We start from the raw sequence: 60948 nt of genomic DNA, 5'->3' as shown, positions 1-60948 counted from the left end.
CCGGAACAGCCTGGGTCTGTGAGCTCTGAGCATATCAGACTGGCTTCCACCTCTGGGCTTCTCTGGGTAGCAATTTCCAGCCTTCAGTGAAGTCTTGCCAAAGTTCACCGCCGTGAGGAAAATTAACAGAAGGACCTAGGCCACACTCCAGGTCACAGAGATCACAGGGGGAACAGACTTGCTCTCTTCCCCAGGCCTGTGTGGAGGGGATGCACCGAGGGCAGAGGAGGAAGCTGCTCCCAGGACAAGGCAGGAAGCAAAGCTCGGGCTTGATCCACGCGCTGTGGCCACATAGGCCAGGCACTCAAACACTCCCAGGCAGCTTCTGAAAGACTGGAGCGCTCAGCTCCTCGAGGCTGGACACTGTGACCTTTGAGTCTCTGCAGCCTCGGATCAGTAGTTTACCTTCTGATCTCTTTACGGCCTCTGCTGGGGGTTGTGGGGAAACCAGCAGGCTCTTATCTGAATTCAGCCCGACCGAGGGGGCTCTCCTCTCTCCACCCTTGCACCCAGCCTCCCTCCACAGCCTGCCGGGACCACCTGTTCCTACAGCTAAGAAGCCTCTGTCTCTTCCCAACCCTGCATGCCGCTGCCTCTGCCTGCCTGTCCCTCCCCAGGGTCAGCGCAATGTCCTCCAGGAAGGCGTTCTGGATTTCACCCAGGCCCCCCAGGGCTCAATCCTCATCTTCTGTTCTGGACCTCTATGTCCGACTCTTAGATGGGAGGATTCCTGGGAGCAGTCACCTTCATCAATCTCTTTTTCTTTGAGACAGTCTCGTTCTGTTGCCCAGGCTGGAGTGCAGTGGCGCCATCTCGATTCACTGCAACCTCTGCCTCCCGGGTTCAAACAATTCTCCTGCTTCAGCCTCCCAAGTAGCTGAGATTACAGGCACGCACCACTGCACCCAGCTAATTTTTGTATTTTTAGTAGAGATGGGGTTTCTCCACATTGGCCAGGCTTGTCCTGACCTCAGGTGATCTGCCTGCCGCAGCCTCCCAAAGTGCTGAGATTAAAGGTGTTAGCCACTGCACCTGGCTGCCTCCATCAATCTTTACCCTCAAACCTACAAGCCCCTATCCCTGGCTTCATTTACCAAGGTGTTGGCTGGATGATGTATCATTCATTGACCCGGGGTTGGTCAGGGCTGGGGGGTGGGTGGAGGCAGATGCATACAAACTGGGAACTATTTATTGGTCGCCGTGAGAAGCCAATATACAAAGAAGGCACGAGGCGGGGAGGGCATCCCCTGCTACAGTACCATGGAAGGGGCTGGGGCTGGGGAGCGGGCTGCCAACAGGCAGGGGTCAGGAGAGGTTTACTAGCCTCAGCTTCTGGAATGGGCATTAGGACACGGCCCATGGGGGAGGGAGCAGAGCCAGACTGGCTCTGAAAGCCAAGGACAGCTAAGAAGTCCACCTCTAGGCCCCCAACGCATGGTCAGCAGGGGCAGCGTGGGGTCTGGCTGGCTGGGCACAGCAGGGCCCCCTGCCTGTTCTACATTCAAGTGTCACTCCCTCCGTGGTCTTGTAGGGTCTCTCCAGGCCCTTCTGAGGCTGGCTGGTAGTGGTGAGTCAGAAGTGGCATCTCCTCTGTCACCTTTCAACATGTTAGCCCAGAATCGGTCCCCTCCTCTCCATGGAGGCTCCCACCATGCTCCCCGGGGCACGAGGTCCAGGCTGCCTCGCAGTTTGCCTGTCTTTGTTCCTTCTGGCTGCATTCCCGGCGAGTTCAGTCTGTGGCCAAGGAGAGAGGCTTCACGGAGATGCAGGAAAGAAAGCTGTTCTGGAAACTTCTTTGTAGTTCCTTGCTCTTAGGTCTGAGCATGCCAGGTCCTGCAAATGCCCCCATGGGCAACCATAGGCAGGACCCCCAGCTCTCTGGCCTGGGTGTTCGGGGAGCCACCGACTGAGAGTCCAGGGGGCTCCTCCCTGTCAGTAGTTTTGACAGCAAAGTCAATCTGGTGACTGTGTCTCAAGGTGGATCCAGTGTGAAAGGGGAGGCGTCACCATACTGGGGGGCCTTTTCCTCCCGGCTCTGGCTGAGGCCCTTTGGCTTGGTTTTGGCTCGGTTTTGGAGCAGGCAGAGGCTGGGACACGGTGAGCCCACGCACCATCAGTGATACACCAGCACGGTCCATGAGCAGTGGGCCCCACGTGTGTCTAGGGCACAGGACCGCAGCGTGCTTGGCGTTGTAAGGTCCATGGTGCTGGCCCCCCTTCAGGGAGATGCCCGTGGCCAGACAGCATGTGCCTGAGCCTGCTGGTGCCAGCCAAAGGCAGCGGTGGCCACTGTGGACTGTCAGAGACATAACTTATGATAAATAGGAAGAAAGCAGACACTGGGGCCGGGCACAGTGGCTCACGCCTGTAATCCCAGCACTTTGGGAGGCCGAGATGGGCGGATCACGAGGTCAGGAGTTCGAGATCAGCCTGGTCAAAATGGTGAAACCTTGTCTCTACTCAAGATACAAAAAAATTAGCCGGGTGTGGTGGCGAGCACCTGTAATCCCAGCTACTTGGGAGGCTGAGGCAGGAGAATCGCTTGAACCCGGGAGGCAGAGATTGAAGTGAGCTGAGATAGTGCCATTGCACTCCTGCCTGGGTGATAGGGTGAGACTGTCTCAAAAAAAAAAAAAAAAAAAAGATACTGGGGTGGGAGGGGCTGGGATCAGGGAGGACATCAGTAGTAAAGGTCCCGAGTCTGCCAGCTGGTCACCCAGTGCTTCTTGGTGGGCAGGGTGCTCCCTGGAGGCGGGTAGCGCTCCTCCTCACGGATCCGCACCGCGTAGTACTTGGGCATGATCTGGTAATAGCGGGTCCGCTTAAAGAAGTCACACTGGAGTTGGAGGGAGAAGAGAAAGAACATCAGCATCCAGAGTTTGAGGCCACCGGGCAGGAGTGCCTGGCCTCTCCCTCTTCCCCACAGAGGTCCTCAAAGCCAGAACTCTTCACTGAAACACATCCCATCTCCCTGCACTGAGAGATGGAGGATGAGTTTCCCCACCCCAGGCCCAAGAGGAAGCAGGAGCTGAGGAAGGCAGAGAGGAGAGGAAGAGGCAGATGCAGACCGAGGGCAGCTGCAGAGACAGTGGGCAGAAAGGCCAGGAAGACAGGGCAGTCCACCCTGACCACAACGTTGGGAGTGGGTCCACTGCTATCCTGGAAGGGCTGCTCAGGAGGAAATGTGCTACTTCCCAGGAGGAGGGTCTCTACTGCTCCCCTCCTTCCCGACGGGTGGAAATGGAGTGAAGAATTATTCTGGACATGCCTGTGGTTTACAGAGATGGGGCCTGGCCTTGCCCTTGACCTTGTTCCAATCCCCAGAAAGCAAAGTCATCACGGAGAGGGTTTTATGGCTCCCTCGTGGGGTCCCAAGTCACCGAGGGGCTCAGGGGGAGGCTGATGAAAGCCAGACCAGAGGGCTGGATGGGAGTCGGAGTGGCCTGATCTTTGAGGTGGTGGTGTGGACAGAATGAGGTCAGAGCAGCCCCATAAAGGAAGAGGAGCAGACAGGACAGAGTCAGAGGCCTGGCCAGCTGTGGGGCTCGGGGAAGGGGGCCCGGAGGCCGTTACCCGGGTGGGCCGGGGGCAGGGGCTGCCCCCTCAGTAGTCGTCGGTCAGCCTCTCTGTCTCTGACGGTTGGCTCTTCATCTCCGCTTTCTGCCTCTTAGCTTCATACAGGGCGCGAGTGCGGGCTCGCTTGAAGAAGCCGCACTGAGGAGGGGAGGAGGTGGGGACGGGCCATCAGGGGGGCGCTGGGCTGTCCTCACCAGCATGCGTGAACCAGGGCTGAGGGCTGGGGAGCCTGGGGGCTGGGGCTCAGTCCCAGCTTGGTGATGTGGTCAGAGGCCAGAGCTCCTGGGTCCCCCTTTCCAGCTTGCAGCTCCCCCCACTAACCCAGGCCCGGGGATGAGCCTGAAAGCTGGGGGAGAAGGTGGAGAGGAAAGGGAGGAAGGGCTGCGGTGCGATGGAAGGGAGGACTGGGATGGGGAGGCATGGGCTGGAGGAAGGGCTGGTGAGCATGCTGGTAGAGGTCTGGGAGTGGGAGTTGGGGGGCTGGCTCCTAACCTTCCACAGCAGGAGGATAATCAGCCCCAGCAGCAGCAGCCCCGCACCCACGGCCACCAACACCAGCCACAGCTCGATCTCAGCCGGCAGCTCCTCCACCAGCTCCGAGTCAATGTCCACGGAGAACTGGAGTGGGGAGAGGAGGACTCAGCCCTGTGTCTGCCCGCTTAGGCCCTTCCTCACCCTTCCTATCGCCAGCTGGTCCAGGGCACCTGCCGTTTGTCCTACTGCCAGTAGGGGGCAGCCTGGGACTAGAAAAAGCCCCTGCCGGCCCCACTGAGAGCAGGTCCAGGGGTCCTTCCTGCTTCTCCCAGGCAAAGACCTGGCTCCAGAGGAGTAGCCTCAGATCTGGGAGGTGGCCTGGAGTCTGGGTCTGTGACCAACACATCTGGGCCTGGGTACCAGCTCCATCCCTGACGAGCTGTGTGACCATGGACAAGTAATTGCACCCCTCTGAATCTCATGCTTTCTGCTTTCCGATGAGGGGATCATAATGCCTACCGCACAGAATAGCAGAACAGCCAAAAGCAGGGGTTCTGGAGCTGGACTACCTGGGTTCCAACCCAGCTTTGCTATTCACTAGCTGTGTGGCCTTGGCAAGTTACTTAACCTCTCTTGTTCATCTGTGAAATGGGAATAATACCTATCTCATAGGTTGCTGGGGAGAATTAAGTGTGTTTAATATAAGAAAACTGCTTAGAGCAACACCTGCCACACAGCAAGCACTCCATAAATATTCACAAAAAAACCACAAAGAATTCATAGCATACAGTCCCTTTTTTTTTTTTTTTTTTTTTTTTTTTTGAGATGGAGTCTCGCTCTGTCACCCAGGTTGGAGTGAAATGGCATGATCTCGGTTCACTACAACCTCCGCCTCCTGGGCTCAAGTGATTCTCCTGCCTCAGCCTCCCGAGTAGCTAGGATTACAGGCATGTACCACCATGCCCAGCTAATTTTCTATTTTTTAGTAGACGGTGTTCTCCATGCTGGCCAGGCTGGTCTCGAACTCCCGACCTCAGCCTCCCAAAATGCTGGGATCACAGGCGTGAGCCACTGCGCCTGGCCAATAGTCCCATTCTTTTTCTTCCCCTTCAATGGAGATAAATATGGATGTGTGTGTATATGAGTTTTGTTTTTGGGGTTCTTTTTTTGAAACAGAGTTTTGCTCTGTCACCTAGGCTGGAGTGCAGTGGCGAGATCTCAGCTTACTGCAACCACTGCCTCCTAGGTTCAAGCAATTCTCCTGCCGCAGCCTTCTAAGTAGCTAGAATTATAGGGATGCGCCACCATGCCCGGCTAATTTTTGTATTTTTAGTAGAGATGAAGTTTAACCATATTGGCCAGGCTGGTCTTTAACTGCTAACCTCAGGTGGTCCACCTGTCTTGGCCTTCCAAAGTGCTGGGATTACAGGTGTGAGCCACTGTGCCCAGCCGTGTTTTTTCTGACTATGCATGATTTTCACTTCTTTTAAAATTATTTTGATGATTTTTTTAAAAATATAGATGATATAAAGAAAACTAAACGTTCCCAGTTATATATATATGTGTGTGCGTGTGTGTGTGTGTGTATGTATGCATATATACACACACGTATATTTTCGAGATGGAGTTCCATTCTGTTGCCCAGGCTGGAGTGCAGTGGCACAATTTCGGCTCACTGCAACCTCCACCACCTGGGCTCAAGCAATTCTCCTGCCTCAGCCTCCTGAGTAGCTAAGATTACAGGTGCTCAGCACCACACTGGGCTAATTTTTGTATTTTTACTAGAGACAGGGGTTTCAGCATGTTGACCAGGCTGGTCTTGAACTCCCAACCTCAAGTCATCTACCCACCCCGGCCTTCCAAAGTTCTAGGATTACAGTCATGAGCCACCATGCCCAGCTGGTTCCCAGTAATTTTAATCTCTAGAAATTACTATCTCTGTAATCTCTGGTAAATCTCTTTCCATATTTGTAAATATGGAATATTAATATGGCCTATGTAAATGGACTCATGCCACATACACTCTTCAGCAACCTGTTTCTTTTCAAGACAGGGTCTCACTGTTGCTCAGCCTTGAGTGCAGTGACACAAACATGTCACTGGAGATTCCACCTCCTGGGGCTCAAGCGATTCTCCTGCCTCAGCTTCCAGTGTAGCTGGGACCATGTGCCACCACATCCAGCTAATTTCTTGATTTTTTTTTTTTTTGTAAAGATGGGTCTCACTTTTTGCCCAGGATAGCCTCAAACTCCTAAGCTCAATCGATCCTCCTACCTCGGCCTCCCAAAGTATTAGGATTATAGGCATGAGTCACCATGCCCAGCCAGCAACCTTTCCATGTCAATTGATAAAGATCAACTTAATTTCTCCTGAGGACTGCACAGTCATTGAAGGAAATGTACCATAATTTATTGACCCAATCTCCTACCGAAAGGCTTTTAGATTGTTTCCAATTTTCTGCCATTATAAATAATTCTTGAAATCCCCGTACATTTATCTTTGTATACTTGTCCTATTAGCTCCTTACAATATATTCTCATGTGCTGGATCTAAGGAAACGGGCACTGTAAATTTTAGTACATATTGAAAACTTCATCTCCTAAAAGAATCTACCAATTTATCATCCAAATCAATAGCATTTCCCTCGGCCTCATCAGCATTAGACAGCAGTATAATTTTTTTTTTTTTTTCGAGACAGAGTTTTACTGTATCGCCCAGGCTGGAGTGCAGTGGCACGATCTAGGTTCACCACAATATCCATCTCCTAGGTTCAAGCAATTCTCCTGCCTCAGTCTCCTCAGTAGCTAGGATTACAGGCATTTACCACCACGTCCAGCTAATTTTTGTGTTTTTAATAGAATGTTTTGCTATGTTGCCCAGGCTAGTCTCAAACTGACCTCAAATGATCCGCCCTCCTTGGCCTCCCAAAGTGCTGGGATTACAGATGTGAGCCACTGTACCTGGCCAGCATTATTTTTTTTTAAATAGTGCTGGCAAGAAAAATCTTGTTGCTGTGATTTCTATTTTTTTATGAGCAAGATGAACATTTGTCTTTCACCCCATGTACACTGCCTATTAATATCCTTTATATATTAAAAAATACATATCAATATTTTGTCATATATGCTGTCAACATTTTTAAAAAGCAGTATATCATTTGCCCTTTTAGTTTTTGTTTTTGTTTTGAGACAAGGTCTCACTCTGTCACCCAGGCTGGAGTGCAGTGGCACAATCACGGCTCACTGCAGCCTCAACCTCCTGAGCTCAAGCAATTCTCCTGCCTCAGCCTCCCAAGTAGCTGGGACTACAGGTGTGCACCACCACACCCAGCTAATTTTTGTATTTATTTGTAGAGATAGGTAGGGCTGGGCTCAAGCAATCTGCCTGCCTCAGTTTCCAAAGTTCTGGGATTACAAGCAGGAGCCACCCGGCTCAGCTCCTTTTAGTTTCTTTACTCTTTTGCTGTGTACGGGTTTAAATTTTCACAGAGTCTAATTTATCAAATTTTTTTCTTTATGACTTCTGGCTTTATAACTCACTCTTCCCATAATTAAAGATTACTGTTAAAATTTTATATTATATTCTGGCATATTCATTTTAATTGCTACATTTAAATATTTAATCTAGCTCTATTTTTGTCTACGGTGTGAGGTAGAGGTTTGTCTTTAGTTCTAAATGTGTTCTCCTAACACTACTTAATAATCTACCTTTCTCCACGGATTAAAAAGGTCATCTGGGCCGGGCACAGTGGCTCACGCCTGTAATCCCAGCACTTTGGGAGGCCGAGGCGGGTGGATCACGAGGTCAAGAGATCGAGACCATCCCGGTCAACATGGTGAAACCCCATCTCTACTAAAAATACAAAAAATTAGCTGGGCATGGTGGTGCGTGCCTGTAATCCCAGCTACTTAGGAGGCTGAGGCAGGAGAACTGCCTGAACCCAGGAGGCGGAGGTTGCAGTGAGCCGAGATCGCGCCATTGCACTCCAGCCTGGGTAACAAGAGCAAAACTCCGTCTCAAAAAAAAAAAAGGTCATCTGTTTCATAAAGTTCCATTTTGTTCCACTGATCTTTCTGGCCCTTCTTCCACCTCTTCCATACTATATTAATTTATCTTAGGAAATGTACAATAATGTATATAACCAACCCTGCATTCGGCTCCCTATACGTATCTCCCACATATCTTCACTTACATCCTTTTCACAACAAATTATTAGCAATTTTATCATACGTATTCTTCTGGATGCAACTCAGAATCAAGTTTGGGAACTTCTTTTTCAAGCTTCCTGAATCCTACTGAGACTGGCATAATTTGGGTGGGAAGATCTGACGACTTGATAATATTGACTTTTTTCTAACCATCACTCAAGGTTTTGTTGCACATTTCTTGTTATATTTATTCCTAGATGCTCTATCACTTTTCTGATGAATTCGCATGGGATCTTTGCAAATATATGATTGGTTATTGCCAGCATGTAGGAAACCGAGGGAGGTTGGGTATTTTGATCCTGTTTTGACCTCTTGGACTTCCTGAATTCTCTCATTGGGTCTAGTAGCTTTTTGGGCCAGGTGTGGTAGCTAATACCTGTAATCTCAGTGCTTTGGGAGGCTGAGGTGGGAGGACTACTTGAGACCAGGAGTTTAAGACCAGCCTGAGCAACACAGTGAGACTTCATCTCTCCTAAAAATAAAAAATTAGCCGGGCATCGTGGCACATGGCTGTAGTCTCAGCTACTCAGGAGGCTGAGGGGGAAGGCTTTCTTGAGCCCAGGAGCGCAGGGCTGCAGTGAGCTATGATCACACCACTGCATTCCAGCTGGGGCAACAGAGTGACCTCCTGTCTCTGAAGCAAAATAAAATAAAATCATAGCTTTTCCATGGCTTCTCTTTTCTGCCATGTAGACGAGGACATCGTCTGCCAATACTGAACAGGTTCTCATAGCTGAACCTCCGTTCTGCCTTGTTATCCTGCCTTTCTCTCTATATATATATTGCCTGTGGCCGGAAGCTCACATGTCCATGGTGGATGTGACAATGGTGAGATAATCAGGAGGCCCATGTTCCAGCCCCTGACAAGTTGTGCCACTTTGGGGAGGCCACTCACATCTCTCTAGGCCTCAGTTTCTTAGCCATAAAATAGAGAGGTGATCCCAGCCCTACTCTTCATGAAGACACTGTGCAGATCACAGAAGCGAATACAGTGGTTCTCAGCCCTGGTTGCATATTAGCATCACTTGGGGGACTTTAAATACAGCAATACCGGAATCCACTCCCAGGGACTCAGGTTTAATTGCTCTCTGGGTGTGTTCCAGACACCAGAACTCCTCTAGATGACTCTTACCGTGCTGCCAAGATTGAGAACCACAGGGCTGAAGTGTGTTAATGTGCTCTTAAAAGATGCCTGGCTCTCCCAAGCTCTGGCTGGAGACTGCTGTCCTAGTGAACATGTCACTCACCCACGTGGTCTTGTTCTCCATGTTGATGGTGGGGATGCTGGTTCGGAGGAACAGGGTAGCCCCGCCATTTACCCGGACTCGGTCAAAGTTTCTGTAATCCTTGATGGGGAGGGGGTGGGTCAAGACGAACATCTGACACTCCTCTGAGCCTCCCTCCGACCCTAAGCACCCCTACCCTATCACCCTCCCACCATGCAGCATCCTTAAACAGCACCCCAAAGGATCTGTCAGCCAGGCCTCCCCTCCACACACAAATGCACATCATTTATTTATTTGTTCATTCATTTGTGCATCAGGTCCTGTGCTGGATGCTGGGGACAGCCGAGACAATGAAGGTCATGGTCTAGGTCAGGCCCGTGGGCTGAATCTGGCCCAGCACCTGCTTTTGTGAATGAAGTGTTTTTGGCACACAGCCACACCCATTCATTTGTATGGCTGTTTTTGTGCTGCAATGGCAGAACTGAGTAGTGGCAACAGAAATTCCACGGCCTGCAAAGTTGAAGATTGCTAATCTAGTCATGCAGAGAAAAAGTTTGGTCTAGATGGCATGAGAAAGTTGGCACGTGAGTCATTGCAACACAGACTCGAGTGTGATAAAGGCACATGTGGCTTCTGAGAAAGTTAGGTGGGTGTCCTTTGGAAGAGAGATCATTTTCAGCTGGAAGAGCCAGAAAAGACCTCACTGATGGGAAGCATCTGACAGAGACCTTGAAAACTAAGTAGCAGTTTACATGCAGAGATTACAGAGGGGAAACGGGCATTCCGGGGTGAAGGAATAGCCTGGGGAAAGGCACGGAGGTGGGAAGTAATGGATAAATAATGGACACAAGAGAGGTCGTTTTGGCTGGAGACAAACACGCACACATCCATGCAGCCCTGCTCTCACACACAGCCCTGCTATGACCCTGGTCCTCCCCACCGGAATGGGTGATGGGGAGACCTTCAGACCCAGGCACTGACCTCGATGAAGGTGCTGTTCCACACTCGTGCCTTCACGGTCACGTTGGTGACAATGGGGGCATCAGGGATGGGGCACTCCAGCCACACACAGCGGGCACGGCCAGTGGCACAGGTCTGAGGAGGGCAGGGAACACAAGACGTGACACGGTCTGGGCTTCCAGATTCCTCATGCTCTGCTCCTTACCTGCCGCTCTCCCAGGCTTTGTCTCACCCCTGGGTGACCCGAAGGGGCCTGACATCCTTTCACTCACGCACACGCCCCCCACCTCACAGTTATGCTTTTCAGACACATTCTTTGGGCACAGGTCATATAATGCCAGGCAGATGGATAACATGGAATCTGGCCCCTGCTCATGTAAACAGGGCCCAACCTCCTACACCCACCTCCCGGCCAGCTTCCTGCCCCTGGGACCCCACTCCCCACTCTACCCAGCTGGGCTTCAACCTCCTTGTCAGGCCAGCTCTCCTCTCCCTACCCGCAGAGGGCATGCACCCCACCCACAACGCCCTGCCCCACACTGCCTCCTGCCGCCAAGGCTCTGAGCGGCTCTATCGTCCCCAACGGGCTGGGGCTCCTTAGCCAGCGTCTCCTCCTTTGGTCCCTTGTCTTCGATGCTTCCCCATCTGAGTGAAGCACCCTCCGAGGGCAGGAGGTGAGGCTCCCTGCTGTGTGTGGAGGCTCCCAAGGGCAGGGGCCTCATCACCTCATCACACTGAGGTCTCCCTTGCTTTGTGTGCCCCTGGTGCCCAGGCACCCTGTGATGGGGCGGGTGCGATCCCTTCCAGCCCCACCCTGGCCACTCACCAGCACAGTCTCAGACTTGGCTTTTTTGGCAGCAGCCAGAGTGACAGGTGGGGGGCCCTGTCCTCCCCCTGGATCCAGCTGTCGCCGCCTGCGCTGTGGGGATGACGGCCTGTCCCCAGGGTCCTGGAGAGGAAAGAGGAGATTTGCTGGCAGGGCAGAGGAAGAATTGGGAGAAGGGTTGCCAGAGGGGAAAGGCGGGGAGAGACAGGTTGCCAAAGGGGTATGAGGGGAGGGAGGGGAAAGACACTGGCCCCTTCTGCCCTGCAGCATGCAAATGAGATGCAAATGAAATATCCCTGATGGTGTCCTTACAGAAAGGGTGAGGTTGAGAGGGTTGACAAGGTCTCCAGGTGGTTGGCAGGGCCAGGACCCATTGCCATGGACGGTGATCTCCGTGGGATACAGCAGCCACTTGCCATTGCTGACTTCGTAGGGCCACTCCAGACCTAGGACCAGGGTCCCCAGGCCCACCAGCCCCTCCCCTATTGGGCCCACCTGTGGGCACAAGATGTGTCATTGTCATTCTCCCCTCGAAAACCACCTCCATCTTACCAACCCCCAACCCTCCCACCTTCAGACCTCAGAAAAAATAAAAACCATCCTTCCTATGAGTCCCCAGCCCAGGACCCCAGAGAGCCCCTTACCTGGAATTCATACTTGAGGGGGCTTCCCACATCCTCCACGGTTTTCATGCCAGACTCGCCCATCACTGTCCCCCCAAAGAAGCTTTGTAGCCGGTGATTTACCCTAAGGGTAAGAAGGATGCTGGAGTCATGGGGGACAGGAGACCAGGGCCCTGGCAGAAGGGGCGGGCATGAAAGCTGGTTAACTACGGCCCCTCTGACATGAGGCACCTCAATAGAAACCCCAGCTCTGCCATTTACCAGCTGTATGGACTCAAGCAAGCTATTTATCCTCCCTGAGCCTCGGTCTCCTCGTCTGTAAAATGGACTTAATTATAGCTGTTGTACCATAGGGCTGCTGTGAGAAGTCATTGAGACAATATATATAAAACCCTTAACACAACGAGCTCTTATAAAATGGGAGGGAGAACACCTTAGCCCCCAGGTTGCTGATTCCTCCACTTCTGCCTGCTTAGAGGGGGAATAATCATAGTAACAATAATAATAGTGACTGGTGTTGTTAAGGAATGGATGACCCAGGGGAGGTAGAGGCCTGAGGACACTGGGCCAAGAGAGGTGTCAGAGGAGCTTGGAAGGTACCTTGGGGATAGGGAACCCCTAGCTCAGGCACAGCAGGCTGGGGTGGGGGGGGGTGTGGAGAGTGGTACCCACATGCTGAGTGAGGTCTGGAGTGTATAGTCCACCAGCAGAGTCAGGGTCATGGGCTGCAGGTTGTCCTGGTGACTTGACCTTGGAAGGAAATGCAAGGGGTAGGAAGGTGATCCAGGATACCTCAGCCCGACCCAGACTGGCTTCCCGAGGTCACTCACGTGGAGAGCTGCAGCTGCACCTGAAGGTCCCTTGTGTGCAGGGTCACCCCAGTGACCTCAAAGGCGATGAGCAGCTCCATCTGCCAAGAGTCGGGGAGGTGGAGAGTGGCATTTGGGGTCCGGTGGGAGTGATATCGTGGGGAATGAGGGATCCTGCACACTATTCTAGTTGGCTTTCTGGCCTTCTCCTCCTCCTCCTCCTGTTCTGGGTGAGGGGTCTCCACCTCCCTATCTCACTTCTGTCTCCCTTTCCCCTTTTCCTCCGTGGAGGTCACAGCTCTGCTACTTTTGAGCTACACTGCCTTGAGCAGGTCCCTGAAACCTTCTAAGTGTGTGTTTCCTCTTCTGTAAAGGAGCATCTACCTCCGCAGAAGGCTGTGAGAATGATATCAAAGGAGCACCGTGCTGGGCTCAGGGGCTGGCGCACAGCTGATGCTTGGGAAAACTGGTTTCCGCCCGCTCACCTGCTCTAGCTTTGTGCGCAGCTCCCTAGCAGCCCCATTTGTCTTAGTTTCTGGGCCTCTTCTCACCCTCTAGTGGGTCTCCCCTCCCTCACTGTGGCTCTCCACTTCAAGGAAGCCCGGGAAGCAGGCAGGCAGAAGCTAGAAGGACAAGGAGCTCATCAGAGGGGACCCAGGAGGGCTAGGGGGATGTGGCCAGTGCTCACCCTCTGGTTCCGTTTGAAGGGGTTCCCCAGCTCACAAAAGATGGTCTCATTATCTTGGCAGGCCCCAGGCTGAGGAAAGGAGGAGAATAATTAGGTCAGGGTCGGGTCAAAGTAGGGCTTGTCCTCCCTCCTCTGTGGTGCAGGGTCAGAAGCCCTAGAGCTTGAGAACCGGGTTCTCCAAGCAGCAAAGACACTAAGGCCCCCGAGGATGCCCAGACCAGAGGAGGGGGACACGTGGCAGATGACAACACCTGCACAGGACATGCATATGGGGATGCAAAGCCGCGGTGGAGCCCTGCTTGGGCTCTGAGCCGGCCGGCGGGCACTCACGGGGCGCACTGAGGACAGCAGCAGGGCGGGAGGCACCACCAGGGTGAGCAGCGCCTCGTGGGCATCCTCCCCGATGCGATCCGAGGTCCAGGGGTTCGTCACGTTGATGCTCAGGAGCAGTTTCCGGACGTCTCTGCTATACTGGAGCCTGAGAGCAGGAGCCCAGGACTCAGCCAAAAGCCCCACCCCTAGAGCCCTCCAGGATCAACTAGGCCCCGCCCCTGGGGTCTCCTAGGTGAGAAAAACCCCTTCTCAGGACAGCCAGACCCCGCCCTCTAGTCTCACCTGGAGAAGAAAGCCCCTTTTCTGACCATTCCAGCTGTCCCGCTAAAGCCCCACCCCTCAGGCTTGCCTTGGCATGAGGCTCCGCCCCCACCCTGCCAGTCAAGGAAGCCCCGCCCCACCCTTGGCTACCTGCTCAGCTTCTGCAGCTGCTCCGACACGAAGGCTGCCCGCATCTGCAAGTTACTCTCACACTTGTTGTCAGGCCCGCACTCCTTCTGGAACTGGATCTGGGGGTGGCCGGAGGTGTGAGGGTCACACCACACCTAGTGCCCTCTTGCCCCACTGCCCTCCTGGTCCCTGGCCTTCTAGTCCAGGCCCCGGCCCCACCTACCTCAGTGTGGTTCTCCAGAGACTGTGCCTCGTTGAGGATGGGGTAGGCGTCCAGGGACCGCAGCCCCAGTCGAGGGCGATCGGGCATCCGCAAAGGTAAAGAGTAGTTCATGGAGATGATGATGGGCCGGAGTTTGTCACGGAGGTTGTCCTGGGGAGAGAGGGTGAGCTGAGCCCCACCCTGCACTGCTCCCTGCCCCAGCTGAATCCTCACACCACCCTGAACCTCAGAGAAGAGCTGGGGCCCCCTCCACCCTGAAGACCTGACAGGCTGAACTCCCTCTAGTCCAATCGCCGTATTGCATCTTCCTACCCTCCTGACCCTTCAGGAGGAAAGACAGGGCTTCTCCTCCTCAAAGGTCCCTTCACCTCCTCATCCACAGGGTCCCCAGGCTGAGCTCCTTCTACCCTGATGTCCCAGAGAGGGACTGAGCTTACCCCCACTCAGGGACCCCTTTTCCCAGAGATGGGCTGAGCCATGAGCTCCCATACCCCTCACTTTGGCACTATCCCCACCCCAAGGGTCTCCATCTTTCCTCATGTGTGGGTGCTGTGCACTGTACCCCTAAAGACCGATAGCCTTCCAAACTGACGTCCCCAACGTGTCTCTGGGGAGACCCCTGTCCCTCACCCTTGATCTAGGGGGACACTGGTCACCTCCTCCAGGAGCCCAGGAGCCCTCATCCTGCCCTTGCTCCTCCCTCACCATCAGGAGCAGCTCCAGCTTCTGGCAGCGCATCTCTGGCATGGAGAAGAAGCCATGGAAGACAGCGGACTCACTGCCGGCAAAACGCAGCCGGGGCGGGCGGCGGTCCCTGTCGGCCTCCAGAGTATAGGCCAGGGCTACAGGCAGACAGAGTGGTCAGCGAGGGGCCAGAGAAGCGTACCCCTTTCACCCTGCAGCCCAGCACTCACTGATGTTTCGCCTGTAGTTGGGGTTCCCAGCACTCTGGTTGTAGGCAAAGCATAGCTCCACTTGCACACTGTTGGAGGGATGTACAGGAGGGCCGGGTCACAGGGGGACACACACATCCAGGCCCTAGCTCTCGCCTCTGTGCTGGGCAAAAGGAAACCGAGGCCCTTCTGGAGAGAGGCAGGGACAAAACTAGGGAGTTTTGTCTGTGGTGGGTCTGTGGTGCCCCTGGCCGCTTCCCTTCCACTCCCCTTAGAGCCAAAGAAAATAGGGTTAGAGGTCACCAATGGGGAAACTGAGGCCCAGGGCCCAGAAGGACTTGTCTGAAGTCCTCAGTCAGTTGGTGGCCCAGCCCAGTCCTGAACCCAGGCAGCAATCCCCAGTCCAGATCTCCCTGCATCACTCACCCCATTTCCCTGCTGTCTGCCTTTGCCTTCTGATCCAAAATCCTCATTCACATAAAGACCTTGAAGTTATCACCATCAGTACTGTCACTTTCTTAGCAACTAACATATTTTGAGCACTTAGGGTATACACAGTGCTCTGCTAAGGACTTTTTGTATATTATCTCATTTAATTATCACAACCCTGTGAATTGGTTATTATCAATTCTGTTTTACAAGCAAGAAATCTGAGCCTCAGAGGGATTAATAATTTGCCCGAGGAGACTCTCCTCCATATCCATCCACTTAAATGCGTCCCTTTTCCCCTTCCTCTGGGACTTCACTCCCCAGAGCCTACCCTTGCACTGGCATACCTGGGATTTGAACCAGGCAGTCCAGAGCTCCCACTTTGAACCACTATACTCTACTGATCCCCAATTCATCCATTACCTCTTGCAAGGAATTTTGCTTTTTAATGAGGTTGGGTAGAGAGGGCGAATGCTGGCCCCAAGAATCAAATTTCTAAAGGTGGGATGACAGGAGGCCAGGGGAGGGGTTTGGGAGCTGGGGCGCCTCCTGGCCTGCTGGAATGAGGAGTAGGTGGGCAGAGCAATCTCACCAGGAGGTGGGTGTGCAAACTGCAGGGTCCAGCACAGCTGGCCTGGCCACTAAGGTCTTGTAGACGATGTTGATGACGGGCCGGGCCCTGCAGAGACAACAGAGCCAGACAGATATCAGTGCCTCCTGCCTGCTCAGGCCAGAGTTGGGGCCCAGGCTTCCAAGGAGCTGAAGCAAACATGGACAGAGATGAGACTCTGTGCAGACAGAGATGAAGAAGAGAACGACCCCTGTTCACTGGCCTCCTGGCTCACCGCAGCAGCACAATGCGGTCTGACAGGCTTCCCACTAGAAGGTCTGGGTAGAAGTTCTCATCCACATCCATCTGCCCACTGAGGGAGTAGCCGAAGGTGGCCAAGCCAGGCAGTCCCAGCTTCTCTCCGTGGATTACCTGGGGGCAGGGGACAGTGGTGGGGACAGGCTCTGGGGAGCAGAGCCCAAGGGGCTACAGGGAAGGGGTAGGTGAAGGAAAGCAAGGAAGGCCCATCCGGCTGGTGGGGGTGGCAGACCCATCTCTGTCTCTGTACCTGCTGGGGCTGTCTGAGGAGCCCCCGGGAGCTACTGTGGTAGATGTACACTTTGCCCAAGCCTTCAAACGGGGCTCCCACGGCAATATCTGCAGAAGACAGGCAGGACAAGGTCACCCAGGTACTCTGGGCCCCACATCTCCCTAACCCTGTGCTCCAGGCCATAGAGCCCAGCACAGAATTGATCTTACCCTGATGGGCAGCGCTCAGAGCATCAGGGACAGAGCAGAGCTCTGCAGCTCAGGATGAAGACTGGGACCACCTGGAGCCCAGCTTCCTCCTATCAGGGGTGGGAAAGTAGCTTCAGGAGATGGAGGTGACTTGGTGTCTCTACCAGGTACTTGTCAAGCATTTAGAGTTTGTGTGTGTGTGTGTGTGTGTGTGTGTGTAGACAGTGTCTCGCTCTGTCACCCAGGCTGGAGTGCAGTGGCATGGTCACAGCTCACTGCAGCCTCAACCTCCTGGACTCAAGCGATCCTCCCACCTCAGCCTCCCAAGTAGCTGGGACAGCATACACCACCATGCCCAGCTATTCATTTCATTTAATTTTCATGAGAGAGCTGTCGGGTGGGTACTATTGTCCCTCACTTTATAGATGAGGATACACTCCAAAAACCGAGTTTCACAACTAATGAGTGTAGAGAAGAGGAAACGAGCCCAAGTCTGTCTCACTCCAGAGGCTGGGACTTGAACTACAGTGGACTTCACTGAAAGCATCAAGGCTTTTAAAATCCTAATCATTATCTCCACAAATAATCTCCACAAATAAACCCCAAGTATTTGGTTATCTTCTAAAGCTGAACTCTTTCCAGTTTGCAGCTTTTGGTCGGATAAGGCCTAAGGAATTAACAAGCCAAGCTTGTTAGTAAGGCCTGTAAAGGAAGCGGAAGCAGGTCCCAGGCAGAAACCGAATGACTTCCACAGTGCACGGTTGGCCTCTGTTGACTGAACTTTCCGGCACCTATTTTGGGTCTTCAGAGGCTCCTTTGCCTTCCTCTTGGTTCTCAGCTATGTCCTGGGAAACTCAGGTTGTCAAAGAAGTGACCTTCAGATAAGCCAGGTGCCCCTATGGCACTGACTCCAGCCCTGGGTCTGCCCCTGTCCCTGATACCCCAGGTCTGATTGGTCCCCAAGTCCTGCAGAATACTTATGAGGACCCCTATGTCCAGGGCTCCCACCTGATACTACATTCTTGATCTTAACTCCCCTAGCCTCTCCACCCTTGCACTCGCTCATCCCATACTTGTTCCAGAATCATCCTTCAAGGTACAAAGTTATTTTATCACTTCCCTGCTCTAAAACTTCCTCTGGATGCCCCACCACCCGACCACCACCATTACCCAAATATAAATCCCTAAGATACTCCGCCTGGCTTTCAAAGCATCCACCCCCACTCCACTCCCTCTCTGGTGGGAACACTCCACACCTGCTAGATTTGGGCACACCAGGCCAGTTTCCATGCCCGTGTTGTGCCTCATCAGTACTCCACTGTGCACTCTCAGCCCAGGCTTGGCTGCACAGCAGCATGCGAGCTCCTCCAGGAGGCCCACCGAGCTTGCCTCTGTTGCTCCCTCTGCACATCTGCACATCCTGTCTCTAGTACTGCTGCGAGCTCCCCAGGTGTGGCACCATCTTGCCTCATTTGTGGGCCCTGTCAAGCCTGGTATGCAGCTGGCGCTCAGTCAGTAAGGGGACTGGGGAAGGGGTGCTGGCTCATACCCTGAAATCCATCCTGGTTGATGTCACCAATGCTGGCCACGGAGAAGCCAAAGGCAGAGCCACTGGGGCCATGAAGAAGGAGGGAGGGGTGAGCAGGGAAGGAGGTTCCCGCCTGGTTCATGAAGACATAGATGGCACCCCCTACCTCCTCTTTCCTCTCAAAGTAGTGGGGGGCACCCACCAGAAGGTCCTGCCACCTGCACAGGAGAGAAGGAGAGGGAAATGGGAGTGTGAGGTCGGCCTCCAATATGCAGCATAGTTCTTGTTTGACAGGCGTGACTGTGCCAGGGCACAGCGCTCTGCAAATGGCTCTTCTGGCCATAGATCATGGGTGGGAAGGACATGGAAATGCCAACATGACTCACCAAATAGGAGACATATGTCATGGAGAAGCCACACAGGCACAGATCACACCCAAACAACCCACACCCCTGGAGCCATACAAATGACAAGCAGAAACGAGCAAATGCATGGGTCACACAAATGCCATATGCAAACGCCCAGACTCCCATACAGCCCGATGGCAAACCCCTGCAAACAACATGCAAACAGACACACAATGGCAAATCCTCCACTCCCCTGACCTGGCTTAGGTAAGCCTTCCCCGCCCGTCGCTCTCCCTGGCCCCGGAGGATGTCCCTGGATTCTTACCCATCATTGTTCAGGTCTGCTAGGGCAATGGCGCTGCCAAAATAGGCGCCCACCTGTGAGCCCTCCAGCAGCTGCCTCCTCCGCAGGTCTCCGCCAGCTTCCCGGCTCAGCAAGAAGACTGCGCCCATATGTCGGTGCCGTGGGGCACCTGTCACAATGGTGATGTCTGTGGGGTGCAGGATGGCGCTGCCTACCTGCACCGTGTACCCTGGGATAGAGGGAGGATACTGAACCAAGGTCCCAGTCGATTTTGTCCCTTTCTACTCTGGACCATCTCCCTATCCCCTCCGCTGACCCCCACCATGATGTTCTATCCCACTCCTCTAAGTAGGGCAAGTAGGTAGACTCCAGATGGCCAGTAGCCACGCCCCATCCCAGCCCCGTTCCTGCCTGGACACTGGACTGTAAGCACCCTGAAGGCAAGAACTTCGCATCTTGAGAGCTTAGAACAGGGCTTGGCATACAGGTGCTGGTTAATTCGTGTGTGCTACTTTAACTAAATGCCATTAGTCACAACTACACTCTGGCCTCACCTTTCCAGCAGGGACTAAGCCCCTGTCCCCTCTATCACCCGATGGGCTACCACTACTGTACTCACCAATATAGAGGTTTCCTTGGTCCTCTGGGTCCTTGTAACTATACTCAGATAAGTCCCAGTCCTTACGCTGAATCATGTAGCTGTTTCCTTCACAGGGATTCAGGGAGGGAGAGTAGGGAGCATAAGTCACCACTGCTTTCCTCTGCCATGTCCAGCCCACCCCCACCCCCAAATAAGGATAATCATAGCCCCTTATATTTGTGAGCACTGTGCCATTTGTAAATCACATCTTCTTTAACAATTCTTTTTTCTTTTTCTTGAAATGGAGTTTCACTCTTGTCACCCAGGCTGGAGTGCAATGGTGCCATCTTGGCTCACTGCAACCTCCACCCACTGGATTCAAGCGATTCTCCTTCAGCCTATAGCATAATCCCAAGTAGCTGGGATTACAGGCATCTGCCACCACACCTGGCTAATTTTTGTATTTTTAGTAGAGACGGGGTTTCACCACGTGGGTCAGGCTGGTCTCGAACTCCTGGCCTCAAGTGATCCATCTTCCTCGGCCTCCCAAAGTGCTGGGATTACAGGCATGAGCCACCGCGCCCAACCTATTTTAACAATTCTTTGAGGTGGAATTATGACACCTATTTTGCAGATGAGAAAAGTGAGGCTCGGGAGGGAAGCTGACTTGCTCATAGTCCCATGGGGAGCGGACGCAGAGCCATGGCTAGAACCTAATCACCCAGGCTCCTGGATATTAAACGCTAGATGGCTTTCCCCACTCTCTAGACACTGAGGTCAGACTCCACATCATTATCTCCTTCTTCTGGTCCAGACCCCAAACTCAGGCTGCCTAGCTGGCCCCTGCACCCAGGGCTGCTGCTGGAGGGTATCTGTGACCCTGCCAAGGTGCCACATGACCGGGGGTGGGAGGCAGGACCAGAAGAGGGGGTGGAGGCCTCAGCCTTTGGTAACTATGCCTGGGGCTATGGGTTGGTCAAGAGGAGGAGATTCAAGGCTCCTCTGCCTGCTGATTCTGTAACAATAAAGGTTCAGTAAGGGAAGAAGGGCCACTATTGCTACAACCTGTGTGATGAAGGGAGGCAAAGAGATGGAGGAAGTGTAGGCTGACAGACACCCCCTGTGAGACCACGTGTAGTGCAGTCTTTTACAAGCATGGTCTTTCACAAGAAAATACTCTGCAGCCCCTACAATGATGGTCCTATATATATATCAACATGAAAAAGTGCCCATGACTTCTGATAAGTGAAAGAGAGAAAGTAGTGATATTTATTTAGTTTTTTGAGACAAGGTCTTGCTCTGCTGCCCAGGCTGGAGGACAGTGGCACAATCACAGCTTGCTGCAGCCTCAACCTCCTGGGCCCAAGCAATCCTCCCACCTTAGCCTCCTGAGTAGCTGGGACCACAGGTGTGTGCCACCATGCCTGGCTAATTTTTAAATTGTTTGTAGAGACGGAGTCTCCCTACATTGCCTGGGCTAGTCTTGAACTCCTGGGCTCAAGTGATCCTCCCACTTCAGTTTCCCAAAGTGTTGGGATTACAGGTGTGAGCCACTGCACCTGGTGATACCTACATATTCTAAAATAAATCTAGAAGGACCTGTATAACATTGAGGAACAGAAAGACAGGTGGGGGAAGAACACTTTTCCACTTTATTTTACCAAGTCCTGCTGTACTATGTAGTAGCTGTACCACGAACATGTTTTATTTTTTAAATTAGTTTGTAAATGGTTAAACTGAAGTCAGGTGGAACCTGTATTCTAGTCCAGGTTTCATAAGTTTGTTGGCCTTGGGCAACAAACTTCTCTTAGTTTTTGTTTTTGTAAAATGGATATAATATTACTTGCCTCGAAAGAGTATTTTAAGAATGATTGAGGCTAGGCGTGGTGGCTCACGCCCATAATCCCAGCACTTTGGGAGGCTGAGGAGGGTGGATTGCTTAAGCCCAGGAGTTTGAAACTAGCCTGAGCAACTTGGTGAAACCCCATCTCTACAAAAAATACAGAAATTAGCTGGGCGTAGTGGCATATGCCTGTAGTCCTAGCTACTCAAGAAGCTGAGGTGGGAGGATCACCTGAGCCTGGGGAGGTCGAGGCTGCAGTGAGTCATGAGTATGTCACTGCACTCCAGCCTGGGCGACATGGTGAGACCCTATGTTGAAAAAAGAAAAAAAGGCCAGGTACGGTGGCTCATGCCTGTAATCCCAGCACTTTGGGAGGCCGAGGCAGGTGGATCATGAGGTCAGGAGTTCAAGACCAGCCTGGCCAATATAGTGAAACCCCATCTCTACTAAAAATACAAAATTTAGCCAGGTGTGGTGGTGAGCACCTGTAGTCCCAGCTACTCGGGAGGCTGAGGTTGCAGTGAGCTGAGATAGTGCCACTGCACTCCAGCCTGGGTGACAGAGCGAGACTCTGTTTCAAAAAAAGAAAGAAAGAAAGAAAGAAAAAAAGATTGACTGACATAATACATGTAAGGCCCCTGGCACATAGTAAGTGCTTTAAAGGAGTCATGGTGGTTGCTGATACTGGCATGAGGTGCTGTCTCTAGTGTGGGTGGCCTAGGCCAGCTGTCCCAGTGGCTAACTGGGGGTGGGTGGTCTCTACTCTTCCTTCCTTCCCACATAGCCCCATGGTCCCTACCTTTCCAGTTGTAGGCACCAGGGGCACCGAAGTACACGGTGTTCTGGGTGAAGCCGCCGCTGGTGCCCAGCTGGCACATGCCCGTCTCCAGGTAGTCAGTGTTGCTGTTGCACATCTCGTTGTGGTAGGTCTGCCAGTCATCGCTGGGGTCCAGCTGTAGGTCATTGCCTCGCACGAAGCACTTGCCCACCATGCGCCGCTGGTCTTCTGACCCCGACCACAGCACCTGCGTGTAGCGGTGGGCACAGACCTGGGGACCCCCCCCAACACATGCAGCCTTAGTCAGGCCTGGGGACCCAGGTCAGCTGTCTCTTTTACCCTATAAGCCTCTGGATTTGCCGAACGGGAGTCAAAGGAGATCTCCTGGCTCCTCCTTCTTCTCCCAGTGATACTTAAGCCTGCATCTCCTTTCCAGAATTCAGATATCTGCTCTGAGGGTCAGGAACACTTTTTGGAAAGCTGTAAAGTGTGGATTTGAGAGTGGCTTTGAGATCTCAGCAAAGGAAAGCAGGACAGGATGAGAGACTGTGGGGTTCAGGCTCTTGGTCTAGAAGGAGTTAGTAACAGAGAGATTAAGGAACTTGCTTCTCTGCCATCTCCAGATGACCCGTCCTCTTAATGAAAGGACCATTATTAAAATGATAATTACAATGACAGTAATAATAATAGCAGCAGCTAACACTTCCTGAGTGCTTCCTATATGTCAGCACAATTCTAAGCTCCTCACATGTTAAGTGTTAAGGCTGCTAGTGACCCTATGGCATAGAAATGATTATTTTTCCCACTTTAGATAAACTGAGGCACAGAGAGTTCAGTTACCTACCTAAGATCTCATATCTAGAGAGAGGCAGAGAATATTCAAACCAAGCCTGTCTGCTTCCAAAATCTGAGCTCTTTAGCACGTGCTGGGCTGCCTCACAGTGGGGAGAATCTATGACAGCTTCTCCGGGTGCACTTTAGGTGCTTGGTACATATTTATTGGGGAAATTGATGGACCAGAATAGGGTGACTTTTTTCTTTAGATGAAGTCTCACTCTGTCACCCAGGTAGGGTGCAGTGGCACCATCTTGGCTCACTACAACTTCTGCCTCCTGAGTTCAAGCGATTCTCCTGCCTAAGCCTCCTGAGCAGCTGGGACTACAGGCACGTGCCACCATGCTCAGCTAATTTTTGTATTTTTCGTAGAGATGGGGTTTCACCATGCTGGCCAGGCTGATCTCGAACTCCTGACCTCGTGATCTGCTGGCCTCGGCTTCCCAAAGTGCTGGGATTACAGGCGTGAGCCACCATGCCTGGCTAGGGTGATTTAAATAGCCTGGAGGCAGGTGAAATCCAGAAGTAGACCCTGGTTCTTGTTTACTTGCTCTCTGTGGCCCCTTCTAGCTGTGAGCTCCACCAGCATGGTGCCGAGCCTGTCTTAATCACTGCTAAGCTTCTAGGAATAGCACAGTGTTTGGTACACAGTACGGGCTCACTAAATATTTGTTGAATGGACGGTGAGTAAATAACTGCTAAAGGATCCAGGGTGTAGAATCACTTTAAATGGGCTCCTAGACCACAGCCATCCGTAACAGGGGTCTCAAAAAGGCATTTCAGTGACTGAAGCCAACCTGGAGCTTAAAACAGTGTTCAAAGGTGACAGAAACCACAGCAGTGATGGCTTCTGGGTGGCAAATGATTAGAAGGAGTTACAATGGCACTTTCTGGAGTGATTTTAAGATATATCTTTGGTTACACAGGTATATACATTTGTAAAAATTCACTGAAGTTTAAAACCTGTACATTTCACTCTATATAAATATTACATCAATTTTTTTTATTTTTTTGAGACAGGGTCTCACTCTGTCACCCAGGTTGGAGTACAGTGGCATGACCTTGGTTCACTGCAACCTCTCTCTCCGGGGTTCAAGCAATCCTCCCACCTCAGCCTCCCAGGTAGTTGGGATTACAGGCACACACCACCATGCTGGGCTAATTTTTATATTTTTTGTAGAGACGGAATTTTGCCATGCTGCCCAGGTTGGTCTCAAACTCCTGGGCTCAAGTGATCCTCCTGCCTCAGTCTCTCAAAGTGTTGGGATTACAGGAGTGAGCCACTGAGCCTGGCCACGTCAATTTTTAAAATGAGAAAAAAGCTAGACATAGTGCTCTTGCCTATAATCCCAGCTACTTGGGAGGCTAAGGCAGAAGGATCACTTGAGCCCAGGAGTTCAAGGCTACAATGAGCTATGATCATGCTACTGCACTCCAACCTAGGTGACAGCGCTAGAGACCTCATCTCTAAAAGAAAGAAAGGAAGGAAAGAAGGAAGGAAGGGAGGGAGGGAGGGAGGAAGAAAAAAACGGGGCCAGGTATAGTGGCTCACACCTGAAACCCTAGTACTTTGGGAGGCCAAGGCAGGAGGATCACCTGAGCCCAGGAGTTTGAGACCAGCCTGAGCAACATTTGGACCCTATCTGTATAAAAACTTTTTAAATTAGCTTGGGAGACTAAGGCTGGAGGCTGCTTGAGTCTGGGAAGTCAAGGCTGCTGAGATGGCACCACTGCACTCCAGCCTGGTTGACAGAGGGAGTCTTCTTTTCTTTTTTTTTTTTCTTTTGAGATGGACTCTTGCTCTGTTGCCCAGGCTGGAGCATAGTGGGATGATCTCAGCTCACTGAAACCTCGACCTACCGGGTTCAAGCGATTCTCCTGCCTCAGCCTCCTGAGTGACTGGGACAACAGGCGTGCCACTGCTCCTAGCTAATTTTTTATGTTTTTAGTTGAAGACGCAGTTTCACCGTATTGGCCAGACTGGTCTCAAACTCCTGACCTCATGATCCACCCGCCTCGGCCTCCCAAAATGCTGGGATTACAGGTGTAAGCCTCGGTGCCTGACTGGGAGTCTTCCATCTTGAAAGAAAAAAGAAAGAAAAGAAAAAGAAAAGGAGGCTGGGCGCGGTGGCTCACGCCTGTAATCCCAGCACTTTGGGAGGCCGAGGCAGGTGGATCACGAGGTCAGGAGTTGACCAGCCTGGCCAACATGGTGAAACCCTGTCTCTACTAAAAATACAAAAATTAGCTAGGCGTGGTGGTGTGTGCCTGTAATCCTAGCTACTCAGGAGGGAGGCTGAGGCAGGAGAATTGCTTGAATTGTGACCTGAGAGGCGGAGGTTGCAGTGAGCTGAGATCGCGCCACTGCACTCCAGCCTGGGCTACAGAGCAAGGCTCCGTCTTAAAGAAACAAACAAACAAACAAACAAAAGAAAAGAGGAAAGAAAAGAGAGAGAGAGAGGAAAAAATGGGGGGAAAATGTCTACCTGGGACTCAGAAATTGAGAACTCAGGGGCTGGCACCATAGAATGTGGACAGGAAGTGACACATTTGCTTAGCCCCCAGACCAGAGCTGGGTGAGCTGGGGTCAGCAGGGCTGGGCCTCTTCCGGCAGTCAGCCTCCCAGGAAGGAGTGCCAGCCAGCGCTGAGCCGCCTGGGGCCCTCTCTGCCCTTTCTCCTCCTCGCAGTTCCCTCGGCTCCCTCAACTTGTTCCCACGAAGGCTGAGCACCCAGCATGGGTATGGGAAGGAAGCAGATGAGTCAGGGGACTCAGGTCGTGCTTGGCTTTGGCAGAGTACGGGATACTCACCCCCTCCCCAGGATTGCAGGGAGCGAGGGACATACAGCCGCAGGAAGGGACCCACGTGCTGGCCCCAGCACACATGCACTGAGGACCCCTCTGCTGCCCTCTGCTTTCCTCCAGCTCTGGGAGATGAAGGGGAGAGCCAGGGAGGGGTGGAGGCGCCAACGCTGAGCACCCACTTACCAGGACTCTGCCTGCAGGACCCTGGCTGGCCACAGTCACTCCAAGCCACATGTCCTCAATAATGTGATGGCCAGGGTCACCTGTGGGCACAGGAGGAATCATGAACCAGAGCGCCTCCCCTCTTGGGCCTTCCACCCACAGGACCGCCCTCCCCACTCCCCTTCTCCAGCTCGTCATTATTCTGAGCTCCACCAGTCCCATTCAGCCCCACTCCCCTCTAGGGCACCCTCTTCCCAGGTGGACAAGAAGCGACTAGCAACTATGTGAGCAAAGCTTCTATCTCCTCCAGGCCATTCTCTCTGCACTACCCCTCTGCCAGACCTCTGACCCAGCACCCCTCCCCAGCCCCTTCACCTCACTTTTCACTGTGATGTCCATCCGCTCACAGTCGTCCTTGTGGGCAGTAAGTGGGCACAGGTACACAGCACCAGTCCGGTTGGTGTAGCCATCGGGCACAGCGAGCTCCCGGGGGGCACCAGCCAGGAGCCTGGGGATAGGGAAGGAGGTGGGTCCAGGTTCAGACTCCCCAAGCCCCACTTCAAACTACTTGCTATTTATTCAACATACAGGTTGGAGGTCAGGAGACCCCCCAGCTCCTGCCTTCCAGAAGTGCTCAGCATAGGGCACCCAGCAGGCAAGGATACCAGAAGGAAGCACCCTCAGAGTGAGAAGCAGGAGCACAGCAGCCCAGGCTCAGGGCTGAAGGGGCCGTCACGGAGGCCAGCAGAAGAGGTGACCTAATCTGAGTCAGGACGATGACCAGGGTTCCCCAGGTGAAGAAAGGGAGGAAGGGCACTTGGGCAAAAGCACGCATGTGCAGGGCCAGAAAGCAAGAGCCAGTGGGTGATTCAGAGACCTGCGAGACCCTCAGCATAGCTGGAGTCCAGGAGCCTCCAGGGAGGAACAAAAGGCAGGCTGGGAAGGGCCTTAGGGGAACCACATGGTCAGATATGGGTTTTGGAAGGAACGCTTTGGCCTTTGAAATGAAGGCAGACCAGAAGAGAGCAAGACTGGAGGAATCTGGGCAGACAGTTCAAATTCTGGGGGGTCAGCAGGGAGAACTTAGGGGGTTGGGCTGTCAGAACCCTGGGTTCTTCCTCCTGAAGCCATTTGGGGACTCAGATCTTGGATACCTGGGCCCCTAAGGGACCTGGGTGATATCCAACATCCTTCCCCAGTGACCTTAAGACAGACACACAGGAAGGAGGTGGGATGAGCACCTGACACTATGGACAATGTGGCCCCAGAGCAGAGTTCCTGGTGGGCGGTCGGCAGGTGGGGAGGAGAAGAACTCTTGCCTTGCCCCCAGCCTGCCCAGAATCCATCTTTGGGGATACCGACAGCAAGTTCCTACAAGGATGCTTAGGACCCTGGCAGCCTGTTGCATAGCAGAGGGGTGGCTGGAGCAGAGAAAGGTAGGGACTGGCCCTGAAGTAGCATCTCAGAGAACAGGCCTTGGACCATCAGAAACCCTGGGGATCTTTATTAAATGGGTAGATTCCCCTGCCCACACCATACCATCTGGTGGAATCTGGGCACCCCAGTTTAAGAACATTTTACCTGACTTTCTTCTCCCCACATCACCTCCCTGCAGCTGCTAAATGTTCTGCCAGAAGCCCCTCCTCAATCGTTACAGCCCTAGCCTTCTCGGGTGGCAGGCACCTCCCAGGTGCCCCACCATTTGGCCCCAGCAACTCTATCGATCCACAGCTCCCAGCTCAGAACCTGGGCTCTGGGCCTCCTGCCAGCCTGGAAGTGCCAAGCACACAGCCACGCCTGTAGCTCCTGCCTGGAACCTGTGAGTGTGGGCTGCAGGGAGGGGGCAGGGCAGGGCCTGGGCATGCTGGGGCCTGGGACGTCTCCACCCACTGGAAGTCAGGAATGTACTGCCTGCGGGTGCTGGGAAGGGGGGGGACCTTGCCTGTACCTCAAGACTATAGCTCAGACCTCACCCTGGGGAGTGTTCCTGGGAGAAGGGGTGACGCTTCCTGGCCAGGGAGGCTGGCAGGGGGCCAGGCTGGCAGCCAGGCTTGGAGAGTCACTTCTGTCTGGGCTGGAAAGGCCTCGATGAGTCCACTGCCTGACCACCCATGGACATCCGCTCTCTGGCGTGCCTGACAGATGAGAGAAGGAAGCCGCAGCCTGTGGGAAGGGAGCATCTCAGCCTGAGAGCCCAAGGACCTGGGTCTAGGGTTTGTTCTGCCTGAAGGGGCAATTTCTTTTCCTTCTCTGAGCCCTGAGTGCCTCATCTGTAGAATGGGGACAGCCCTTCTCCTGCTGACCTCCAGGATTGCTGGAGGAATAAATAGGTCTATTCTGCAAAAGAGTATTCTGATATGAAGCCATGGCTAATGTGAGCACTGTGGTTCTGATTTGTTGTGACATCAGGACTGGCCCTAGCATGATGCCAGCCCTTCCTCCAGGGACCCAGGAATATATATATATATATTTTTGAGACAGGGTCTTGCTCTGTCACCCAGGCTGGAGTGCAGTGGCACGATCTCAGCTCACTGCAACCTCCATCTCCTCGGTTCAAGTGATTCTCCTGACTCAGCCTCCCAAGTAGCTGAGATTACAGGTGTGCACCGCCACACTCAGTTAATTTTTGTAATTTTAGTAGAGATGGGGTTTCGCCATGTTGGCTAGGCTAGTCTCGAACTCCTGACCTCAGGTGATCCACCTGCCTTGGTCTTCCAAAATATTGGGATTGCAAGCATGAGCCACTGTGCCCAGCTGGACCCAGGAATTTCTGCCTTGGCATGTTAGGGAACCTGGAGCAGAGGGAAAAAAAGAAACTCTTTGGTTGTTTAGAGAGAGCAGGGGACAGACACAGGAAGACTTCCATGGCTTGAGGATATCAGGTGATCACTGGGGTGGGGATGGGCGTAGTGGCTGCTAGAGTCACTCTGTGGTGGGGGCTCAGATCTGGCCGGAGGTGGAGGTAGGGGATTTTCTACAGGGACATTGAAGGGGTCCGGGCCTCAGTAGGTGGCGGGCCTTGGGCATGCCTGTAACGGAAGTGCTGCCCCCTCATTGCTGCTGCTGCCCTACCCACATTCTCATACAGGAGGTGGCTAAGCAGAAGGGTCTCCATGCCCTTCCAGCACCTTCAACTCAGTCAGGAAGGGGCAAAGGGACCCCCTCCTCTGAACTTCCTGAGGTACCGAGCAGGCAGAGCTGGGTACACATGTCAATTAGATGGAAATACCTCCCCTTACCACCTATACCCTCTTGCCCATTGCCTGGAACCAGCCTTATGCCTACTGATAGAGGGTGGGGGAGGGCCAGTGCCCTAATCTCAGCCCCACATCCCAGGCCCCTCCCTCCCTCCTCAGAGATTCCAGAGGGAGCCCCCCCTTCACCCCCCCAGAGTATTTTTAGCTTCCACTTGGCCCTCTCAGAGGCCCTTTAAGGCCCTCTGGCTCCCAGCCCAGGATCCAATGGGTCTACAGCCAGAGGCCTGCGCATGGAGGGGGAAGGTGGGTGTGCAGAGGGTGGTTCCAGCTTCCTCCAGCCACACACAGCCAGGTGTGTGTGGTGGGGGTTGGAGAATCCGGAAAGTGGGAGGGACCTTACTGGTATGCAAATGAAATGCAAATTATTATGCAAATGAGCACTTCTGCTAGCCACCTGTTTTGGGGTCTGGTCCAGATCACCAAATCTAAAAGCTGACCCCTTCCAGAACAGTACAGAGCCCATCCTCTCAGCTGCAGCCAGGAGGGAGACTAAGTGGAGGGATGCCTAGATGGAGCTCTTAGAGCAAGGAAGAGAGGAGGCTGGACTGGGGGGAGCAGAGAGCCCCAGCCCCCCAGATGGAGTGGGATGACTACTCAAGGGCTTTCCACAGCTGCCTCCTCACCTTCCCATTGGTTCCAGGCAAACAGCCCTCTTGGCCTCTGCGGAATCTCTTGAGCTCCAAGTTCTGGAAAAGCCCTTCTTCACCCCTGCCCTATCACTCCCCTTGGGGTAGTGCAAAGCTAATGGTACAGCCAAGGAGAAAGCAGGAGAATCAAAGAAGGGCAGGGCACAGCACCCAGGAGAATTCAGGGTACCAGGTTGGCTCACCCCAAAGAGGAGAAGTCCCGCAGGTCACAGGGGAGGGGTCATGCTGAGAGAAGCAGCCTGGAAGATTCACCTTCCAGATTCCCTCACCTCGGGAGGCGCTTGGTGGCTCCGTGGGAGGATTTCAGAGGGAGCCAGAGGATCAGGCATCAGGCCAACATGGCAGGCCCTCACTCCTTGGGTACCTAGCCTCCTGTGTTCCCCTTCCGCCCCAGGCCAGGAGGCAGGTGGGGAGGGCGCCTGCTCCACCCCTGAGCCCCAGAGTAGGGGCGGGGGCAGCTCTGGGATGCCTGGATCCCAGCTCTGAGCCAGCCTTGCTGCCCGAATTAGCCATCTCCCCAGGGGCTGCTCCTATGGTAGCTAAAACTGCAGCCCTCCCTGTCCTTCCCTACTCTTCCTTTGCTGCCCACGCAGCCCCCTCTCCCCACTGGTGACTCAGCCCTAGAACAAGGGCAACAAGCTGGAGGGAGAGAGAGAATGAGAAGGGACAGGAAAAAGAAGCTTGGCGAAGCCTCAGATAAAAAAGAACAAGGCTGCTTTGCTCCGTTCTTCTCCCTCTCCTTGGCTCTTCAGTATTTTTCCTATATTTGACCCCCAAGGGCATTCTCCGTATCATCTAACCTCAATCCCTCTTACTGCAAAGGGGATCCTCTTCCTCCTTTGTTCAGTTCTGACCAAGTCCCCTTCGCTGCTTCTTTTTCTACAAATCAGCCTCCTCCAGCCCCACCGCCGCCCAGTTGAAAGCCTCTTGGGTCACTGGGGAGAGCCAGAGGGAAAAGATACTTCATGTGCAGCCCTCCTGCCTCCAGCCACAGCTGCTGTGCCCATTTCTGCTGGCACGAGCCTTGGAGGCTGCCAGGCACCCGCCCTGCCCAGGGGAATATGATGTTAGTAGAGGGCATAGCAGGTGAGCCCGGCTCCTGCCTACCTCAGGCATGACCTCATTCCTAGGAGCTACCCCGCCCTGAGCTTCCCAGATACCCTCATATCCAAGCAAAAGTGAAAGACAGAGAAGGACTGGAGGTATCCCCCATGGCCCACAGGTTCAGGCCAGACCAGGATCCCTGGATTCCCAGGAAGGAAGGTCAGTGCAGGTACTGGAGTGGGCAGGGTGTCAGTAACGCCTCCCAGAGGACAGTCCCTCTCCATCCAAGGGACTCCTCATGTGTCTTGCCAAGAAACCCAGAGCACCTTGGCCCTCTGCCTGCTCCTCGACCCTCATTTCCACAGACTAGGAGATTGGGCCTTGGGTTGGAGTTAGCCCCCTATGTTGTGGGCCACAAACCGCAATCCAGAGAACTTCACCTTCCAGTGAAGGGGATAGGGGAGCAAAGAGGATCCCACCTCTGGGTTTCTAACCATTTCTGAGACCTTCTTGGAGAACATGAAAGCCGAGCTCTCCCCTCCTCCCACCCTCAGGACAGTGAAGAAATAGCATGATTTTGGATACACTTTCTTTCTTTCTTTCTTTTTTTGAGACAGAGTCTTGCTCTGTCGCCCAGGCTAGAGTGCAACGGTGTACTCTCAGCTCACTGCAACCTCCGCCTCCTGGGTTCAAGCAATTCTCCTGCTTCAGCCTCCCAAGTAGCTGGGATTACAGGCACGCAGCACCACACCCAACTAACTTTTGTATTTTTAGTAGCAACGGGGTTTCACCCTGTTGGTCAGGCTGGTCTCGAACTCCTAACCTCGTGATCCGCCCACCTCAGCCTTCCAAAGTGCTGGGATTACAAATGTGAGCCACCACGCCCAGCAGATTTTGGGTACATTTTCAGGGAGTCCCTGCATCTCCTGAAAACCTTCTATAAACCCCAGTTTAAGAGCCTGTCCAGGACCATGAACCATCGTGCTTTTCCAAAGAGACTTTCAGGCTAACAGAATATGAGGCTACAGCTTGTCTGACTAGTTAGTTCCTCTGAGCTGTGCACTCAGGCAGCTGTTTGCATCTGGCTACACAGCTGGCTGCAGCTAAGCCCAGCTGGCTCTCCCAAAGGGCCAAGGGGTCGAATTCAGTGAGATGAAGAGAAGGGCAAAGACACAGAACCACCCTTAGGAAAGACTGAGGATACTCAAGGGAGAGAACTCCCGCCCCTCAGAGGTTCATTAGCTTTAGAACCTTCTGGGCTCTTGGCAGGCTGAATGCCAGCTCTAGTTTCCCAGATAGAAAAGTAGAACCCCCTTGCTCAGCCACCTTGGGCAGAGCCCATGGAAAATGAGGCTGCATCTAGGTTCTAGCCTCAGCATGAGAGCCTTCAGATGCTCCTTGGAGAAAGGCACGTGTGCAGAGCATTTTACAAACTATCTCGTTACAGCCCCGCTAAAGTCCCAGAAGGAGGCATGCTGTTCCCATCCCTCCAACATGTAAGGAAATTCAGGTTCAGGTTTTGGTAACAGATCTGAGACAGGACCCTGGCAATGGGACCTCCAGGCCGCTTCTCCCTCTACCATATCAAGTTGCCTCTCACAGACCAGCAACGGTGGGAAAGAGCATCTAGATCCAGGTCCAACCACTTTTGGGGGAAACCTGGTCCAGGGAGGGGAAATATCTTGCTCAAGCTCACCAAGCAAAAGGGAGAGGGGCCGCAGAATCACTATTGACTCTTTCCTTCCAGTCTGATCTCTTGCCTCTGTTACTTTATATTATGCAGATTCGACATTGAAAGTCTGAAAATCACTGGGCAAGGTGGCTCACGCTTGTAATCCCAGCACTTTGGGAGGCCAAGGTGGGTGGATCATGAGGTCAGGAGTTCAAGACCAGCCTGGCCAAGATGGCGAAACCCCGTCTCTACTAAAAATACAAAAATTAGCCGGCATAGTGGTGGGCACCTGTAATCCCAGCTATTTGGGAGGCTGAGGCAGAGAATTGCTTGAACCTGGGAGGTGGAGGTTGCAATAAGCCAAGATTGTGCCACTGCACTCCAGCCTGGGCAGCAGAGAGAGACTCCATCTCAAATACAAAAAAAAAAAAGGTTGGGCACAGTGGCTCACGCGTGTAATCCCAATACTTTCGGAGGCTGAGGCGGGTGGATCATGAGGTCAGGAGTTCAAGACCAGCCTAGCTAACACAGTGAAACCCCATCTCTACTAAAAATACCAAAAAGTAGCTGGGTGTGGTGGTGGGTGCCTGTAATCCCAGCTACTCAGGAGGCTGAGGCGGGAGAATCGCTTGAATCCGGGAGGTGGAGGCTGCAGTGAGCCGAGATTGCACACACCACTGCACTCCAGCCTGGGTGACAGAGCGAGACTCCAACTGGAAAAAAAAAAAAGAAAAGAAAAGAAAAGAAAGAAAGTCTGAAAATCTTTTTCTAGGTTAGGGCAGAAAGAGTGCTGATATAGAAACTTGTGCTAATGGTGACTCAGGATCTCCAAAAGATAGAGGGTTGGCTAAGGCCAGGTGGCAGCTTCTGGGGCCAGCTGGGAAAGGCGTGGTAGCTCTAGCCTCCACAAGAGCGAGACAAAGTTGAGGTCAAGTCCAGGTAGGTAGGCTGGGCCAGGAGGGCAGAACCAAGGCCAGGGCAGAGTTTGGACTTTGGACATTCTAAACTTCCTCAAGCTCTGCAGGCCCCAGCCAGAGCAGGGAGAGATTTCAGTGTACCCTGAATGCGATCACGTCTTCTTATTCAGTGGGGTCAGAGGCCAGGTGGGATCAGAGACCGGGTGGGGACAGATGCCTGGAAGATCGCCCAGCCCAAAGAGGTGGATGATACCTGTCTAACCTGTCCTAACCCCCGTCCCTCTATGGGCAGCCTCACCTCCCCCAACTACAGACCTCAGCCCGCTCTGAGGCCATGGTGGAGAGACCTCTGAAGCCTGGACATGCTCCTGGGCATGAGTGAGCCTGCTGGAGTGAGGGGGACCCAGGCGGCCGGGTGCAACCTCCTCCTCCTTCCTCCCTGTGCATAGCTCTTCCCCTCCTCCTTGCAGCTGTTGGGGAAGGAGAACAGAAGAAAGAGAAAAACAGTTTCCCTCTTCAAACCAAAACAAACACACTCAGGGTTGAAGATCCAATATGAATCTGTGGAATGCAGGGAAGATGTCTGGGGGAAGAGTGCCACTGCTTGGGGGTGGGCAAGAGGAGATGCAGCCAGAGTTGGGACAACTCCTCCTCTCTCTTCCACTGCCCCTATCCTCAAGGCGTAGAGCGTCTGGACAGCTCCAAACGCCCAGACTCACCCATCACCTCACCCTCCACCCGCCAAGCCAGCGATTGAGAAGGCCATCCAGACTGGCTCTGCAGAGGGTGTGGCTGGCGTGGCCGCAGACTACAGCGAGGTGCTTAAATGCATATTCTCATTTTTCCCCCAAGCGTAGGGGAAGGGGGGTCCGCTGGGTGTTTATCTGGCAGTTTACCCCAGCTCCCAGCCCTGCAGAGAAGAGGCTAGTGCAGGGTACTCGGTTCACAGAGTGGGAGAGGACTCAGCCACCGGGACCCCACTTCCGCTCGCAGGAGAGATCTAAAGGGCGGAGGGGTGGCGTCTAGACAGGTTCTGGCCCTGTCAGCACTTGCCAATGATTACTGCCCGACCCCACGCCCAATCCTCCACTTCCCGCCAAGCCCCAGCAGCCAGAGGGCCGCCTGGGTACTCGCCCCCTTAACCCAGGTTCTCAAGGGCCAGCCGCCCGGGGCTCCGACTCCGCTCCGAATCCGCACCCCCGGCATGCACACTCTCGCTCCCACCCCACCCCGCCAGCTTCACTTACAGGTAGCGCTGCTGCCGCTCAGTCTGCCGATGGAGGGCGACCGAGTAGCCGAAGAGGCTGCCCTGGTTCTCGGCCTCCTTCACTACCAGGAATCGGGTATCCAGGTTGAAGGCGGAGACGACGCGGCCGCCGGCGGCCACCATCAAGGCGAGCACGCAGAGCATCAGGCGTGGGGCGCGGAGCGCGCGGCTGGGGCGGAGGCCCATGGCTGCGAGCGGGAGCGGGGTCCGGGCGAGAGCGCGTGAGGGCGCGGAGCTGGGCATGAGGACCTGTTCACCTGCTCCCCGCGCCGCCGGAGGACGCTGGAACCCGCCGGCCGCTGCGCTCCGTAGTGCCGGTCGGTTTCGTACCCCCAGCCCCAGCCAGTTTCACAGCTGCCCAGGGTCTGCGCTCTCGGATCCCCTCCTAAGTAAGGTCCGTGGGTCTATCTTCCCGCCTCCCCAGAGGCCGGGTCACCGCCGCCCCTGCCCCGGGCAACCGGCCCCCAGCTAGTCACGGCCGCGCCCCCTTGGCCGCAGTGTCGCCTCCGGTCCCGGCTCCGTGGCGGATCTGGCAAGCTCACCGGTCGACCGCAAGGAGGACAGGAGGGAGGGGTCCCTCGGCGCGCGCCCCGCCTCCCCACGCCCAGTCCCGCACCTCCCCACCTTGAGCGCACAACCCGGGCTGCGCTTTCCTTCCGGGGAAAGAGAAAAAGGTCCCGGCTCGGCCACCGCCTCTTAAAGGGGCAGCACCGCCCCTCTCTCTTCATCCTGCCTATCCCAGCCCCGCCTTCTCCCCCAAACACCTGTCGGCAGCCCCCAAAGACTTGGATTTCCCCTCCCCGCCCCTCGCTTCTCCAGGAAAGCATCGCCTCGGGAGCAAGATGGATTGGACGGGCGGGGCCGGGGGTGGGAACTGTCCTGCCGCTTTGCCGCGGCGGCTGCTGCTGCTGCTGCTGCTGCTGCTGAAAAGGCCAGCGCGGCTGGAGAGACCTGGCGTTGGCGCATCTGGGAACCGTCGTCCGCGCGCGGCTGGCTGGAATGCTGGACTCGCCTCTGCAGCGCTGTGAGCCCCCAAGAGGTGGCTGGCGTTCTCTGGGCGTTCTTCGTCGCACCCAGGCCCCTCGCTGTCTTTGCTGAGATTTGGTTCTCCTGCCCACTCACCCTGATCCGAGCTGAGATTGGCTCCTCAGCAAAGCCAGACCATATTTAGCAGTGGTAACAACCAAATGTCGCTAACTATAATTAGCAAAAAGTATTTTTCCCCCCTAAGGGCTGCACCTTAATCACAGCACTTTGGGAGGCCAAGGCAGGCGGCATCTGACGTCAGGAGTTTGAGATCAGCCAGGCCAACATGACGAAAACCTGTCTCTACTAAAAATACAAAAAGACTGTCAACGTGGAAAAGAGTTCCTTCTTCCTAGAACGCACTGTGTAGCCAGGGAGCTGGGCCTAGACTGTACCCATTTCTCAGCCACTCCTGCCTTCAGGGCCCAGCCCAGCAGAATCCCAAAGGCTCCCTCTTCCCACCCAGGCTCGAACAGTGTTTGGAGACTGGGCTTAGGGGTCAGTCCCCACCAGGTGTTTTTGTGGCTAGCGCCAATTGGCGGTAGATGGGCGGGGCCTAAAGATCACCAAGGAATCAAATTGAAAGGGAACTTCAAGAGGTTACTACGGATTTTGGGGGGTCTAACTCACATTTCTCTTATTGCAGCTCAAAGACCTATTTCCCCTGAGCATTTTTTTCTCCATCTATTCTTAAAATCATAAGAAAAAAAACACCATGTAGGCCAGGTGCGGTGGCTCAGGCCTGTAGTCCCAGCACTTTGGGAGGCCGAGGTGGGCGGATCACGAGGTCAAGAGATCGAGACCATCCTGGCCAACAAGGTGAAACCCTGTCTCTACTAAAAATACAAAAAAATTAGCTGGGCGTGGTGGCACGCGCCTGTGGTCCCAGCTACTCGGGAGGCTGAGGCGGAAGAATCGCTTGAACCCAGGAGGCGGAGGTTGCAGTGAGCCGAGATTGCGCCACTGCACTCCAGCCTGGCGACAGAGCAAGACTCCGTCTCAAAAAAAAAAAAAAGAAAGAAAGAAAAAAGAAAAAAAGAAAAAAACATCATGTATTAAGCATGTATGCAGCAGGAACTATGCTAAATGCTTAACAAATGTTAAATCCTCACAACAATCTTTGGAGTGTTATCTCTGTTTTAAAATAAGAAAAGTGAGCTCTGGGAGGTTAGGCAATTTGGCAGAGGTCACACAACTAGGATTTTCATCCTGTGTTATCTGACCCTGGAGCCCTTAACTACTTATGCTAATAATTAACATTTGTACACTACTTCTGGCACATCTAAGTTTGGTGGGGCCTGAAACTTGTGCAATTTGGGGCTCTCTTTAAGAACAAAATTTTTTTGCATTCGTAAGAATTATGAGTACAGGGCCAGGAGCGGTGGCTCACGCCTGTAATCCCAGCACTCTGGGAGGCCAAGGCAGGCAGCATCTGACATCAGGAGTTTGAGATCAGCCAGGCCAACATGACGAAACCTTGTCTCTACTAAAAATACAAAAATCAGCTGGGTGTGGTGGCACATGCCTGTAGTCCCAGCCACTTGGGAGGCTGAGGCAGGAGAATCGCTTGAACCGGGGAGGCGGAGGTTGCAGTGAGCCAAGACCGCGCCACAGCACTCCATCCTGGGCAACAGAGAGAGACTCTGTCTCACACACACAAAAAAGAATTATGAGTACAAAATTATATTCAGAGCCTAGGAAAGGATCCCAGCCTAGCTTTACAGTTTATGAATCATTTCGCAGGAAAGCTCATTTTACCCTCCCAGCCTCCCTGTGAGGTGAGGATTATCATCTTCATTTGATTTAGGAGAAAGAAGAGCCTCAGGAGGTTACCTGCATGTCCAAGATCTGAAGCTTATGGGAGGCAGAGCCAGGACTGGAAGCCTCTGACCACAGCTGTGTCTTTAAGAGACAAACTCCAGGCAGATGATGGTCAGACAGCTAGACATGCCTAAACAAAAGCAGCTGCGATAACAGCTTTCTCTGTGGGAAATACCCACCTAGAAACATAGAGAAACAAGGCCATGGGAATAAATAAAATCTGGGGAGAAGACACTTGTCTCTGACAGCCCTTAGAACAGGATTTGTTCTTGACCTGTGACTTCCAGAACCACCCGCCCTCTCTCATGGTCTGCCTTGTGGCCCAGGACCTCCAGGGATTAGAAGACGTGTGGTGTCAAGGAACAGGAAGCTGACCTGGATGGAAGTTGAACAGTGATCTTTGCTCTCTGGCTGGCTCCTGAGTCCTCCACCATGTTCCTGGAGAAGGGGAGCCAGCCAGGGCAAGAAGGGCAGGGGCTTAGGGTGGACACTCGGTGTGGGTGAGGATCCTGCCAGAAACAGAGAGTTCCGCGATGACAGATCGGCCCCATGCCAGGCCTTATCTCTTCGGACATCCCAAACAGGAATTACCAGCATGTCCGATCCTGGGACTGGGAGCCGGAAAGGGATGAGGGATGGCTTTTCCACTCCAGGGGAGTGTCCAGAGGGAATGTGGAGCAGAGCAGGGGTGACTGGTAGGGGGAGGGCCTGAGCTAAAGAATGTGGGGGAGTGTCAGACCAGTCTGGGGAGATGGAGACTAGAAGATCTCAGCTGGAGAGATGGAGAAAGAAATCTCCAGGTCCTTTAGTTTCAGTGGCACCGCCATCTGTAGCATCGTCTCATCCCTCAATTGGTTTTCTCATCATGTCAACTCTTTATCTGTCAGCCTTCCCCATGGAGAACAGACCCACCTAGAAACATAGAGAAACAAGGCCATGGGAATATGTCTAACGAGGAGTCTAAGTCCATTCTATGATGTTCGCTGACAGCTTTTAAACCTCACCCTTCCATCTTCCCTGTGCCCCACACCTGGACAAGTTGATAAGAAAGCCTGGGTGCACCCTTTTTTGGTGTTTGAGGGGGGAATATTCACAAGCCCCTTCCCGAGGGAACCCTCACTCCTTAACCACAATAAAAACTCAGGCCAGCTGGGGGCTCACAGCCTGTAGGAGGCCGAGGTGGGCGGATCACCTGAGGTCGGGAGTTTGAGACCAGCCTGACCAACATGGAGAAACCTCACCTCTACTAAAAAAAAAAAAAAAAAATACAAAATTAGCTGGGCATGGTGGCACATGCCTATGATCCCAGCTACTTGGGAGGCTGAGGCAGGAGAATCACTTGAACCCGGGAGTCGGAGGTTGCGGTGAGCCAAGATGGCGCCATTGCACTTCAGCCTGGGGAACAAGAGCTAAACTCTGTCTCAAAAAACAAACAAACAAACAAAAACCCCAGCCAGTCTCCTTCCTGGCTTTCCCAAGGCATTTGGGACCTCCTTGAAAGGCCAGCCCTGCTCCCCCTGGAGACCTCAATTATGTAAATAATAAATCTTTTCATACTCTCTTGGTGTTTGGGTGGTGTCATCAGTCTTAACATTCAAACCAAACCTTGGATAGGGTCCATCTGCCTCTGCAGGCGATCATAACATGCAAACGGTAGGTTCTGCTGGAGGGTCAAGGAAGCTTCCTGGAGGAGGAGTACCTGGACAACAGGGAAAGAAAGGAGCGGGAGAAGGCAGCAGAAGTGGGTCCTGGTTCAGGTGAAGTTTTCCCAGCCGGAACAATGACAATGTCAATATTCTATAAAGGTGACCTGTTTATTTAGCGCTTGCTGTGTTCCCATGAGTCTTCCTCTACCTGCCTTCTTCCCAGCCCTCATCTCACCCTCCTAGAGCTTCAGAGCACACCGGTTGACACATTCACCTCTCAGGGGCAGATCAGCGCGGAGAGTGATGCACATGGGCAGTTGCTGGAAAAGTAACGAGGAACTGCAATGATGTGCCCCTCAGTTGAGTGCAAGCTCTCTTCTGCCTCCTCACCTTGAGCAAGTTACCTTCCTGTTCCAGGCCTCAGTTTCCCCATGTGTGAAATGAAAGGGCTGGAGAGAAATCCCTCACTATTCCCAAATCTGCATTCATTGTGTCCCAAGCCTTCTAATGTCTGTTCACCAAAGTGTACCAAATCTCGGCTATTGGACCGAGCCTCAGGCCTCTATCTCAAACTTGAATTTAAAATGCAAATTACTGAAGAGGAAGGAAGGGAGGGAGGAGTGCTGAAGCCTGAATGGGCTTATCAGATTTCCTTCTCCCGTGGCCCAGATGCAGGTCTCGTCCAGGTGATTCCTCTGGCTCAGAATCTGGCAGGCTCAAGCAATCATTGACAGCCTACTGTGTACCAACCCTGGGCTGAGTCCCAGCCCGGGGAGTGTCTTAGAGAGGAGACCAGGATGTGGCCTCAGGTTCTGGACACTCTCAAATTTAAACAGGCTAAACCCACTTTGCATTATATTTTACTGGTGGTACTTGTGGGACAATGAGAGCTGTCAGAGGCCCAGCACTTTGGGAGACCGAGGTGGGCGGATCACCTGAGGTCAGGAGTTTGAGACCAGCCTGGCCCTGCCTCTACTAAACACACACACACACACACACACACACAGGCACACAGAGTTAGCCTGGCATGGTGGCAAGTGCCTGTAATCCCAGCCACTTGGTAGGCTGAGTCAGGAGAATTGCTTGAACCTGGGAGGCAGAGGTTGCAGTGAGTGGAGATCGTGCCATTGCACTCCAGCCTGGGTGACAAGAACAAAATTCCATCTCAAAAAAAAGCGGGGGGCTGTCGGAACATTCTGGCTGCCACATGAAGCTGACTTTGCTAGGAGAGACTGGGTTGGGGTGGAAGGCAGCTGCTGTAATAATTTAACCAAGGGGTAGGCTGAGCAGGGGAAGGGGCTGAGGTAGAGAGAGAGGGAGTGAGTAAGAAAGGCCCAGGGCACTGATTTGACTGGAACTTCAGGGACAGGTGTGGGGCGAGAGGGATGCTGGGAGTGGAGGAGGGAAAGCACAGAGGCTTTCTGGGCAATGACCCCCATGGTCATTGGTGTGTACGCCCCAAACATCGAGGACTTCCCTGCCTGCCAGCCCTCTCTGTTTCTCTCTTCCTCTCCTACTGCTCAAGGCCTGGCCCTGCTGCACTGCCCTGCCCTGGCCCCCAGAGTCCCCTTCTCTCCTGGCTGTGAGATTAGGACTGCTGTGCCTGCAGCATTCTCAACCTCAAGTCAAAATGACCCTTTGGAGGCCAGGAGGCCACATGGCTGAGTCAGGGCTGAGTCACCATCCCCCAGGGGCCTTGCCATTTCCTGTGGAGAAGCCTTTTTACTGGCAGGGTTCTGTGCTCAGGTGGGAAATCTGGGGAGGTCGGGGGCCGGGCTTTATCTACTTTCACCCACGAACTCCCTAGACACTCCACTGGGGGTAGAGGGGTCCTACATGTATGTTGATCAAAACGTGTCTTTGCACATGGGCCCTTATGCATTCACAGGTGTTTGCCTACACAACTGCATGTCTGAATGTTTTATGTATATTGAATATAGAAAGGGAAGGAATATTTATTGAGCACATACTATGTGCTCAGCCTTTTATGTATGTTACTTTCTAATAACCTTAGGAAGTATACATGCCTCCCAGGCTATGGTTGAAAATTCTGACATGCCCAAGGTGCAAGAGGCATGAATACCTCCCCAGTGTGGCTGGTAACACCCCCAGGGTTCTCCCACTCCACAATGATAGCCTTTCTCCAGAGCGGGCTCCTCGGGGGCAGGAGTAAGAAGCATGTGTGTCTGTATTTATCCTTCCACCAGTGCTGTGATTGGAAACAGGGTCAGTAAGGCCCTTGGGACTAGCTGGGTGAATGGACGACAGTAGCGTCCACCTTGCACATGGCACATACTTCTGGTTGGGTCAATCCGTGTGGCCGGCCAATCCAGACCTGCCCTATTACGGGCCATCGTCCTTATGGCTCATCAACATTGAGTTTTGTTGCCCTCTTCATAACGCAATACTAATGGACGTAGGAATGTATCTCCCACACACTAGATGAAGTGTGGTTATTTGCTCAGGTAGAAATGAAGACTACTATACCAAAGTGGGAAATCCTCTCCATTGTGTCTTACTGATATTTGGGTAAAAATTATCTTGACTCTTTTTTTTTGAGACGGAATGTTACTCTGTCACCCAGGTTGGAGTGCAGTGGCACAATCTTGGCTCACTGCAAACTCTGCCGCCCGGGTTCAGGCAATTGTCCTGTGTCAGCCTCCTGAGTAGCTGGGATTACAGGCACGCGCCACCACGCCCGACTGATTTTTGTATTTTTAGTGGAGATGGGGTTTCACCATGTTGGCCAGGCTGGTCTGGAACTCCCTCCTCAGCCTCCCAAAGTACTGGGATTACAGGCGTGAGCCACTATGCCTGGCCCATCTTACTGGCTTTTAATAACTCAGACCACATAACTCCCAAATCAGCACCCTCCCAAGTTCTGGCCCCATGGATTCAGTTGCTGAATCCAAGTTCCCGATTGGAAGTTCCTCAAGCACCATCACTAGGGGCACCCCAAAGTGACACACAGCTGTTCAGTTCCCCGGTCTGCTCTGCTCTGGGGCTCATCCCTGCTAGAGGCTTGAATGTCTGCTCCTCCTTGTCCTCACCCAGCTCAGCCAATCACTGCGTCCCCCGATTCTGCCCCTTTGCTGTCTTGCCAGTGTGTCCGCTCTTCTCTGTCCCTTCTCCCTGGATGACTGCCAGTGCTTCCTGCCACCCTCCCTGCCTCCACTCTCCCGACTACCTGCATGGCGGCCAGAGTGGGGTCCCTACAAATCTACCCTAGTCTCTTTCCTAGTTGGTATGACTGATGGTTCCCTGCTGCCCTCAGGTTAGGACACTGGCCCTGAGACGGCTCATCTTTCCCTCCCCCCACTGCCCCTCGCCTCTTCTAATTGCTCACCCAGGCCACAGAGCACCTTGCAGTTCCTCGATGGAGCCGGTCTTCCTCTTGCTTCCAGCCTTTTTTTGTTCCTCTACCCCCAGTCATCTGGGCTACCTTCTATTCTTCCAGAAGGTCAAAGCCTTGAAGTCACATCCTCTGAGTGGAGTCACCTGTCTTCCCTCCCCTGCAGTAGGGATCCTGCCCTTGGGTTTATCGTGACCATTTCCACCTCCCCCATCTGCCTTTAGCTCCCTCCATCTCACTGGAGCCTCCTTTGCTCCTCAGGCGCCAGGCTCTTCTGATGGGCAAACGCTATGGTCATCTTTGGCCCCTTGCCCTCTGACCTCTCTAGGGTGGCAGCAGCGACCTGCTGCCCTCTCCATCTGTACTTTATTTAAACTTGTCTCTCCCCTCTCCTTCCTAGAATTCTCTCCCCCTTGCAGGACTCCTCGGCCCACTTTAGGCCTCCGTTTGTGTCCTCATCTCTTCTGTCTCCCAGCCGACCCCTTGTGCGTTAACATTCTCCTCCATGAAAGTCTGGGCACGGTGGCTCATGCCAGTAATCCCAGCACTTTGGGAGGCCGAGGCAGGCAGATAGATCATGAGGTCAGGAGTTTGAGACCAGCCTGGCCAACACAGTGAAACCCCATCTCTACTAAAAATACAAAAAATCAGCCAGGGATGGTGGTGCACACCTGTAATCCCAGCTACTTGGGAGGCTGAGGCAGGAGAATCGCTTGAACCTGGGAGGTGGAGGTTGCAGTCAGCCAAGATCGCACCATTGCACTCCATCGGGGTGACAAAGTGAGACTCCATCTCAAAAAAAAAAAAAAAAAAAAAAATTCTCCTCCATGCTGATGACACCTGCCAGGCTCCAGCCTCGATGTGTAACTCTTGCCACCACCTCCAGCCAGCCGCTACAGGCTCCTTGGACTCCATGTATCCAGAAGGACTTAGCATCTTCCCTTCTTCCCCAACAAGGGGCTCCTCCCGTAACAGCCTCTGTCTGGGTGCCTGGTCCCCAGCCCCCGCAGGATTCCACAAACACACCTGCATGGCAGATGCACTTGACAGCAATAACTTAAGAAGAATCTGCACTCAGAATTTGGAGCAAAGGAATCTGGGGATGGCCATCCCAGAGGCTCGTGCCTTATCTATGAGGAACATCTCTCGTGGAATTTGAGCCATGGAGGGGATGGGGGATTGAGGCCTTTTGGGTTAAAGGTAGGTTGCCATGTAGAGGTTGCTGGGACAGGGGACTAAGTGAAAATGCTATATAAACAGCATGTGTTTTTCAAGTGGTTGCGGTTTTCCTGTCTGGCCCACTGCCACTGGACTGTCTCAGCATGAAAGTTCCCCACAAATCCTATATCTCGTTCACTGACTCTGGGCCTCTTCTTCGGCCTCTTGAACCTGGCGCCATTCCCCCCCAAAGTCTAGAGGTCCGGCACGCCAGCACCAGGCCAGTCCAACCACCATCCTTTGCTCATGCCAGTGCCTCTGGTTGGAATGCCCTTTACCCACTTGTTCAGTTGGAAAATACCCACTTGTTCTTCAGAATCTTTCATGAGCCTCTGCTTTCTCAGTAAAGCCTTTGCCCACCCGCAGTCACTCTTGAGTTGTCCGGGACTTGCCCTGCGCTTGCGGTATGATGACAGACCGATGGGACTGTGGCCTCGGACCGGTCCCTTCACCTGCTTCCTCATCTATACATTGGACATAAAGATACACATTCATGGGTTTGTTGAAACAGAACTGGGACCAGAAGTCAGCCGCTCGCTCCTAAGTCGTGGTGGTTAAGCTCAGTGTTGACACCTGTACTTCCCAGCCCCCATGGCAGCTTCACCATCACATGGAAGGTCTTCAACCGCGGTGTGTTCAGCTGAGATAAATCACCACGTTCTCTATGGCACTAAAACAGGAGCCCAGTGCAGCAGAATAAGAGGTCAGCCCTGTCTCTTTAATATCCATTGGCTCGGCCAGGCATGGTGGCTCATGCCTGTAATCCCAGCACCTTGGGAGGCCGAGGTGGGCAGATCACCTGAGGTCAGGAGTTTGAGATCAACCTGGCCAAAATGGCGAAACCTCGTCTCTACTAAAAATACAAAAATTACCTGGGCGTGGTGGTGCATGCCTGTAATCCCAGCTACCCAGGAGGCTGAGGCGGGAGAATCGCTGGAACCCGGGAGGCAGAGGCTACAGTAAGCCAAGATTATGCCACTGCACTCCGGCCTGGGTGACAGAGCAAGACTCCATCTCACCAAAAAAAAAAAATATATATATATATGTATATATATACACATACACACACACACACACACACACACACACACACACACACACACCCCTCCCTTGGCTCCCGTCCCCTCCCCCACCCTAGGATCCTGTTAGGACAAACATCTTGGCTCAGTGGGTTGAAAAGGAAAGTCAGAATTCTGAGGCATGAATGGCTGTGCCCACTGACTCACTTCCTCCTCCCTGCCTGCTCTGGACGGACCGACCGAGGCCCTGAGTAAGTCAGGCCCTGAAACCTCCTCTCAGCCCTCACCCCTCATCGCAGCTCCCGCAAGCCCCTCACTGCTGACGTCACCCCTGTGGGACCAGTTACTGCTGGTTTGAAACCTGCCTGCAAGTGTCAGGCAAGCTAAGGAGTTAGCTCCCGTAGGGCAGACTGAGGGGAGGCACATGCCCTGTTCTTGGGACCCCAAGTCTGATGTCCGGGCAAGGCACCCTTAGGGAGTTTGATCTGGGAAGCAGCAAAAGTTCATGATCCTCACAATGGCTCTCTCCTTTCCTGCTAGGATCACAGACATGCTCACTATTAGGCAGCCCTCCTATGGGTTTGGGCCTTGCCTCCCGAAAGCTCCTGTTTAAATGCAGGAGCCCTACCTGGCAAAGTACCCCTGGCTGCTCCCTGGCAGGGAGGGGCAGGATGTGACGGCATTGCCCACAGAGACTATGGGTCCGGGATACAAATGAGTCAGGCAACTATGAAGGTCAGGAGGGCCAGAGCATGAGGAAGAGCTAGGATAAGGAATGATTTAGTGGGGGCAGGTGGGGTGGGTAGGAGTTCCAGCTGGGCCCGTGGCACTTGCTTCTCTGGATAACTGTTAGCAGGATGGGGGCAATCATGAAGGGGCTTCCGTGTCCTCGGAAAACAATCCCCCAGGGCCTTGGCCTTCTCCCTGTGGAGGACCCCTTCCCCACCTTGTCATAGATGTCAGGGACCCCTCTGAGTGGAGGAGTCAGATGGGGCTTGGGGGATGTCAGGGCCACACCTTCAATGGCAGAACCGCCCTGGGCAGCGTCCCTGGCAGGTGTGGCCCAGAGGCAGAGTGACAGCCCAGCTCACTGCACGGCAGAGAGAAGAAAGGGGAGCCAGATGCAACAGGAGCAAGGCATCAGGGCAAAAACCACGGCTCAGCCACATCAGGGACATGGGAATGTGCTCAGGGAAACACTGCTGCCTGCCCGAGTTTAGGCTTCAGCTTGCTGGCCTTGGAACTGAGGGGGAGCTGATGGATTCACACGACAGAATGAGCCGACAGCCTTTGTGGGTCCAAAGCTCCCTCTGATCGGGAGTCAAGGAGATCCATCTGGGGGCTAATGTGGGGGTGAAAATGGTAAGAGGCAAGGGGCTGTGGAGATGTAGATAGGCTTGAGGGACATTTAGGGGATGGGCTGAGCAGGAGCTGGTGGCAGCTGGGATGTAGGGGACATGGGAAGAGGGTAGCACAGCAAGGACGACCAGGAAGTCAACAGCACCTCTAGTGCCTGCTAGGTGGAGCTGGCAATTTGCCAAAGCCCATAGGGTAGGGTTGGAGCTAGACAAGGGACCAGAGCCCAGAGGGACCACGAGGTGGTCCACCCCAAACCCATGAACAGAGGACAATTCTTAGAGGCCTTTCCCTGGGGCCTTGGCTTTCATGTTGACTGCACCAGCCTGGCTTTGTGTGGTCAGGCTGAGCCCACAGGAAGCTCACCCAAGATAACCCTCCTAATCCCCAATTTCTTTTTTTTTTTTTTTTTTTTGGAGACAGACTCTCTGTCACCTAGGCTGGAGTGCAGTGGTGCAATCTTGGCTCCCTGCAACCTCCACCTCCTGGGTTCCTGGGTTCAAGTGATTCTCCTGCTTTGGCCTCCTGAGTAGCTGGGATTACAGGTGCCCACCATCACAACTGGCTAATTTTTGTATTTTTTTTAGTAGAGACGGGGCTTTATCATATTGGCCAGGCTGGTCTCAAACTGCTCACCTGGATCTCCCAAAGTGTTGGGATAACAGGCATAAGCCGCCACACCTGGCCCTAATCCCCAGTTTCTATAGGCCTTTCACCACCTGCACCCTGGGCTCTAGCTCCTCAGCTCTGGTCTCCCTTCCAGCCCTCTTTTCACTCTAGCTTCTTGGTGACCCTGGCAGCAGCTCCAGGAGTCTCTACTCCATTCAATCCCTGAGAGCCCCTCCCTCCTCTCTGCACCTGCAGATGCCCTGAGAAGGCTTCATGGCACTGCACACCCACCGTCCTTGCAAGTGTGCAATCGTGGCCTGCGTCCTGGCCCCACCCCAGGCTATGGGGTCCCCCACCGCAATGCACGTTAGGGTGACCTCTAACTGGCCTCTGGTCATCTCTGAGCTTCAGTTTTTTTTTTGCAAAGAGGTAATAATAGCCATGCCCAACTCTCAGGGCCGAGGAGAGGGTTAACTGAGCCATCCGTGGGAAGCACCTGGCATTGGGCCCAGCACACAGTGCCCTTCCCTTCCTTTCCCTTAAAGCCAACCGTCACCTGGCTCCAGGAGGCCATCTTATTCCCTGATCTGACTCCACTCAAAACCCAACCCTGGATAGCTTGCAGAACCAAGCCCAAAGCCCAGCTGCCCAGCCCGGAGTTTGAGGTCCTTCGCAAATCACCCTGCTCACCTTCGGCCCTTGTTCTCCACTCTCCACACAGCCCAAGCCTGTGAGGCAGGTCTTCATGCCCCAAACACCTGCTTGCTGCTTTCTCCCAGCCTTTGCTTGGCTGGCCCTGTGCCTACCACACTCTAGCTTCTTCTCGCTTGTTGACAGCTCCCCCTTCTTCAAGGCCAACTGAAATTCACCATCTTCCAGGCTTCCCAAGTCTTAACAGATGCTTTCCAGTGCAGCATAGCTCTGTTTCTCCCTCTGATAGAGCATGCACCACACTGGGTCACCTATTAGCTTCGGTGGAGTTGCTTCAGCTCTCTGTGCCTCAGTTTCTCTATCTGTAAAATGGAGTTAATAATTACACCCCAATCATAGAACCCTTGTGGAGAGTAAATGAAGACTCACATAGTGTCCATCACATAGTAAAATAAATAGAAAATAAATGTTATTTTCTATTGGGATGATGGCGGCCATGGTGGCAGGGGGTGGCAGTGGTTGTCTCTCCGCCAAGAGCCCGGACCTCTATGGCTGCTACTACAGTGTTCTGCTTGGACAGAGATTAATGATGTGGTCAAATTGAACCTCCTCTGGTCCATTGAAACATTCACAATGTCCACATGGGTCCCCTCAGATCCCATCGCTGGGAGGCATGGGTGTTTCTATGGATACCCAGGAGCTAGCAGAGGCATCAGTACCTGAGGAAGGTGTCCTTATCACAGAGGACCCAAAAAAAGACTCTACCCAGGGCTCAGACTGAGACTGCAACACAGGGATGGGGACTAAGGGGGAGGGGGCATCCTGAAGACTGGGGGAAATGGGGAGAGGTAGGCAGAGAAAAAGGGATAGGCGGGTTTTTTTGTTGTTGTTTGTTTGTTTTTTGCGATGGAGTCTTGCTCTGTCGCCCAAGCTGGAGTGCAGTGGCACAATCTTGTCTCACTGCAACCTCCACCTCCCGGGTTCAAGCAATTCTCCTGCCTTAGTCTCCCAAGTAGCTGGGACTACAGGCACCTATCACCACGCCCAGCTAATTTTTGTATTTTTTTAGAAGAGATGTGGTTTCTCCATGTTGGTCGGGATGGTCTCGATCTCTTGACCTCGGGATCCGCCTGCCTCGGCCTCCCAAAGTGCTGGGACTACAGGTGTGAGCCACCGCGCCCGGCTGGGATAGTTGCTTTTCTTGGGAATGTCACTGTGCTGCCCCTTCATGTATATTATACTTGATTCTTCATGACAAGGCTGTGAGATCAGTCACGTTTTCCCCTTTTCCAGAAGAGGAAACGAAGGCCCGGACTGGCAAAGTGACATGCCCAAGGTCACGTGCAGTGTGAGGAGCAGAACTTTCCCCAAGATCTGCTGGGTTCCTAGAGTGTGCCCAGCAAAGAGACAACGGAGGCCGAGGATGTGGGAGAATTCCAGCTCAGGCCAGCTGCCCACTCAGCCAGGGAGGGACACTGTGGGCGTGGCGGAAACAGCCACCAGAAGCCAGGGGCATGCAGCAAACAACGGTGCCAGGAAATGAACTGACCCGGGCCCTTCCGCCCGGCCCGCCCTACGCCCCTGGCTGCCTGTGGCCTCTCATTCCCGATGCTCCCTCCAAGGGAACGGAGAAAGCTAGGCTGAGGCCCCAGGGATGGCCCTGCATGGGGAGGAACCAGGACGGTCCTGAAGCCCAGGAGCAGCTCTGCCAGGCCTAACCCTGCTTCCCTGGAGGAGGGAGACAGGCCAGGGTCCCAGGGGTCTTGTCCTGTTTGCCTCCGTCTGAGCTCAGATTGGAGCCTGAATCAGAGGAGACACTTGAGTGATGTGTTGCATGGGGATGCCAGCACGGTGTCAAAACTGCCTGGCAGAAGGGGCAGAGACCTGGGTCCTGATGCGGCCTCTGCCCCTACCTTGTGACCCTGGCGGAGTTGCAGAAGCCTCCCCACCCACCACGTCGGGTCATTGTGGAATGAATACCACTACTTGGGTCCCTTCCAACTCTGACAATGCAGTTCTATTCATTTTACTCACTCACTCACTTGTTATTTCAGTGAAATACAGGGTGAAGCTCAGTAAACAGACTTTAGTACAAATAAAGTGGACAGACTTGCAGTGGTAAGCAAAGACTGATAGGACGGTAGTGACTTGTTAAAAGCAGGGACTCTCAAGTCAGATGGCCTGGGTTCAAGTTCTTCCCCCATCACTTGCTAATTGCCTGTGGTTACAGGCAAGTTACCTGACCACCTTGAGCACCGATTTCCTCATCTGTAAAATGGGTATAAAGGAGTATATTCCTCATAGGGTCACTGCAAGAATTAAATAAGATAACACAAATAATATTCTTAGAAAAAATATCGGGTGCGTGTTGAGCACTCAATAAATGTTGGCCATTATTAAATGAACTGACCCGGAGCCCTTCCACCCGGCCCACCCTGCGCCCCTGGCTGCCTGCTGCCTCTCATTTCTGATGCTCCCTCCAAGGGAACGGAGAAAGCTAAGCTGAGGCTCCAGGGATGGCCCTGCATGGGGAGGAATTGGGATGAAGGAATTTCAGCAGGCAAAGATGTGTGCATGAGGTGGGGGTGACCGTCAGAACAGCACACACTAAGGCACAGAGACAGGAAAACCCAGTTCAAGTCTAGAGAACAGTAAGAGGCCAGTCCAGAGAAATTGGGAAAAGGCAAGTTGGGAGCAGATGGTGAGATGCCTTGTGCCAGACTAAGAAGCTTGGACCTCATCAACATTTTCCAGTTAGCGTTTCCTGGAGCACCAGAGTCCCATAAGATACTATTAGACGTTTTGTAAAGATACAAGGAGGATATCAATAAGCAAGAGAATGAGGTGGACCCTGACCTCAGGCCACAGACAAAAGTTAACCCAAAATGGATCAAAGCCCTAAATATAAGTGCTAAATCTATAAAATTCTTTTGGTTTTTTTTTGAGACGGAGTCTTGCTCTGTTGCCTAGTCTGGAGTGTGGCACCATCTTAGCTCACCACAACCTCCTCCCGGTTTCATGCAATTCTCTTGCCTCAGCCTCCTAAGTAGCTGGGATTACAGGCGCACACCACCGTACCCAGCTAATTTGTATATTTTTAGTAGGGGTTTCCCCAAGTTGGCCAGGCTGGTCTTGAACTACTGACCTCAAGTGATCCGCCCACCTCAGCCTCCCAAAGTGCTGAGATTTCAGGCATGAGCCACCATGCCAGGCCCTAAACCTATAAAATTCTTAGAAGAAAACACTGGAGTAGGGCCGGGCGTGGTGGCTCACGCCTGTAATCCCAGCACTTTAGGAGGCCGAGGCGGGTGGATCACGAGGTCAAGAGATCGAGACCATCCTGGTCAACATGGTGAAACCCTGTCTCTACTAAAAATACAAAAAATTAGCTGGGCATGGTGGTGTGTGCCTGTAATCCCAGCTACTCAGGAGGCTGAGTCAGGAGAATTGCCTGAACCCAGGAGGCGGAGGTTGCGGTGAGCCGAGATCGCGCCATTGCACTCCAGCCTGGGTAACAAGAACGAAACTCCGTCTCAAAAAAAAAAAAAAAGAAAACATTGGAGTAAATCTTTGTGATTTTGGATTTGGCGATGGTTTCTTAGCTATAATGCCAAAAGTACAAGAAACAAAAGAAAAAGATAAACTGAACTGTATCACAATAGACACCCACAGATGGAGTAAATATTTGTAAGATGAATATCTGATCAGGGACTTGTATCTAGCATATATAAAGAACTCTTATAACTCAGTGATAGAAACACGACCCAATTTAAAAACAGGCAAAGGATCTGAATGGACCAATCTTTCTCCAGAGAAGATACAGAAATTGCCAATAGGCACATTAAAAAATGTTCAACACCATTAGTCATCAGGGAAACGCAGAACAAAACTATAATAAGACACAACCTCACACTCACAAGGATGGCTAGAACCGAAAGGTTAGATAAAAGGTGTTAGCAATGGCCAGGTGTGGTGACTCCTGCCTGTAATCCCAGCAATTAGTGAGGCTGAGGTGGGCGGATCACCTGAGGCCAGGAGTTCAAGACCAGCCTGGCTAACACGGCAAAACCTCGTCTCGACTGAAAATACAAAAATTAGCCAGGTGTGGTGGTGCTTGCCTGTAGTCCCAGCTACTCAGAAGGTTGCATTCCAGCCTGGGTGACAGAGCAAGACTCCATCTCAAAAAAAAGAAAAAAAAAAGTGTTAGTGAAGATGTGGAGAAATTGGAACCCTCGTAGAATGGCGCAATTCCTTCAAAACATAGTCTGGCATTTCCTCAAATAAAGTTATCATCTGACCCAGCAATTTCACTCATAGGTATATACACAAGAAAAATGAAAACATGTCCACACTAAAACCAGTACATGAGGGCTGGGTGCGGTGGCTCGTGCCTGTAATCCCAGCACTTTGGGAGGCCTAGACAGGTGGATCACCTGAGATCAGGAGTTCGAAACCAGCCTGACCAACACAGTCAGAGCCCTGTCTCTACTAAAAATACAAAAATTAACTGGATGTGGTGGCACACACCTGTAATTCCAGTTACTCAGGAGGCTGAGGCAGGAGACACTGGAACCCGGAACACGGGAGGCAGAGGCTGTGAGCTGAGATTGTGCTGCTGCACTCCAGCCTGGGTGACAGAGTGAGACTGCATCTCATAAAACAACAACAAAAATCTTGTACACGAATGAATACAGCAACATTGTTTATAATGGCCCCCAAGAGGAGGTATCTATCAACCTAAGTACCTATCAACTGAAGGATGGAGAAGCAGCTTGTGGCATAGCACGCTGACACACGCTACAGTATGAATGAATCTCGAAAACATGATGCTGAGTTTGAGAAGCCAGGTCCAAAAGGCCACATATAGTATGACTTCATTTATATAAACTCTTCAGAACAGGCAAATACAGAGACAGAAAGCAGCTTAGTAGTTGCCTAGGGTTGAGACCAGGGAAAGGAGGGTGTTGATTCTGGGGTGATAGCTAAAGTGTGTAGGGTTTCTTTTCAGGGTAATGAAAATGTTCTAAAATTGATTGTAATGATAGTTGCACATATCTGTGAATATTCTAAAAACTATCAAATTGTGCACTTTATTTATTTATTTTTTTTTGAGACAGGGTCTCACTCTGTCACCCAGGCTGGAGTGCAATGGTGTCATCGTAGCTCACTGCAGCTTCCAACTCCCAGGCTCAAGCAATCCTCCTGCCTCCTGAGTAGCTGGGACTATAGTTCTGTGCCACAAAGCTCGCTCAAGGAAATCAGAGAGGACACAAACAAATGGAAAAACAGTCCAGGTTCATGGATAGGAAAAATCAATATCATGAAAATGGCCACACTGATGAAAGTACTTTATATGTTTAATGCTATTCCCATCAAACTACTATTGACATTCTTCACAGAATTAGAAAAAAGGATTTTAAAATTCATATGGAAGAGAGATCCAAGATGGCTGATCACTAGCAGCTCGGGATTGTAGCTCCCAGTGAAAGCACAGAGAATGAGAGGACGCTACACTTTCAGACGAATTTTTGTTGCTCACGGACCAGGAGATTCCCAGCGGAGGAGCCCCACGGGTTGCCAGCGCGACTCTTGTGGCCGGTGCGGCGGTTCTTGGTGCAATCTTAACACCGCTGTTTTGGCCGGCGCAGTAGATTGCTCAGATTTTGGCGCTGGGAATCAACAAGTTGGACATCCACCCAGAGACCTAATTAGAAAGTCGGTAATTACAAAGACGACAGATGAATAAATGTATAATGAAGGGAAGAAACCAGCCTAAAAAGGCAGAGAACACCCAAAATCAGAACACCTCTCCCTCTACAGGGGATCACAGTTCCTCATCAGCAATGGAACAAGGCCTGATGGAGAACGAGTGCGTTCCATTAACAGAAGTAGGCTTCAGAAGGTGGGTGATAAGAAACCTCTGTGAATTAAAAGAACTTGTTCTAACCCAATGCAAAGAAACTAAGAACTTTGAAAAAAGGTTTGATGGAATGCTAACGAGAATAGACAATTTAGAGAGGAATATAAGTGAATTAATGGAGCTGAAAAACACAACACGAGAACTTTGCGAAGTATGCACAAGTTTTAACAGTCGAATTGATCAAGCAGAAGAAAGGATATCCGAGGTCAAAGACCAACTTAATGAAATAAAATGAGAAGACAAGATTAGAGAAAAAAGGACAAAAAGGAATGAGCAAAGTCTCCAAGAAATATGGGACTATGTGAAAAGACCTAATCTACGTCTGATAGGTGTACCTGAATATGATGAAGAGAATGAATCCAAGTTGGAAAATACTCTTCAGGATATCATTCAGGAAAACTTTCCCAACCTAGCAAGGCAGGGTAATATTCAACTCCAGGTAATACAGAGAACACCAAAAAGATATTCCTCAAGAAGACCAACCCCAAGGCACATAATCATCAGATTCATTAGGGCTGAAATGAAGGAGAAAATACTAAGGGCAGCCAGAGCAAAAGGTCAGGTTACTCACAAAGGGAAGCCTATCAGACTTACAGCAGATCTCTCAGCAGAAACCCTACAAGCCAGAAAAGAGTGGGGGCCAATATTCAACATCCTTAAAGAAAAGAACTTTCAACCCAGAATTTCATATCCAGCCAAACTAAGCTCCACAAGTGAAGGAAAAATAAAATCTTTTGCGAACAAGCAAATACTTAGAGATTTCACCACCACCAGGCCTGCTTTACAAAAGCTTCTGAAAGAAGCACTACACATATAAAAGAACAACCAGTATCAGCCTTTCCAAAAATATATCAAAAAGTAAAGAGCATCAACATAATGAAGAATTTACATCAACTAATGGGCAAAACAGCCAGCTAACATCAAATGGCAGTATTAAACTCAATATATTATTATTAATCCTGAATTTAAATCGACTACATCCCCCAATCAAAAGATACAGACAGGCAAACTGGATAAAAAGCCAAAACCCATCAGTATGCTTCATCCAGACTCATCTCACATGCAACGACACACAAAGACTCAAAACAAAGGGATGGAGGAATATTTACCAACCAAACGGAGAGCAAAAATAGATAAATAAATAAAAAGCAGGAGTTGCAATTCTCGCCTCCGATAAAATAGACTTTAAAGCAACAAAGACCAAAAGAGGCAAAGAAGGACATTACATAATGGTAAAAGGATGAATGCAACAAGAAGAGCTAACAATCCTAAATATGTACGCACCCAATACAGGAGCACCCAGATACATAAGACAAGTTCTTAATGACTTATAAAGAGACTTAGACTCCCACACAATAATAGTGGGAGACTGTAACATCACATTGTCAATATTAGACAGATCAATGAGATAGAAAATTAACAAGGATATCCAGGATTCGAACTCAGACCCGGAACAAGTAAACTTAATAAACATTTATAGAACTCTCCACTTCAAATACACAAAACATATATTCTTATCAGTACCACATCACACCTATTCCAAAAGTGACTACATAATTGGAAGTAAATCACTCCTCAGTAATTGCATAGCATTTCATAGGTTTAAATGAAATATTGGTTGGCTGCTTGTTTGTTATTTTCTTCCCGTATTCCTTCCTGTCTCCATTGTTAAGCACAATTATTGGCATAAAAGAGGTTTTCAATACCTATTTTTAGACTGCATTCTAGCCTGGGCAATAAAGCAATACACCTGTTCTCTCTCCCTCTTTCTCTTCCTTTTTCTTCCTCTCCTTCATTTTTTTTTCTTTCTCTCTTTCTTTCTTCCTTTTTTTATTTTTTCTTAAAAAAATAAAATAAAATAAAGTAAAACTCATATGGAACCAAAAAAGAGCTTATAGAGCCAAGACAATCCTAAGCAAAAAGAATAAAGCTGAAGGTATCATGCTACCCTACATCAAACTATACTACAAGGCTACAGTAACCAAAACAGCATGGTACTGGTACAAAAACAGACACATAAAACAATGGAACAGAATAGAGAACTCAGAAATAAGACCACACATTTACAACCATCTGATCTTCAACAAACCTGACAAAAACAACCAATGAGGAAGTGTTCTCTATTTAAGAAATGGTGCTGGGAGAATTGGCTACCTACATTCAGAAAATTAAAACTGGACCCCTTCTTTATACCTTATACAAAAATAACTCAAAAGGTTTTTCTTTTCTTTTCCTTTTTTTTTTTTTTGAGATGGAGTCTTGCTCTGTCACCTAGGCTGGAGTACAGTGGCAAGATCTTGGCTCACTGTAATCTCCGCCTCCTGGGTTCAAACGGTTCTCCTGCCTCAGCCTCTTATGTAGCTGGGATTACAGGCGCCCGCCACCACACTCAGTTAATTTTTGTATTTTTAGTAGAGACGGGGTTTCACCACGTCGGCCAGGCTGGCCTTGAACTCCTGACCTCAGGTAATCCACCTGCCTCAGCCTCCCAAAGTGCTGAGATTACAGGCATGAGCCACTTCGCCCGACCACTTGGGTTAAAGACTTAAATGTAAAACCCAAAACTATAAAAACCCTAGAGGGGCTCCTTTTTCCGACAGCTGCCAGGGGAGCTCTGCACGCCATGCCACGTCCTACCCGTCTGTCCCCAAGGGTCATCGCCAGCCACAGCCGCGCCATGACCACCCAGCAGATCGTCCTCTAGGGCCTGGGCCCATGGGGCTTCCACCTCATGGGCGGCAAGGCCTTTAAACGGCCTCTCGCCATTTCCTGGGTCACTCCTGGAAGCAAGGTGGCTCTAGCTAATTTCTGTATCAGAGATGTAATCACAGCCATTGATTCGGAAAATACTAGCAATATGACGTGCTTGTAAGCTCAGAACAGAATCAAAGGCTGCACAGACTACATGACTCTCACTTAGCCAGATCCAAACATAAAGTCCGATCTCCTCTGGTGACGGGAGATGGGAAGTGCATCCATGCAAGATGAATTTAGCCTCTGAACCCCAGAGGTCCTGCACATAGGAAGCACCCACAACCGAAGTGCTATGCCCTTTACCACCTCGCCCGCCTCCAACACTGGCGGTAGCCAGGGTCATCACAAACCAGTAAAACAACCCAGCTGGCCTCTACTCTTCCGAAAGTATCTCCAACTTCAACAAGGCCCTGGAGTCGAAGACTGTTGCTGCCAGCGACGTGGAGGCGAACAGCAGACCCTTAGACCATGCTCAGCCTCCAAGCGGCCTTGTCATCAACAAAGAATCTGAAGTTTACAAGATGCTTCAGGAGAAACAGCAGTTGAATGAGTCCTGAAACAGTCCACGTCTTTCTTGGTTTTGCAGGAAATCCCGGAATCTGAATAAAAAGGGGATCCCAACAAGCCTCAGGATTCGGAAGGGTTAAAGCTCCTGTCACTAAAGTGGCTGCGACGATTGGAAATGCTCAGAAGTTGCCTATGTGTGACAGATGTGGCGCTGGGATTGTCGTGTGTTTGTGAAGCTGCGGGACCAGCACTGCTACCCCGAGTGTTACGTATGCACTGACTGTGGCACTGAGCTGAAACAGAAGGGCCATTTCTTTGTGGAGGATCAAATCTCCCCTGAGAAGCATGCCTGGGAGCGAGTCACACCACCCGAGGGCCAGGAAGTGGTCACCGTGTTCCCCAAGTGACCCAGCAGATCGGACCACTGTTCTCCAGCCAGCCTTGCTGCAGCTTTTTCTCTCAGTGTTCTGGCCCTCTCCTCTATGGAAGGTTCTCTGCTTACTTCGGCTTTCCTCCTGCTCGTGAAACGCTGAGTCCCCTGCCTTGGTTAATTGACTCACACCGGCTGTGTGATGCCGGCTTTTACAATGAAAGGAGAACTGTTTCGTTCAGTGTCCCCTTGCCAGCAACACCGTGTCCCCTCCTCCCCTCTGTTCTTCTCTGTTGCATTTGGACATCAGCCAAATTTGAACCCAATCAAATATGTGTCTGACATTGATTTTGTTTTTACTCAATAAACTTATAGACTCCAAAAAAAAAAAAATCCCTAGGAGAAAATCTAGACAGTGTCATTTAGGACACAGACATGGGTGAAGATTTCATGACAAAAACATCAAAAGCAATTGCAACAAAAGCAAATATTGGCAAATGGGAATTGACGTTAAGAGCTTCTGCACAGCAAAAGAACTATCATCAGACCGAACCGACAACCTACAGAATGGGAGAAAATGTTTGCAACCTATCCATCAGAGAGAGTCTAATATCCAGAGTCTGCAAGGAACTTAAACAAATTTACAGGAAAAAAACAAACAACCTCATTAAAAAGTGGACAAAGGACACGAACAGACACTTCTCAAAAGAAGCCATTTATGTGGCCAGCAAATAAAAAAGCCCCACACCACTGATCATTAGAGAAATGCAAAACAAAACCACAGTGAGATACTATCTCATGCTAGGCAGAATGGCAATTATTAAAACGTCAAGAAACAACAGATGCTGGTGAGGCTGCAGAGAGATACGAACTTTTACACTGTGGGTGGGAATGTAAATTAGTTCAACCATTGTGGAAGACAGTGGGGGGATTCCTCGAAGACCTAGAACCAGAAATGTCATTTGACCCAGTAATCCCATTACTGGGTATATGCCCAAAGGAACATAAATCATTCTATTATAAAGATACATGCACACATATGTTCACTGCAGCACTATTCACAATAGCAAAGACATGGAATCAACCCAAATGCCCATCAATGATAGAATGGATAAAGAAAATGTGGTACATATATACCATGGAATATTATGCAGCCATGAAAAGGAATGAGATCATGTCCTTTGCAGGGACATGGATGGAGCTGGAAGCCATTATTCTCAGCAAACTAACGCTGGAACAGGAAACCAAACACTGCATGTTCTCACTCATAAGTGGGAGCTGAACAATGAGAACACACGGACACAAGAAGGGAGACAACACATACTGGGGCTTGACAGGGGAGAGGGTGAAGGGAGGGAGAGCATCAGGAAAGGTAACTAATGCATGCTGGGCTTAATACTTAGGTGATGGGTTGATAGGTGCAGCAAATCACCATGGGCATATGTTCACCTGTGTAACAAACCCGCACATCCTGCACATGTACCTCAGAGCTTAAAATAAAACTAAATACTTTGTTTTTTTGTAGAGACAGCAACTCATTATTTTGCCCAGGCTGGTCTTGAACTCCTGGTCACAAGTGATTTTTCTGCCTTGGCCTCTCAAAGTGCTAGGCTTACAGGCGTGAGCCACCATGCCTGGCCAAACTGTACACTTTAAATGAATGACTTGTATAATATGTGAATTATATTTCCATAAGGCTGTAAAAAATAAACACAAGCAAGGGGTATGAATCTATCATCAAACGAGTTTGGGAAATGCTAAGAAGAGGGTTGTTGCTAGGCATTACCACGTGACGGTAGCCCGTGCCTGTAGTCCCAGCCGCTCAGGAGGCTGTGCCAGGAGGATCCCTTCAGGCCAGGAGTTTGAATCCAGCGTCATGTTAGCGATATAGCGAGACCCTGTCTATAAACAATAAAACAAAGAGGGTATTGTTTGCTTTGGGATTTCTCTGAGCCTTGTCTGTGCTAATGTGCATTGGCAAAGTCCTGGAGCAGGTTAGGGTATACATCACTTTCCAAAACTTTGACCCTGGTTCAACCGAGGAACCTCTCCTAGCCTCTCACAAAATGCTTTTCACAGAGCACAATTTAGCAAGTTTGGCTGCAAGCAGTGGGAAGCCATTGAAGGTTCAATCAGGGAAAGGGCCTGGCAGAGCTGCACCGAGAGGGAAGCCAGGCTGTGGTGGGGACATAAAAGCAGGAGGACAGCCTAGTGGCTTTGTGCCAGTGAGGTGGTTAAAAAGGATCTGAATAGACATTTCTCCAAAGAAGATATACAGATGGCCGAGAGGCATACAAAAAGATGCTCAATATCATTAGTCATCAAGGAAATGCAATTCAAACCATACTGAGACAGCACTTCACACCCACCAGGTGTGGCGGCAGGGGTGGTAGGGCTTCGAACACAGTGTTCAGAGGGGACTACCCTGCCCCTTCTCACCTCAGCTCCAGGAAGGGGAGCTGCTTCTCTCCCTGCACTCCCTGACCTGAATCTTAGGAGTTCCCAGATCCATCCTGGAGCCCCTGACTGCTTCATTGCTTCCGGAGAGGATGCTGGGGGCCCTTGTCCACCCCAGCTGTGTTTATCTCCCTCTTCCTGGAAGTGGGATGGGCACCAGACTGGCCAGGCTAGTGGGTGTGGGAGGAAGGCACCGGATCTGGGGGCGTACGATAATCCTGGCGGCGGGGGCAACGGTGGGTGAAGCAGGTTGGCCCCATCGGGCTGGAGCAATGTCTTGTCCCGTCCCAAGGTGCCTTCTTCTAGAACAGCTCACTTTCTCCCAGGACATGAGAAGCACGCCTAGAGTGTGGAGCTGAGGGAACTTGGAGAAGGAAAATTGGCCTTTAAGTCTTTTTTTTTTTTTTTGAGACAGAGTCTCATTCTGTCATCAGGCTGGAGTGCAGTGGTGCAACCTCGGCTCACTGCAATCTCTGCCTCCTGAGTTCAAGCGATTCTCCTGCTTCAGCCCCTCGAGTAGCTGGGATTACAGGTGCTCGCCACCACGCCTGGCTAAGTTTTTGTATTTTAGCAGAGGTGGAGTTTCACCATGTTGGCCAGGATGATCTCGATCTCCTGACCTTATGATCTACCCGCCTCGACCTCTCAAAGAGCTGGGATTACAGCTGTGAGCCACTGTGCCCAGCCTAGCCTTTAGGTCTTAAAAGTCTTAGTCATCTTGGTTACCATTTATTGAGTACTTACTGCACATACTACCTTGTGCTAAGCGCTTTGCGTGCATAGCTCATCCTATGCTTAAAAAAATCCTCGTTTCCCCATTTGACAGATGAGAAAAATGAGCCTTAGAGGATTTCAATAGCTTGCTCAGTATTATCCAAGGAAGTGGGCCAAAGGAGTCTCATGAAACCAGATTAGAAATCAAGTTCTGGACAAGGGAGGAAGACTGGAAAAGCACATACGGCTGCCTTCTTCCAGCTCACCTGCTCCACGGCCCAGCCCAGCACAGCCCTGCATCCACAGCCTCTCCCAGGGCCCTCGGAGAGGAGCCCGGGAACACCCTGAGACGACCTCAAAATTCCCAGCTGCCTGGTATGGTAAGTGTTCAGAGACTTCTTTCAAAAGACATCCTTATCTCAATCTGAGGCCACAGGAGAGGAGTAAGTGTCAGGAAAGGTCGAGAGGCTGGGCCCGCTCCAGGCTTCTACTAGGACAGGGAAGGGGACCCCAAGGAGCTTAGGGCTATCCACTGGGATTGAGCTCTTGGACAGGGTGACAGCAGGCAGAAGCTCTCCAGAAGGGGGTGCAGCAGGGT

At 51.9% G+C, this 60948-nt stretch overlaps 1 protein-coding gene and 1 pseudogene across 6 annotated transcripts; one reads left to right on the top strand and one right to left on the bottom strand.

Annotated features, from left to right (window-relative positions):
- Positions 1-2745: 2745 nt before the first annotated feature.
- Positions 2746-35116, bottom strand: ITGA3 (integrin subunit alpha 3). Of its 6 annotated transcripts, none has more exons than XM_012463491.3 (26): positions 34911-35116; positions 26507-26634; positions 26148-26227; positions 22348-22597; positions 19745-19831; positions 19147-19354; positions 18496-18692; positions 16777-16865; positions 16504-16640; positions 16251-16337; positions 15251-15318; positions 15042-15178; positions 14337-14486; positions 14135-14232; positions 13721-13868; positions 13391-13459; positions 12724-12803; positions 12566-12643; positions 11915-12017; positions 11583-11765; positions 11271-11393; positions 10466-10579; positions 9506-9604; positions 4069-4194; positions 3574-3714; positions 2746-2836 (listed from the first exon to the last, which is right to left on the bottom strand). In XM_012463491.3, the coding sequence occupies exons 1-25, from the start codon at positions 35114-35116 to the stop codon at positions 3604-3606; spliced, it is 3156 nt and encodes a 1051-aa protein (XP_012318914.2). In that variant the 3' UTR covers positions 2746-2836; positions 3574-3603. The 6 variants fall into 6 exon arrangements, with proteins under 6 accessions (XP_012318914.2, XP_012318918.2, XP_012318915.2 ...); XM_012463495.3 differs by lacking the exon at positions 34911-35116 and adding an exon at positions 33979-34448; XM_012463492.3 differs by lacking the exon at positions 34911-35116 and adding an exon at positions 30213-31408.
- A 21109-nt stretch (positions 35117-56225) lies between these two features.
- Positions 56226-57216, top strand: LOC105724693 (PDZ and LIM domain protein 1-like; annotated as a pseudogene).
- Positions 57217-60948: the final 3732 nt, after the last annotated feature.

Source organism: Aotus nancymaae, unplaced genomic scaffold (genome assembly GCF_030222135.1).
Source record: "Aotus nancymaae isolate 86718 unplaced genomic scaffold, 86718_ANA_hifiasm-v0.15.2.pri h1tg000072l, whole genome shotgun sequence".
In the NCBI taxonomy this organism is placed as follows: domain Eukaryota; kingdom Metazoa; phylum Chordata; class Mammalia; order Primates; family Aotidae; genus Aotus; species Aotus nancymaae.
This window is presented reverse-complemented; position numbering and strand designations above follow the sequence as displayed.

Coding starts and splice junctions, on each gene's coding strand:
- ITGA3 (XM_012463491.3), bottom strand. CDS start 35,116: ATGGGCCTCCGCCCCAGCCGCGCGCTCCGCGCCCCACGCCTGATGCTC. Junction 22,598..26,147: donor GTCCTGCAGGCAGAGTCCTG/GTAAGTGGGTGC, acceptor GGGGGTCCCCAG/GTCTGTGCCCACCGCTACAC. Junction 19,832..22,347: donor TGGTGCCTACAACTGGAAAG/GTAGGGACCATG, acceptor ATCCCTGTGAAG/GAAACAGCTACATGATTCAG.